The 71,438-nt window shown below is 34.9% G+C and overlaps 1 protein-coding gene across 1 annotated transcript; it reads left to right on the forward strand.

Annotated features, from left to right (window-relative positions):
- Positions 1 to 38,601: 38,601 nt before the first annotated feature.
- LOC127115425 (origin of replication complex subunit 6) lies at positions 38,602 to 40,254 on the forward strand. The gene has a single exon (XM_051046978.1). The coding sequence runs from the start codon at positions 39,023 to 39,025 to the stop codon at positions 39,779 to 39,781; it is 759 nt and encodes a 252-aa protein (XP_050902935.1). The 5' UTR covers positions 38,602 to 39,022; the 3' UTR covers positions 39,782 to 40,254.
- The last annotated feature ends 31,184 nt before the right edge of the window (positions 40,255 to 71,438 follow it).

A 71,438-nucleotide genomic window follows, 5' to 3' on the forward strand; every position in this document is an offset into this window, starting at 1 on the left:
CACAAAGAATGACAACACTTGTTTATATGTCAAAGAGCCAAATGTATTTGATCATGCCTTTCTTTGTCTCCTGGATCAGAGCCAAAACACAACTACCAAGAGCCACTTTAAAATATTAAATGTGGTTATTAATGCTGAGGGGTTCATGGAAACTGTTACCATCAACTGGCAACAACCACTAGTAGGAAGTGTTATATACATTCTTTGGAAGAAGTTGCAGAGATTACAAAATGATATTAAAGAGATTAGCAAACCTCTTAAGGGCATTAATGATCAAATTATTCAAGCTATGAAGGCCCTAAAAGATGGTTAAAGACATAATGAATCCTGAGAGTATTGAGAAGGCCAAAGTTTGTACTATTGAAGTTATTAAGCTTAACAACATTGAGGAACACATGTTGAACCAAAGAACAAAGATTAATTGGCTCAGAGATGGAGATAACAACAACGCCTATTTACATGTTTCCTGATCAATGCATTTTAATGTACATTATTCTATAATTATACTTAGGTATTTCTCTAGTTTAATTTGCTTATTTTACTATTTTATTATGTTTTTAGATTTAAGTTCATGTTTGGCTTTAATCTATTTTCGTTTGTTGTTTTTAGTTTTAGCGGTTATTTGATACTTGTTCACTATTCGGATCATAACTGGAGCTACAAGATGTCGTTTTGCGAGTTATGACATGTGTTGAAAAGCTAAGAGAAAAAGCTACAACTTTTGTGTTGAAGATAAAAGATGATCCGGATTGAAGGAGTATCACATAATTCGTTGAGGTTTCGTACTTTAGGAAATAATTTCTTTTTGGCCATTTTTGGGTCGGATTAATGTTTTCTGACCCAATTTGAATTATAAGTGCAATCCTTATTTTGCTTAAAAGGAGAAGCCGCGGTACTGTAGCACATTATACATTATTCACGATAACTTTTTGCTTTGTACGATTATGAAGAGGAACTAATATTCTAGAGTCAATCTGCTGTAACTGAGTTTCCAAGGCTTTGAGGTGTTTATCCTATCAATTAAATTTTGTTTCTCTTTAAATTCTATTCTATGAAAATTAATTTTCTTAATCTGTATTTTATGGAATGGTTTTGATTAAATTCGTATGATTGCATTCCTAACTGTTAATCGCTGTTTTCGTCGCTTTGTCGTTAAATCGCGTTTGTAAATCGTGTTTGCTTAATTCACGATTGTACTAATCCATTTGTTTAATTCGGAATATAGGAATATCAATCTGTCATATATATATATATATATATATATATATATATATATATATATATATATATATATATATATATATTATATATATATATATATGTATATATATATATATATATTGCGCTTGTCAATCGAAATTGAATTGAATAGAGATCGAAGCCACTTAGGGAATTGGTAGGTAAAACCCAGTGATTAGCCGGAAACCGAAAACACTAGATTGTCTTATTTTATAATCTCTTATTTTAATCACTTATTTACTCTTTTTTTCTAAATCGATCCCTAAAACATAAACCCCCCTAAATCGATTTCGTTAGGTTAAAAATAATACAAGAATCCTTGCGATACGATACTCGAGTTGTCGCTTCCGCTAAACTACAATTTTCTAATTACTCATTTTGACCCGTGCGCGACATCGGATCAAATTGGCACACTTGTCGGGAATTCTTGTTGTTTTTAATCGTTAGTTGAGTCATAGGTGTCAATTGTAGTGTTTTGTCCCCTCAGATTTGTTGTTTTGGCCAATTCGCGTCCGTTCGTCTAACCTGGTCCAAAAACCCGATTTTCTGAAAAATTGTGTCCAATTCAAAATCTGTTATTGGATACCACCCTAAAATTCCCAAATTCATCTTTTTTCTATTTTTAATGATATTTTTTACTATTTTCATAGTGTCGAAAAAATTCCAAAATTCTTATTTCGCCTAATTAGATTAAATTTTGGTTTTTTGTATTTTTTTGAATTGATTTTGATCATATTTTTTCTTTCTTTTTGTTTCTGCCTACATTGTTGGCATTTTCGTATTTGTTGTTGCATTAGTTCTGGCTACTAGGTCTGGTTGTTATGATCTTTTTTATTTTGATCATGAGGTAGAGAGAGCCTTGCACGCATGTCGTAGAGCAAATCAGCTTAGCACTAGTTCACACCCGTTAGCGATTCTGATTCTGACTATTTGCATAGCTTATTTGATTCTGATTCTGAACTTTCTTTTGATAACATGGATGACCAAAGAACACTAAGGCAACTTGTTGCTCCTGATATGAATTACAATGGTTTATGTATTGAATATGTCGATGTTACTGTTCCATGTGAGTTGAAATATAATTTAATACACTTGTAAGTGAGGATCCACATAAGCATCTTAAGGAATTTCAGGTTGTTTGCTCTACACCATTGAGACCTGAAGCAGTCGCCGAAGATCACATCAATCTGAGAGCCTTCCCATTTTCACTACAAGGTATTGCCAATGATTGGTTATATTATCTTGAGCCGAATTCAGTCACAACTTGGAATGATTTGAAGAAAGCCTTCCTTAAGAGATACTTTTCTGCCTCCAGAGTTGCATCAATCAGAAAAGAAATATGTGGTATTAGACAGGGAAATAAGTCATTGGTTGAGTATTGGGAGAAATTCAAATAGTTAGTATCCAATTGCCCTTAACATCAGATTACCAAACAATTGTTTATTCAGTATTTCTATAAGGGATTATTACCAATGGATAGAAACATTCTTTATGCTGCTAGTGGTGCAACACTTGTCGATACAACTCCAGCTACTGAACTCAACTCCCAACAGTTCACAACCAGAAATAATTCTATGGTCCAAACAAAATGTGTGAATGAGATTCAGGTTTCCTCTTCCAACAAGGATCTAGAAACCAGAATTGAAGAGCTTACTTCTTTAGTGAAACAAATGGCAGTGAGTAAATCTCAAACAACAAAGTCGTGTGGTATTTGTACTTCTACTGAACATCCAACCGACACATGCCCTATTCTTCAAGATGAGTCGGTCATTGAGTTACCTCAAGCATATATAGCTAATTTTTTCAACCAAAGCAACAATCAGAAAGGGTACAACATTCCTGACTTGTCCACCAATAAATACCATCCCAATTGGAGGAGCCATCAAAACCTTCGATATGGAAACCAGCAGCCCACCCAACAATAGTTAGTCATACACCTGCCACAACCACATACCACCCCCAAGTCTCCACCTCTGCACCTTCCGGACCTTCATTAGAGGATCTTGTCAAGAAAATGGTTGTGAACAATCTCCAACTTCAGTAACGAACAAATTCTAGTATTCAGACTTTGCAGACATAGGTTGGACAGCTTGCCACTTTAATGAATGCCATGCAGCAAGCCCAAGGACCAAACCAACTTCCTACCCAAACAATTGTGAATCCAAAAGGCCCTAATGCTAATGTGAGTGCAATTTTCTTGAGATCCGGGAAGGTTACAGAACCAACCCCAAAAAAAGATGAAAAAAAAATGCTTGAGGTAACACCTGAACCTTCTTCTGTTGTGATAGAAACCGAACCCTCTGTTGTGGTAGAAAATGAAAAAGAAAAAGAGAAGGAGTATGTGCCACTAGTTCCTTTCCCACATAGAATACTGAAAAATAAAAGGACTGATGATAGAGACAGAGAGAAAGAGATTTTAGATGTGTTCAGAAAACTGACGGTAAACATTCCGCTTCTTGATGTGATTAAGTACGTCCCAAAGTATGCAAAATTTCTGAAAGACTTATGCACAAGTAAGAGGATGTTGAAGGGAAATGATAGATTAAATTTAGGATAAAATATTTCAGCCCTTATCCAGCCTAAACATTCACCTGAAAAAGCTATTATATCAGCCCTCAATCAAGTCATACCCCATAAGTGCAAAGATCCATGAACTTTCTCTATTCCTTGTACCATTGGGGATAGTAAATTTGAAAATTTCATGCTTGATTTGAGAGCGGAAATTAATGTTATGCCTACTTCTGCTTATAATAACCTTGATCTTGGTCCTTTGCAGCATACAAGTTTAATCATTCAACTGAAAAACAGAAGCAATGCTCGCCCTATTGGAGTAGTAGAAAATGTGCTTGTTCAAGTTAATGACTTGATTTTTCCTGCAAATTTTTACATTCTAGACATGTATGGAGAAACAAATTCAAGCAGATCACCCATCATTTTAGGCAGAGCATTCATGAAAACGGCGAAAACAAAAATTGATGTTGACGATGGAACCATGTCCATGGAATTTGGTGACATTGTCGCAAAATTTAAAAATTTTTATGCCATGAAACATACCTTGGAGGAGCATTCCGTTTTTCATATTGAATTGATCTCTGAGTTGGTTGATGACACCTTTTCTGAATTTTTTTCACTTAATTTTCCATCTCCATCTGGTTTTGATGATGTTTATTCATGTGATGATTGTACTGACATTAACCTTTGTGTTGTATGTGATGATATTGATGTTGCCTTGCAGGGTAACATTTTTCCTACAAGGGAAGTTGTCGATGAAACTGTTTATGCAGTTGAAGCTCTCGACATCCCGGATACCCCAAACACCCCATCCATTGAGCAACCATCTTCCCTAGAGCTGAAATAATTCCCTGAAAATCTGAAATATGCTTATTTAGAGAGTAATGAAAATCTCTCGGTTATAATTTCTTCTAACCTTTATTTCGATCAAGAAAATAAGCTTTTGTAGGTTTTGAGAAAGCATAACAAGGCGATTGAGTGGACATTGGCTGACATCCCTGGCATTAGTCCCACAATGTGTATGCACATGGTTTTACTTGAGGATGGTTGTAAAATAGTGAGGCAATCCCAAAGGAGGCTTAATCCTTTGATTCTCGATGTTGTGAAGAAAGAGGTAACCAAACCCTTGCAAGCATGTATCATTTATCCTATCTCTGACAGTAAATGGGTAAGCCTAATCCAGGTTGTACCTAAGAAATCTGGACTCACAATGGCCAAAAATGGAGGGGGGAAAATGAACTTGTTCCTACTAAAGTTCAGAATAGATGGAGAGTTTGTATTGATTACAAGAGATTGAATCAGGCTACTAGGAAGGATCACTTCCCTTTGCCATTCATTGACCAAATGCTTGAACGGCTAGCTGGTAAATCAAACTATTGTTTTCTTGATGGTTTTTCAGGTTACTTTCATATTCATATTGCACTAGAAGATCAAGAAAAGACCACTTTTACGTGCCCATTCAGTACATTTGCATACAAAAGGATGCATTTTGGTCTTTGTAATGCTCCTGACATATTTCAGAGATGCATGATTAACAATTTTGTTGATTTTATTGAAAATTGCATGAAAGGGTTTATGGATGATTTCACTGTTTATGGTTCTTCATTTGATGCATGTTTGAACAGTTTAAATTTGGTTTTAGAGAGATGCGTTAAAATTGACCTTGTTTTAAATTATGAAAAATGCCATTTTATGGTCGAACATGGAATTGTTTTGGGTCACATAATTTCTGAAAAAGGAATATCAATAGACCCTTCTAAGGTTAGTGTTGTTTCTACACTACATTACCCATATTGCATTCGCGAGATTTGTTCTTTTCTTGGTCATGCAGGTTTTTACAGGCGCTTCATAAAGGATTTCAGCAAGATAACTCTTCTGCTGTCAAACTTGTTGAATAATAACGTCACTTTCAACTTCGATGACAATTGTAAAAAGGAGTTTTACTTCTTGAAGAAAGCATTGACCTCCGCTACCATCATATAGCCCCTTGACTGGACCCTCCATTTCGATATTATGTGTGATTCTTCTAACTACGTTGTCTGGGCGGTCCTTGCACAAAGAGTTGACAAGGCTGCCCATGTTATTTATTATGCTTCTAGGACTTTAGATTCTGCATAGTCTCATTACACCACCACTGCAAAGGAACTTCTAGCTATTGTTTTTGCTCTTGATAAATTCAGATCATATTTGCTAGGTTCCAAGGTTGTTGTTTTTACTGAGCATGCAGCCTTAAAATACTTATTGAAGAAGCTAGAAGCAAAACCGAGATTAATTTGGTGATGTTGTTTCTCCAAGAGTTTAATGTGGAAATTAAAGATAAAAATGGAGTAGAGAACTTGGTGGATGATCACTTGAGCAGGATAGAGAGGGATGGAAATCCTTTTCCCATTCAGGATGACTTTCTCGATGAGTAGCTCTTACTTTTGCATGGGGTTACTCATTGGTTTGATGATATTGTTAGTTATCTTGTTGCTGGTGTTTTTCCTACAGGTGCATTTAGGACACAAATTTACAAACTCAAGAGTGATGCCAAATATCATGTTTGGGATGATCCATATCTTTGGAAGTTTGGTAGTGATCAGGTAATTAGGAGATGTGTCCCTAACTATGAGATTGAATCTATTTTGCATATTTCTTATGCTTCTCAAGTAGGGGACACTTTGGTCCTCAAAGGACTGTAAGAAAAGTCTTAGACTCAGGTTTTTATTGGCCCACTATTTTTAAAGATATCTATGAGACCGATCGGAATTGTAAAGAGTTCCAAATAACAAGTACATCCATCACTCGTAAGAGTGAAATGCTTAAGCAACCTATGCTTTTCTGTGAGGTATTTGATGTATGAGGAATCGACTTCATGGGTTCCTTTCCTAAATCATTTGGTTTTCTCTACATTTTGCTTGCTGTTGATTATATTTCAAAGTATATGGAAGCTATCCCCACTAGGAGTAATGATTCTAGAGTTGTTGCAGATTTTGTCAGGTCCAATATTTTTTGCAGGTTTGGAATTCCCCGAGCTATCGTAAGTGACCAAGGCACTCATTTCTGTAACCGTACCATGGAAGCTTTGCTACGGAAGTATGGAGTTATGCACAAAGTCTCTACCTCATATCACTCACAAACTAATGGGCAAACTGAGATCTCAAACAGGGATATCAAGCAGGTTTTAGAGAAAGTGGTGCAACAAAACAGGAAGGACTAGAATCGCCGTCTAGAAGATGCACTTTGGGCTCAAAGAATAACTTTTAAGACACCAATAGGGATGTCTCCTTATCGAATTGTTTTTGGTAAGGCATGTCACCATTCTATAGAGATAGATCATCGTGCTTTTTGGGCGGTAAAAAGTTGTAATTTGGAGATGCAACAAGTAGGTATTGAGAGAAAACTCCAATTACAACAGCTTGAAGAGCTTTGGCTAGAGGCTTATGAGAGCTCTAGGATTTATAAAGAAAAAACTAAGCAATTCCATGATAAGATGATTTCTAGGAAGGAGTTCTCTATAGGCCAACAAGTTTTACTATTTAACTCCCGCCTTAAGCTTATGGCTAGGAAACTTTGATCCAAGTGGATTGGCCCTTTTGTTGTTACTAATATTTTCCTTCATGGTGCAGTAGAAATAAAAAATACAGGTAATGACAAAACCTTTAAGGTCAATGGGTAGCGCCTGAAGATATTCCATGAAAGTTCGGTGCCTGAAGATGCATCCTTAGAAGAGCTTTCCTTGGAAAAGCCCACCTACTCTACAACTTGACCAAGGAACACCGTTATCTTTTCTCTCACTCTTATTTAATAGTTGTGTCCTTTCATTGAGGATAATGCATATTTTAAGTGTGGGAGAGAGAACCATTTATTTGTTTTCTTTTCTTCTTTTTTTTCAATTTTTCTCTGTTTTTGGTTTTTGTTTGCTTCCTTAAATAAATAAATAAATTGCATGCTTTTTCCTTTGGCTTTTGAGTTACAATTATGAGTATTTTTCTTAGCTCTCTTGACTAAAGTCTTGTGGTGTGATGTGAAAATTTTGATATACATTTTTAGCATGATAGGTAGGACTAAACTCTAAATTGTATATCTTTAGCAGTAGATCATTAACCATTGTGAGCTTTGAGCCGTATATGGATAACATACAAAAATCCATCTCTTTCTTTCTTGTGTGATTCACTTATGTCTGTTAATCTCTAGAACTTGAATTGACTCTTGTTGATGTTGTTGTTTACTAGGGCATACTGATATGATAAAAGATTTTTTTTTATCCAGTTAGCCAAAAAGCCATCCCTAAAATAATATCATCCCTTGTTTGAAACTCCCTTGAGCCTATTATCCTTTTTTTAAAACACATTACAAGCCGAGAAGTGAAAAACAATGTTATCACCATATTCAAAGGGTTGAAAGAGTCTTGTTTGGAGTTGTGTGAGGTTGAATAATTATGTTTGTAATATTTTAGAAGTTGACAGAAAAAGAAACGAAAAATAAAAAAAAAATGAATGAAAAAAATATATTAGAGGATGTATATATTTTAATACATACTCCTTCTGAAAAAGAAAAAAAAGAGAGAAAAGAGAAGAGAAAACAGTTACTATAGAGTTGTTGAAATGAATGAAATATTTTGTAAGTTCAGCTCCCCCAGTTTCTTTTAAGTCTCTTTTGTCTCTTTGAATTTTCATCCAGTACCCCCTTAGGATTTATCTCACCCTTACCTTGACCACATTACAACCAAATAAAAATCCTTTTGATCTTTGTATGCATGTATTTCAAATATGGATGTTAGAGTCTTTTCAAGCTTATGGTAGTACTAACTTTCATGTTGTGCTTTGACTGTAAACAATTAATCTAAACACTTGAGAGTAGGCATGATAATATAACCCATACCTGCAGGTATCCACCCGAACCCGCCCCGAAGTTGACGGAGAAAACCCGCTTTGATTGAGTTTGGGTTTGGGTTTGGGTTTTCCCCGATTATAAAATATGGGGACGGGTCGGGTAATGGGGACACTAGTATTCACCCCGAACCCGCCCCGTTTATTTTATTGTATATATTATTATTTATTTTTGATAATTTAGAATATTAAATAAGTGGTTAATGTTTTGATATTTTGATTTGTATTAATTATTTAAAATATTTGAAATGCAGTATGTAATTTTTTTAGATTATTTTATTTTATTATTTGTAATGTAATTTGATTTTGAAAAAAATAAATGTTTCTATTAAAAAATTGATTTTACTAAATGGATGGAGGCGGGGCGGGGATACCCGAACCCAACCTGAACCCGTTTGGGACGGGTTTGGGTTTTATTCTCCATCCCCGTTTGGGTTTAGGGCAGAGAACGGGGATTGTTTGGGGATTTAGATTGGGTTTGGGGAGGTAAAAACCGTCCCCGACCCGCCCCGTTGTCATTCCTACTTGAGAGTTGAGTGATATTTATCATGTAAGAATCTTATTGTCGTTGATGTACTCTTTGGTAATCTGTTTTCCTATATGCTTTGAATGTCACAAAAAATTGCTTACTAACACCATATTCTTGATGCTTAGACTTAGAATTTTTCTTGTATCTTGTATCTTGAAAACGTTTGGAAGTGCATGCTCTGTTTTTTTCCTTTTGTTTTGAAATTGTAATTTTCTCGGAGTGCAAAAGTTCAAATATGAGGGAATTTGATCAGTGCATTTTGATGCACATTCTTCTATAATTCTACTTAGGAATTTCTCTAGTTTATTTTTCTTATTTTACTATTTTATTATGTTTTTAGATTTAAGTTCATGTTTGCCTTTAATCTATTTTTGTTTGCTGTTTTTAATTTTAGCGGTTATTTGATACATGTTCACTGTTTGGATCATAACTAGAGCTACGAGATGTCATTTTACGCGTTCTGATATGTGTTGGAAAGCTGAGAGAAAGAGATACAAATTTTGTGTTGGAGCCGAAAGATGATTAGAGGTTTAGGAGTCTCACATAATTCGTTGAAGTTTCGTACTTTAGAAAATAATTTCTTTTGAGTCATTTTTGGGCCGGAATTATGTTTTCCGACTGAGTTTGAATTATAAGTGAAATCCTTATTTTGCTTAAACGGAGTAGCCACGGTATTGTAACACATTACACATTATTCACGATAACTTGATAACTTTTTGCTTTGTACAATTATGAAGAGGAACTAATCTTCTAGAGGCAATTTGCTGTAACCGAGTTTCCAAGGCTTCGAGGTTTTTATCCTATCAATTAATTTTCGTTTCTCTTTCAATTCTATTCTATGAAAATTAATTTGCTTAATCTATATTTTATGGAATGATTTTGATTAAATTCGTATGATTGCATTCTTAATCGTTAAATCGCGTTTGTAAATCGTGTTTGCTTAATTCACGATTGTATTAATCCGTTTGTTTAATTCAGAATATAGGAATATCAATCTATCATATATCTATTGCGCTTGTCAATTGAAATTGAATCGAATAGAGATCAAAGTCGCTTAGGGAAGTGGTAGGTGAAAACCAGTGATTAACCGGAAACCGAAAATAGTAGATTGACTTATTTTATAATCGCTTATTTTAATCACTTATTTACTTTGTTTTATAAATCGATCCTTAAACCCTAAACCCCCTAAATCGATTTCAGTAGATTAACAATAATACATGAATCCTTGCGATACGATACTCGAGTTGTCGCTTCCGCTAAACTACAATTTTCTAATTACTCATTTTGCCTCGTGCGCGACAGCGGATCACTTCTCTTAAGAATAAATTGAAGAAGACTCATTTGAACACCCTGCAGAAGGAGAATCGATCTGCCATAATTACCCAAACTAAGATTGATGGGGAAATTTTGAGTTTTTATGCCAGTCTGGTTGGGTCTGGAACTAATAGTATCAAGGGCATTGGCATTGAAGCCATGAGACAGGGCAAACAAGTTTCTCCTGACCAATGTGCCCATCTTATCAGGTATGTGTCAAAAGATGAAATCTTTGCCGCTCTCAAAGGAATCAATGACAATTATGCCCCTGATGTGGATGGATATGGTGCACAAAATTTTAATGCCACTTGCAATGTTACGAAGAAAGAGGTTATAAATGTTGTGCAAGATTTTTTGAAAAGGGAAGCTTTGCATAGCCATCAACAACTAAGATCCCTTATCCCAAAATATAATGGTGCCAAGATGGTTAGAGACTATAGACCAATCTCATGTTATAAGACCATTTCAAAAGTAATGACCAATAGATTGGGTAGTCTCTTTAGCAACATAATCAACAAAAGAAAAGTTGTCTTTGTTCCTGGCCAGCATATCCATGATCATATATTGTTGGCTTATGAGCTGATAAAAGGTTATAGTTATAAGGGTGGAGCTTCTAGATACCTATTGCAAATGGACCTGCAAAAGGCCTATGACACTATAGAGTTAAGTGCTCTTGAAATAATATTACGAGAGCTCAGTTTCCCTCATAAGTTCATAAGTTGGGTTATGCTTACTGTCACTATTGTTTCCTACATGTACATAATTAACAGTGATCAAGACCCATATATGGCCTCCAGATAAACTGTACAAGAATACGACATTATTAGGTAATAAATAATTTGATAATTATTTTTAAATCAAAATAGAGTTGTGTAGGAGTATTACATCGTTTGAGCCAATGTGGTCCAATAGATTGCGATAGACTACTATAACGTATTTCAGACATCTGTTGTAGTTCATCCCTCTAACTGACCACCTAGATCAAAAACATTTGAAAAATATTATTTATAGTTAGTTGTAATATAAAGTCTAATAATTAGATGGTAAAGTTTTAAACTTACTTTGTTGCAAACGAGAATATGAATGACTTCTCGTTTACCGGGGCGAGTGACGACATTCTTGACCAACCCCATGTTTGTAGCAAATATGCGCAAGAATAAAACGTACAAGTATTTTTTTTTGGCACTTTTACACATCGCACTATATAGATGAGCAAAAACAGTTAAACCCCAACAATATGTGCTTACATTATTTAACAACGGTAAATACATAATATTTACCGTATTACCAGTACTTTCAGAAAATAAAAAATTACCGAATAAAATTATAATATAACACTGAGCTTTAATTATTTTTTCATACTTGGTAGATTCTTCGGTCAATGTTATACTCACATAATATTGTTTGAGATATCTTAAGTTAATACCTTGTCCCCTAACTTGACCAACTGTCTCTTCCGCAGCTTGGTCGTCAAACAAAGGGGCACCCAACAATTCATTGCAAATAGAGTTATCCTGGTTAACTCTACCATCTACGACCTTACCATCGATACATAGACCCAACAACATGTAGACGTCCACAAGTGTGACAGTACACTCACCGAAAGGATCGTGAAATGTATGGGTCTCAGGTCTCCATCTCTCCAACAAAGCAAGAATAAATTTGTAGTCAACCGAGTATGAGACTATGTTGAGGAGATTACCAAAACTGCATCCTCGAATATATGGTTCTATCAAAGGATCATGGGGTACATATTCATGGACGCGACATCGAAATCGTTTTGGGTCATAATAAAACATAAGTAAGAAATAAAGTAAGAAATAAAGTAAGAAATAGTAATAAACAATAAAAACATAATTAAAAAATATGTACGAAATAAGTAAGAAGAAGTAATAACATACAAATGTCGTAATATTGTCGATTGTTCCTCGGTGTTCATCATCCATAGTCAATAGAGACATAATGTTGTAGAGATTGAGTAATACAGATGTTGAGTGTTGTAAAGGTTAAGTGTTGCAGAGGTTGATTGTTAGTGTTGCAGATGTTGAGTGTTGTGAGTTGATGGCCTATTTATAGATGAGTAAGTGTTGCAGCATGTGAATAGGTGCATAACATGTGAAGCATGGGATATGGTGCATGCATGTGAGATATATGTAGGCGTGTAATACCCCAAAATTTACCCTTCATTTTTCCCTGGAAGCATGGAATTATGTTTCACACTTCATTAGCATCATACTAGGTCATACTCATTGCATACTGCATTTGTAACACCCTTCTAAAATACCCCAAATATTTAATTAAAATAATAATATATCAATCAGAGTAAATATGCAATTAAGGGTGTCACACAATCATTACACACCATTCACCATAATAACTGTCATGCTCTTTTATTAATTCAAAACATAAAGCATTTGCACAATACGCAGCGGATAGAGATTAAATCAATCATGCAAAACATGTAACACATTACATGTAAAATGGTTCACAACCAACAATAAAACATTTAAAACATCCCATCCCGATGTTACATCTACCAGAGCATGACCCACTAAGGAACTACACTAGACTCCAAGCACTAGCTCCTACTCAATCACTGCTCGTTACCTGAAACATAGTTGTAAGGGTGAGTTCCTCAATCGATATAAAAAGCATTATAAAATACCATGTAATGCTAAGTAAATAACACATTTCATCACCCAAATCAGATTACACATTCAGCAACGACAATATCAACTCAATCATACTCAACATCAACACAACACACAACACACAACACACGTATAATACTGGAATACATCCATTCATATCATACGCCATACATACATTATGCAATGAGACTCCATGCATGCGGTACCGACTATTCGTGAACATATAGTTCACCTCACCGATCAAACCCAGATACGGCTACCAAGCCCATTAGTCCCACTCATTTGAGACCTAGTGACTCACTCACTAATTCCTCATCACGGGAATTAGCTACCACCCCAAGGGCCATGCTATGCACGCTAATTCACCTAGCATGCAAACATCAACAACAGTCCATAATGACTAACTCACTAATTCCTCACCATGGGAATTAGCTACCACCATAAAGGCCACAATATGCATACTAACTCACCTAGTAATGCAAAATAATCAACAATAATCCACAATGGACATATGCTCACACTCTAAGCCATAAACAGTCCATTCACAATTGCATACATAACATATACATTCACAGCATTATGCATACCATCATACATTCATCAACACACGTATCAAAACATCATATCATGTCAAATAATTAATCACAGTATTAGCACACTCCACTAATACCTATACTGCTCAAAACAGCGGGAATTAATCCCTATTACATCATACGCCAATATAGGCCAAACACCAATTATGCACACATTATTCAAATATTAATTTTTCACTTTTCCAACAGTGTTAACCGGTTAACGTCCTGGGTTAACCGGTTAACGCAACACAGAACACGCTTTCTGGCAAAACTCCACAGTGTTAACCGGTTAACGCCCTGGGTTAACCGGTTAACGCAGACAGAACAACAATATTTTCACAACTCACAACAGTGTTAACCGGTTAACACCCTGGGTTAACCGGTTAACGCAAGCAAAACAGCAATACCTCACACTTCCTAACAGTGTTAACCGGTTAACACCCTAGGTTAACCGGTTAACGCAAGACAGAAAGCTGTTCATGCGCTAACACGAAGCAAAATGCAGAATTCTCCGCATTTTCCGCCGTTGGAGGACTTCCGGACCTCCGATTCCAATTCCGTAAAAAGTTATACGTTCGGGAAATCACAACTCGCACAAATACAGATTCAATTACAGCTTTAACACAACTTATCCAACGCAATTTTTCAGCATTCAACATCCCAATTAGGGTCAATTCAACGGTTTATCACTACCCATTACATGTTAACCCATAATACCCATTAAACGACGATAAACCCCCCTTACCTTAGTTAATCCGGCGAATCTTTAAGCTTCAAGCTTTTCTCTTCTCCAACCTTCTTCCTCTTGCTCTGTCTCTTTGCCCTTTTCCTCTTTTCAGCCGCTTCTCTGCTTTTCACGCAAAACCCTTTCTTTACCAAATGGGACTCTTTTTCTTATTTCCAACTTATATATATTTTCCAATAATTATTATTCCAATAATAATGATAATAATAATCCAATAATTCCAATTATTTAATTAAATTAATAAATATAATATTAACTTAAATTAAATAATTATCTTATTTTTATCGGGGTGTTACAACATTAGTGACTCGGAAATCAGGTTTTGATTGATCAGAAGGGGCCCACACAAAACAAGATTGAGAATTGGACTTCATTCTCTAGGTATACAAGTCTCAAGGGTCTCAGTGGGTCCAGGTATCTTATTATGGTCCTCAGTTCATCAGTGAAGGATTCAGAGCTATCAGAGTGTTCATCTGGATTTAATCAGAAAGTAGGGTTTCATGGCTACATGCAACAGGCAATGTTTGGTTGGAAGTAGAGGGGCTCATCCATGTCATGATTAGAGAGGCATCTTGGCCTAGGAAGATTCATAATTATCTCAGAAAGATCTGTTGGCAATCAGTTCCTGATCAATTTTGCCCTAAACTAGGGGGCCAGAAAAGTCAACTCCTGACATTTTGAGAGTGGAATCTCAAAATCCATGCCTAGGGGATCCTACATGTGAAATTTGATCAAGGTTGGATCATGGATTCATCATTTAATCAGGAATTGGAAAAGTTACTTAATTTGGAAATGGTTGACTTTCTATTTAGGGCAAGTTTTCATGATTGTTGCACTCACTTTAAGCCCATTTTCCATCAAGATAAAAGCCCCATTTGAAAATTTCTTCATAATGAAAGTTGTTCCTCTTATTCCAAGCTTTCTAGAGATATAAAGTTTGCTCCATTTGGATCAAGATTGAGAAAGTTATGCTTAGTCAAAGTGAGACCTTTTTTTAGGACACTTAGAAAAATTTCTAAGTCTCAAAATCTTCAAAGTTTGTCAAGACTTCTTGGCCAGTTTTCTTGCACTTCAAGGCACCAATTGAAAATAGTTTCTTCACAACAATTATACCTTGCCATGTCCTCTTTCACCTCCTTTTGGAATCATCTCATTTGAATCCATGGTTTGAGAGATGCATTCATCTAAAGTTGGCACCATGACTTGAATTTCTAGGCAGCATGTTAGGCCAAACTGGACCAACCATTTTGGCATGGTGAGACCTGAACTTGAGGCCCATTTTTCACCTGCTTCCATTCATCATTTCCAGTTGTGCTCAACATGAAAGATGCTATACTCCATGAGGTCTTGCTACTGTTTGCATTATTTCATCATTTGGTGACTTGATCATCAAGTTACATGGCCTCAAAGTCACCCTTTTGGACTGTTTTCTTGCCAGACCAAGCCAACCAAGTCATGCTGCATTACACAACCCATGTTTTCTATTTTCCTCATTTGGCCATGCATCTTTTTTCCACTCACTTAAACTTTGCCAAAATAAGCAACTTTCTAACACCACCTCACTTTTGCATCATTTTGCTCATAACCAAAACAAACATTTCTGAGCCCATTAAAGACACTTAGACCCACATATTTAAGCACTAAAACCCTAAATCTGAAGGTGGCTGTGAATTTTCGAGCAAGGCAAGGTCAACTTCCATTCTTTTTGCTCTCAGTAAGTTCTTGAAGTGAAGCACCAAGAGGCAGCACCATTCTCTTCTATCTTCTCCACTACCAAGAAGCAGTGGACTAGCTTCCACTAGGTAACCTCCTTGCACCATCTCCATAGTTATGTTGTTGATACATCTATGCTTACTATGCTCATCGTCATGTTGTTTGCCTATGCTCATCATCATGCTGTTTACCATGCTTGCTTCATGCTGGTTTTCATGATTAACCATATGCCTATGCCTGTTTCTGAAGCCCTCAACATGAGGCATTGTCATTGATTTTAAGTTTGTGCTGTTAATTTTATGTTCATGCCTGTGCCCATGTTGTCACCTTGTTGATAACATTTCTCCATGTTTAAGCCATCATTTTTACTCAAACAAAGTCACCACGTTAATCTACACATTCCATACTTGAGTTCTGTTTTTTATTTCATGTCATTTGGTGCATTATAGTGGTTGCATTTTGTTGTGGAAGTTGAAGAAAATACACTGTATTTTTCGTGTTTGCGTGGCTAGGGTTTGTTTCCATGGGGAAGACGACCACGTGTCATCGCGAAGGCCCTTAGATCCAACATTTGTGTTTTAATCGTGGCCGCCCGCGTGCTTTTGTCCTGTAGTCATTTAATGGAACATGACCAATTGATACAATGTCACGTGATTTATTTTATTAAAATGTTATTTAATCCTGTCACGCGCTGGTTTTATTTTGTCTTGGACCATGGGCCTGCGCCACTTACTTTCCATGCCCCCCCTTTGCAAGGCCCATGAGTGCCTCTTCATATTTTCCAGTCCATTTTAATTGCTAATGCACCCCTTCTTTTTTATGTTCATTTTAATTTCTATTTTTATTTCTATTTTGATTTTAATTATTTAAAATATTTTCTTTATTTATAAAAATACCCAAAAATATTTTTCACTTTTCTTGATGCATTATTTAATTTTATTTAATTTTTATTTTCGTATTTATTTAATATTGATATTTTATTTTAATTGTTTATTCCAAGTGATTCATTTTAGCATACTCCTTTTTATTGATTTTATTTTCATGACTTAAAATTCTTTTTAGCTTTTGATTTTTGGGATGAAGGTTGACCACTGTCCCATGGTCAACCTGACCTTTTTTTTTTTAATTTTATTTCCCATTTTCAATTTATTATTGATTTATTTTATTGGTTGACTTTTAATTTGACTTTTGTTTCATTTTAATTAATTCATGTACCAATTTTCATTATTTTTAAAATCTTTTTGGGGGATGATGATGTCCTGACCCCACCTAATTTAGTTTAATTTTTCATAATTTTCTTGATTAATTTGCTATTTATTTGATATTTATTAAGTTGACTTGAATTTTCAGTTGACTTCTTTATGATCGATGTTTGACTTAGGGATTGCTTATGGCAATTGAAGAGATATTTTGATCCTCCCTTGTTCATCTCATATGCCATGTATTAGAGGCCTTTTATCTTGATTTTATTTGATCCTTACCTCATTTCCTGATTAAATTATTTCAGTGAACCTTTTGTGCATCTTTTTATCTGTCTGATTCATCTGTCATTTGTTACACTTGTTTCTTTCATCCATGCTTACTATTGCTTGATTGTTTAACATGTTCATACTCCCATGCATTGTTTCATTCTTTGATTCTTTGATTTGATTATACATTGTTTGCTTATCTGATTTGATTGATAACTGTTGCCTACTTGTATGATGTATGAGGCATATATTCTTATTGTTTAATTGCCATGAACCATCCCCATTCATAACAAATGTTTCCCCTTCCCATAAAGTGTATAATGTTTACTCTTTCATTCTTTATTCATCTGTTAATACAAGAATTAAAACGAACATCCGATAATCATTTCAAAACAAGATCAAAAGCTCGATCCAACGTCGAGTAATCATTTTTCAAAACTTAACAGAACCAACACGTATTCATCCATCCTCTTGTAAGTCGATTGGTTCAGGCATCGACATCTACCTGTAAGTCGATTGCCTCAGGCATCGCCATCTACCCTTATCTGTGGTTCCTCTCCTTGCTCCATCCGTCAACTCTTGTTCCGTTTAGGTGGCACCCATTAGGTAGAACCCTTTGTATGATAACATAGGTAGAATTCCCTTATTCTTTGCATGCTAACATTAGGTAGATGTTTCTCTTTGTAAAATCCTAACACATAGGTCCACATTGCATGACAACTCTAGGGCAGAGCTTCCCCACTTTTAGACCTTCCGTGCGTCTCCGATCTTGTGGCATGTCATTTCGTTCTATTACAAAGAGGTAACTGCCTAAGACTCGATTCAGCGAGCTGCGACACCTACTGCTAGGACGTTGAACACATTGCCCACTTTCCTTTGACACAGCTGGTGTCCTCTTTTGTAAGTCCATGTTCAGGTGGCAATCCTTAACCCCTAGTTAGTCGAACTACGACAACTTTGATTCTCATGTTCAGATGAGATACGTAGGCACGAGACGCGATGTCTTGCCGAGTTTGACTGACAACTAATAGCTAATCCTTATTTGCTTTCGCACTTGCTGCGATTCTTTTCTCTCGCCCTCGTTGCGATCGAGACCTTTCCCTTTCTCTTGCCCTAGTTGCAATCGAGACCCTTTGTTCCCGTAGTTAGCTGAACTACGTTTTACTCTGATTCTCATTCCAGATGAGATACGTAGGCATAAGATGCGATGTCTTAGCGAGCACATTTCTCTTTAACCCATAGGTAGCCGAGCTACGAAGACTCTGACTCTCATACTCAGATGAGATATGTAGGTAGTGGATGTGACATCCTTGCGAGTCATTTTCTTTTAACCATCTTTTAGCAGATAGTACCTTAGATATACCTACACCCTTTAGACTAGAACAACAAGAGTGGATCCCGTAGAGTACTACGAATACGTAGGGGTGTTAATACCTTCCATTCGCATAATCGACTCCCGAACCCTAGATTTGGTTGCGAGACCTTGTCTTTTCCTTCTCTTCAGGTTTTCTTCGATCGTTTCCTTTCCCTCCTTTGGGATAAATAACGAACGGTGGCGACTCTTCTGTTCCTTTTTCCTGCCGGCTGTTTTTTTCGCCTAGTTGCGACAAGGCGCCTAAGGCTAGGACGCATGTCTTTCTTTATGACATGCATAGTCACATGCGCCAAGGCTAGCGGCGCATGCATGCCCTTTTATGCATGCAAAGAAGAGACGCCTAAGTCTTGGGCGCAACATGCCTTTTTATGCATGCAAGGAAGAGGCGCCTAAGCCTTGGGCGCATGCCTTACTTTACGCACCATTGAAATGGGCGTATGCCTTGAATTATTAGGGAAGAGAGATTTCTTGTGTGCAGGCGCATGCTTGTAGTGTTAGGGAGAGATTCTTAGGGAAGAGATTCCTTGTAGGCGCATGCATTGTATTATCTTGTCTCTGTAAGGATTCTTTGCATTGCATTGTCTTATCTTTGTAGATTAATTGCGTGATCAATACATACACCGTCTCCCCTATTTAACCGCATGTGAATAACATATCAATGCATTCATCATATGTATCCATACAAATCAGTAGAAATACTAAACTTACATTTAAAAAAAATGTCTTCATCACCACATTACATGATCAGTTCCCATACCGAAGGTGAAATATTTGAGCATCAATTATTCGGTTTTTGTTTTTGCAACACAGAAGTAACTCGATTTACAATAAATCGACAATCAAAATTTTCACATTTGAAACAAATAATAGAAAAGAAATTGAAATGTGGTCAAGTGGGCCAAATCATCTATAAAGTTTTATCAGTTGAATATTCAAGATGATAACGATGTTCATCATATGTTTGTCATTCATGAACAATCTGGGTACAACGATATAAAGTTGTATATATTACAACAATAACAAGTGTCTCAGTTTGTGGATCAGTCACAACTGTTTTGTGAAACTGATGACGACGAACAAGCTAAGGTTAATGTTGTAGATGACGAAGAAGAAGAAACCGAGTTATTGGTTTATTCAATGGTGAACGATGAAGAAGGAGAGGAGACATTACCAGCTAGTCATGTATATTGTCCACCTCAATACATGACAAGCTTGAATTTAGGTGCCGATGAACCTTCATCAGATATATTTTACAATCCTTATGTGCAAATTCAAGGATCATTGAAAGAAGTAGACACATTTCGCACAAAAGAAGATTGTGTAAAAGCTATTAAAAAGTATCACATGGATCTATCAGCTGATTACGTAGTTGATCGAACTAATGCAATGAGGTACAAGATTTATTATCGAAATGAGCACTGCCTTTTCAGGTTGTCAGCTTCGTACCAGAAGAGGAGTCATTATTGGGATATTGGACCCATGGGTCGAGTTCACACATGCATGCTCGTGAACTCAATGCAAGACCATCGGAAACTTAGCTCTCAGTTAATATGAGATGAAATTTTTTCTGTCATTAGTGACACTCCATCATTAAAGGTGAGTACAATAATCTTGCATATTGTAACAAAATACAACTATACTCCATCATACATGAAGGCTTGGATAGCTAGGACAAAGGTGGTTGAAAAAATGTATGGCAATTGGGAGGAGTCTTACAAACAACTTCCAAAATATTTGGTGGATCTTAAACAGTATGCTCCAGGGACTATTGTCAAGATGGAAACGTTGCCGGCGTATACCCAAGACAGGACTTGTGCTATTGGAAATTGAATATTCCATCGTCTCTTCTGGGCGTATCAACCATGCATCAAAGGTTTTGCTTTATGTAAACCTATTATACAAATTGATGGTACATGGTTGTACATGAAATATAATGGAAGTGGCATAAGATGAAAACAACAACATTTTCCAATCACCTTTTCTCTAATTGAAGGGGAGACTGCTGAGGGATGGAGTTTTTTCCTAAGAAATCTCTGATTCCACAATGTGAAACTCCTAAATTCACATTGGTTTCGCAGAATCAAATCTTCAGAGATGCTGGGGCAACTTCTTGATCTTTTCTGGATAGTTGAGGCTTCAGTTTCATTTAGCCTTTGTCTATCAGATACTTCTGGTGCTTTAGTCTTTTCCTCAGAACCTGCAAGAGTGATCTCCAAATCTGCAAGTTTCTCAACTAGCTTTGACTTTTTAGGGTCAAGCTTATCATCAAATATAACATGTATTGATTCTTCCATAATTTTGGTTTCTGTGTTGTATACTTTGTAGCCTTTAGAGTGTTTTGAGTATCCTAACATAATACCTTTTTGTGCTTATTGAATCCAACTAGTTCAGATGTTCTTTAGTATTGAGAATAAAACAAGAGCATCCAAAAGGATGGAAATAAGAAATGTGTGGTTTTATTCCCTTACACAGTTCATAGGGAGTCTTTTCCAGAATAGGTCTTATAGAGATTCTATTCTGAATATAATACGCTGTATTTACTACTTCATCCTGTCATACCCTAATTTTGTCCCTATCCCGATACAATTTTCATCTGATCAATGACCCTACCGCACATGCATACATTCATTATTTCAAAAAAAAAAATTGGGTAATCGGTTACCCTAATCAGCGTAACCGGTTACATAGACCCAAAATTGTTTTTTTGGCCATTTTAGACTGTGTAACCGGTTACCCTAATTTGGGTAACCGATTACACCTGCGCAGACAGCAAAAACAACTCTGTTTTTTACCCAAAGGACCTTTTAGTTCACCCACTTCAACCCCTTTGCTTCCCCTATAAATAGAGCACTATCCTCACTCATTTTTCAAGCTTGAAAGCCACAAAACCTCTGCCCAAATCACCTTCAAACTCCCTCTTTTCAACCTAAACCCTAACTCACCCAAACCCTATTTTCTTCTTTGAACCACCCAACCACCATGCAAAAAATCCACAACTTCCACACAACAAAAACAGTAGCAAACTTGTGACCTTCACTTACATAATCATTCACCATCACCACATAAACATACAACTTTCTTCCCTTCCATTTTTCTATCACAACAACCATAACCACCCTATTCCAAGCTTTTTGCTTCATTCTCAAACCCAAACACAACAACAACCTAGTTTTGACACCACAATCTTGGTAATATTTTGGACTCAAACTCCTTGATACTTTTGGTTTTGTTTTGTGTTTAAAAAATGGATTTTTACTCTTGGGTTGTATTTTGAGAGATATTTGAGTCAACTTTGAGACAAGTGGTTGTTATTGGGTTTACACCCTTTTGGGGATTTTTTGCTCTTATTACTTTTTATCCATCATTTTCAATCAAACTTTGTTTCTTGTTATCATTTAAATTTATTTGGTTGATGAGATCTATTAGATCATGACTATGGTTGTTTAGAGTTGATTAAATCTTCAATGTTTCAAACCTATTAATGATTGATCAATAGATCCTTCATGATACTTTGAGGCATTGATAGGTTGCCTCTATTTCAACCATGTTTGGGTCATTTGATACATAGATGAAACCATTTCCTTTACATTGTTTCTTGTTATCATTTAATATTTATTGTTGACTTATTTTCATATTTATTTGGTTGATGAGTTCTATTAGATCATGGCCATGGTTGTTTAAAGTTGATTAAATCTTCAATGTTTCAAACCTATTAATGGTTGATCAATAGATCATTCATGATACTTTGAGGCATTGATAGATTGCCTCTATTTCACCCATATTTGAGTCATTTGATGCATAGATGAAACCATATTCTCTATATTAACTTGCTAATCCATTTGCTTATTGTTATTCTACTAACTACTAACTACTAACATTTATATCATTGCACTTTAATTCCTCGCAATTTATTTTATTGTTACTAACCATTAACTACTAACTTCTAACATTTACATTATTGAACTTTACTTCCTTGCAATTTATTTTATTGTTCATTTACATTCACTAACCATTATTATTGTGATATTACCATTCTTTATCTTGTGATTTACTTTTATGTCATTACCTTGTAATTTACATTCAAGTACTCATTATCATCATCATTGTACAAACTCATCATGCATGTTTATTTACTTGTTATTCATTTTATTGTCATCATACATTAAAAATAATAAAAACATGATAAAATGATAAAGACCAAAAACATTCACTTCACTCTTAATCAACTTGGACTTAGAGGATTTCATCTTAGGACCTTTGCTTGGAAGTCTTCATTTACTCTTTGTGATATTTTGTAAACACTTGGATTTTCATCTGTAACTTACATGCATATTGTAAGAATGGCATCATGGCACCACCTTAGGGGGACATGTTTGTAAGACCATTATCCTTCGTTTAGCCTAGGTCAATTTTGCACACAAAAGGCTTTCTCTTGGGCTACCTTACAATGAGACTCTTTAATTTCTTATTGGTTACTTTGCATTCATGTTGCATAAGCCAAATTTCATAATCACATGTAAAACAAACCTCAGTCAATATCGAGTGCGCCTTTTCCAAATCAATTCAAAACCCCCTTGTAAGTCGATCGCTTTTAAAGCATCGCCATCAACCTCACATAGCTTACTCTTGAGCTTTCTTACAATGAGACCTATTCGATTTTTATCGAGTAGAAGAGCAATACACTAAATAAATTCACTTCATCCAAAACACAAATCTAAAACCTCGATCCAACGTCGAGTATTTTCTCTCAAACTCAATTGAAATACCCCGATTAAATCAAAACATTTTTTTACAATAAGTTGAATGAAAAAGGAGTTGACTTTGAGTTTTCAACTTCACTCCTCAATTGGACGAATACGAGTTCTCTTACTCGGCCAGTCGAACAATTGACATTTTTTCGCAAATACAACTTAATCAAATCGCTTTCTTAACTATACAAAAAGGGAGATGGTTTTGAGCTTTCAACTCCTCTTCTCAAATGCTTGGATATGAGTTGTCTTACTCAGCTATTCAAGTATTTGTCGTTCATTCTAAAATACATCGATCATATATAAACCTATTTTCATAATCACTCAGATGAAAAACAAAGTGGTCTAGAGTCTTCTATTCCCTTTTCCGATTATTAGGATACGAGTTGTCTTACTCGATTATCCGAGTAATCGTCATCCGTTCGAAACACTTTAATTATTATCAAATCCTTTCTATAATTAAAGATGAAAAAGAAAGTGGTTTAGAGTCTTCTATTCCCTTCCCGACTATTAGGATACGAGTTGTCTTACTCGACTATCCGAGTAATCGTCATCCAACCAAAAATCTCAACACAACCAATCTATCTTTTCTCGCCCTCGTGCGATCGAAACCAATCAAAACATCCAACATATTAATCCAACTGGTCACCTCCGTGTGACCAAAACTCTTTTCAGAAAGAACACTATTTAATCCTTTCTAATGCGCACAACAAACCAATGCTTAAGCCTCTGCCGAGAGTAGACAAGCCAACATTTAGCCTGTAGAACGCGATCTAAACAGTTGTTCGATAAAAGACACCAACCAACCGTAGTTCCCGAACTATGAATTCTCTGATTTCCTTATTATTCCATAAGGATATGTAGGCAGGAGATTGTTGTATCTTCATGAGCACACTAATAAAAAACCTCCCCTTTCCCTTTATGAGGTTCTCGTCCATTTCAATGTCTAATATTTTATAACCCAAAGATAACAAACAAACATAAATTAACACTCGAAACGCAAATTAGAACTAAAAGGTTTCCGTTGAGTACAACGGACGTAAGGGGTGCTAATACCTTCCCCTTACATAATCCACTCCCGAACCCGAATATGGTTGCGACGACCATTATTCCATTTCCTAAAGGTTTTATCGATATTTTCCTATTCCTTCATTGGGATAAATAAAGTTCGGTGGCGACTCTGTTTGAACATAATTTTTTCCTCGACCACCACGAGGAATCGTATTTTTTCGAGATGCGACAGATGGCGACTCTGCTGGGGATATTTGGTTGTGCATGTAGGAATGCGAATTATTTTTATTGATTTTGTATAAGGTTATGCAGAAGTATGCTGATGATTGATATGACTGTGTTTTTGGCGACTCTGCTGGGGACAAGCTCCAAGCAAGAGAGAGTGAAGCCTAATTTAGTTCAATTCATGTATTGAGTGTTAATCTTGTTTGTTTTTATCTTTATTCTGTTATTATTATTCTATTGTAATTATTGTATTATGATTTATTGACTATGTCTTGTTTGGGGCTCTCTGTTAGGGGTACTTTGTGAGATAGGCTCTCCACCCGAGTCTGAGAAAAACCATAAGATTAAGTTGATGGTTGCGTAGTGGGAGCCCACAAGGAGTCTTCCTTGTTGGGAAGATACGAAGACCCCGCCTTGAGGAGATTCTCTTGAGATATTATTGCCCGACGAGTTTTCGTCACGACGATAGTATTTTCAAGTTGGATCAATGACTCTAGGGACCTTTTAACCCACTCTATCTGGCAGTTATGTAGTATTAACCTACGAAGTTTCAGACTTGTTAGGTTAATACGAAAATATCACCTTTCAACCCACTCTATCTGGCATCTGCAATCTTCATGCATTGCATATCACCTTTCATATAAAATATATACAAAAAAACTCATCCACCCTTCATCCATAACCTGCAGTTGATTTCCCGACACTCATATCAGACTTGAAGTAACTCTTGAAAGATTATGGATCCGTTGGAGCAAAGTCATATTGCATTGAGAGGAGATGTGGACTCGATGAAGAATCAGCTAGACCAACTTGTGGAAGCTATGATAGTTTTAGCAAAGAGGGAGGACAACATTCAGCAGACTGCAGTCGTAGAGAATGTTATTCCAGCTCCAGTAAATGGTCCTACCGAACCTCTACCCACCTGGATATGATCCTGATGTGCAATGTGGATATCATGCCGGAACAATAGGGCATTCAACTGAAGACTGCAATGCTTTCAAGGCTAAAGTGTAACAATTGATCGATAAAAGGTACATATCATTTTCAGAAGGAAGCCTTTTGGTGCACGTTAATCTCTCGTCAGAATGAGTTCAAAGATTTCATAGAGTATCTTCTAATGCCAGTAGTCCAGACAGGAAGACATCCTCAACACTGGCAATCGTTGGACTGATTTGTTTCTATTTTTGCATTTGTAGTTTCTTTGTTGTTAAAAGGCTGCTTGTGTTTAAACATTGTTTGTTTTTAATGGTAATATTGATGAAGTAATGATGCATGTTTTGAATTAATCATCTCGCATTCTCTCATTTTTCTTCTCTTATATCAAAAACAAAAAATACATCAGTGTTTCTCCCATTCACTTTTCTTTATCATAACTTTTGTTTTAGCAAAGATTTGAGGGAGGATGACGAAAACAAAATACCCATAATTGTTGACTGTATGCTTTCGGATAAAATCCTACTGATGATGTACATGCATTGTTTCAAATCCCCAAACACTGGAGAGATAAGGAGTTAACCCCTAGTTAACCACTTCAAGCCTAGAAGTAGGAGTTTCTTTCGGATCTAAAAAACCTTACATTAAACCTGGGGCAGGGTAGTTTTCAGTTAATCTAACTACACATTCGGATTACAAGATGAAATATCCTATCTGAGGATCAACCACATGATATTCTTCGCACACATCCTGAAGTGTCGAAGGAACCTTGCAAAATCCAAAAGTTATGTTGATTGTTCTCCAAATGACCATTGACTTGGCAGCCACAAATTTACAAAAAAGAATCAAAGAAAAGCCCGTTAAGTCGATACCCCAAAAGGAGACTTAGGCAAAAACCGGGGAAATCCCGATGGACTAAAGCTTCAAAAAGAGGTCCATGCAAAAGTTATGGATCAAAACAAAAATCAAAGGAGGTCAAGAAAACCCTCAACAAAATAAGAACAAGATTTAGTGACCACCATATCAAGAATCAAAGGGTCACCAATTTCCATGAAGAGCAAAATAAAGTGTCTTCCATTTCAAGAGACCTTACACCTGCAAACTCTCTTAAAAGTTGAATGTGTATGTTGAATTAACTGAGCATAGGATTGGAGTTCATCATGAAGAATGGGTGGGTTAAAACAAAATTTGAGCCTTACATCCTTTGTTTCAAAAACCATGAACCAAGCCACGTTACAACCCTCAAAAGACCTAATTGAGGTAGGGTTATTTCCGAAAGCATATTACAGCAAAGTTGCATAAACTGACTCCTAAAGATTTGCTAATATTCAACATCAATGTCATTATTCCCGCTGTGTCTTTCACACTTTAAATTGCTAAATCAGCATTACATTTGGACTCATGGTCCACTCGTCACACAATAACATATCATTCCAATAAATGATTTTTTCAAAACTTGCATGAATATCGCATTAAAATTACCATTTATGAGTGAACAATTTTAATTGCAATTTAGTACTTGACATTAAGGAAATTTCAACAAAGAGCAACCAGTGGAACTTGACCATTCACCAGAATTAAGACTACCTCATAACCCACGAATCAGGTGCATGCCACCCGAAACATCAAGTTGATCATAGGAAAATTACTCCAAGAATTGGTCAGTCTTAAACAGTCTCCAACATCTGTTAATAAATGTGCAAATCATTTCAAGAATCAGTTGATCCAGAGCAAATCATCTCAGAATTCTATTAACTAGGGGAAGATCACCTAGAGGTTATGGTGGTCAGGGGCAGACCCCTTCAATGTTCAGTAAGGGTGAGTTAAGTCGCTTCAACGCTCATACCGGGGCAAGCTACCTCAAGAGCACATAAAGTCAACCACTCCAAAAGTCGGTTAACCAAGGATAAATCCTTTCATGGATCAAAATTCTGGGGCAATCCATCTCCAAATTATGGTACAATTGCTTTCAAAATCCTTTCGAGGTAAACATTTTGCATAGACCCATCGCATTGGGGCAAGATGAGCCATACAAGAGCGACTCCTCTCCATGTTTTCAAGCAGTTCAAGCAAAACCTTTTTCGCATGTCATCAACTGCAGAGTTCCGGATGAGTGTCGGGGAATCATTCTACCACCCATCCAGTAACCTTTCGATAGATAACAAGCCTTGTTGTAAAGAACCTTCTCTTCCAATACCCACGCATGGGGCATTTTGAAAACCTGCAAGTCATTGCATAAATCATCCTCATGCATTAGTCATGTCGCTTTGCTCTAACATAAAGCCATGCATATCATAGCATTCATCGGGTCTAACCCCATAACATGAAACTGGCATCAAAAGGCCTTGAAACACCAAAATCTAACACCAAAGCCCAACATCGCTTGACCGTTTCAAAGTCCAGTTCTCGTCTAGCAACTTATTTTAAAAGCCCAGTTCCCGTCTAGCAACTTATTTCAAAAGCCCAGTTCCCGTCTGGCAAACCTTTTTCAAAAAACCAGTTCCTGTCTGGCAATTTATTTCAAAGCCCAGTTCCCGTCTGGCAATTTATTTCGAAGTCCAGTTCTCGTCTGACAACTTATTCCAAAGTCCAGTTCCCTTCTGGAAAACTATATCAAAAATCAGTTCTTGTGTGACAAATCATTTGCCAAATACCAGTTCTCGTCTGGTAAATTATCTCTTAATACCAGTTCTCTTCTGGTAAATTATCTCTTAATACCAGTTCTCGTCTGGTAAATTATCTCTTAATACCAGTTCTCATCTGGTAAATTATCTCTTAATACCAGTTCTCGTCTGGTAAATTATCTCTTAATACCAATTCTCGTCTGGTAAACTATCTCTTAATACCAATTCTCGTCTGGTAAAATATCTCTTAATACCAGTTCTCACCTGGTAGCTCACCTATTTCGATACCAGTTCCCGCCTAGTAGTCTATTTTTTGTAACCAGTTCCCGTCTGGTGGCCTGTTGTAAAAGTCAGTTCCCGTCTGACAAACAAAAACAAATTCAGTCCCGTCTAACATTTTAATTATTTTCCCCAGTTCTCGTCTGTTAACATATCCTTCAAGTTCTGTCCTCATCTGGAGGTTCCCATATAAAGTCCAACCTCATTGGCAATCAGGAATAAAACCCTACAAAAACATCCAATTAACCAGTTGCATTCCCACATGCATCACACGAATCATCCATACATGGTTTTCCTACCAAACCGAAAATTCAAAAAAAAACACAGTCATATCAATCATCAGCATACTTCTGCATAACCTTATACAAAATCAATACAAATCATTCGCATTCCTACATGCACAACCAAATATCCCCAGCAATTGCATACGTACATGCATCTCATGCATCATCCCATGCATGGTATTCCCACTCAAAGTGGAACATTATACAAAAATCAAAATATCAGGATCCAAGGTCATTCATGAATATCTTAGACATTCCTCATTTCCAAATAAAGTTATTATCCTGCATGTGCTCGTGGAATCATTTTCCAGTAAGCCATTTTCTTTCAACTTTACGATTAATAATGATATTCCCAGCAATTTTCTTTACAATCATTGCTCCCCAAGCAGAGGTTACCCTAAAAGGTCTCTTATTAGCTTTTCCCCTGCAGAGCATTTCCAGTATGTCTCCCTCAAAAGGAGTCTTTTCTTAAAATTCCCCCAACAGACGAATATTCGAGATACTGCTTCATCTATCTGAAGAATCTTATTTCTCTGTTTGAGATACTGCTTCATCAATTTGAAGAATCTCATTTGTTTTTTAGAGATACTGCTCTAAGTATCCTCGGAGAGTCTTAGATTCAATTAAGGTATCTTTCCCTTGTTGGAATATCTTAATTCTATCATATAAGATGCTGCTTCGACTCGATACAGAGAATCTCATTTTTACTGTTTGAGATACTGCTTCATCAATATGAAGAGTCTCATTTCAGATTCTGTTTGAGATACTGCTTCATTAATATGAAGAGTCTCATTTCAGATTTTCTTTAGAGATACTGCCCTAATATCCTCGGAGAGTCTTAGATTCAGTTAAGGTATCTTTCCCCTGCAGGAATATCTTAATTCTATCATATAAGATGCTGCTTCGACTCGATACAGAGAATCTCATTTTTACTGTTTGAGATACTGCTTCATCAATATGAAGAGTCTCATTTCAGATTCTGTTTGAGATACTGCTTCATCAATATGAAGAGTCTCATTTCAGATTTTCTTTAGAGATACTGCTCTAATATCCTCGGAGAGTCTTAGATTCAGTTAAGGTATCTTTCCCCTGCTGGAATATCTTAATTCTATCATATAAGATGCTGCTTCGACTCGATACAGAGAATCTCATTTTTACTGTTTAAGATACTGCTTCATCAATATGAAGAGTCTCATTTCAGATTTTCTTTAGAGGTACTGCTCTAATATCCTCGGAGAGTCTTAGACTCAGTTAAGGTATCTTTCCCTTGTTGGAATATCTTAATTCTATCATATAAGATGTTGCTTCGACTCGATACAAAGAATCTCATTTTTACTGTTTGAGATACTGCTTCATCAATATGAAGAGTCTCATTTCAGACTTTTTTAGAGATACTGCTCTAAGTATCCTCGAAGAGTCTTAGATTCAATTAAGGTATCTTTCCCTTGTTGGAATATCTTAATTCTATCATATAAGATGCTGCTTCGACTCGATACAAATAATCTCATTTTTACTGTTTGTGATACTGCTTCATCAATATGAAAAGTCTCGTTTCAGATTTTTTTAGAGATACCGCTCTAATATCCTCGGAGAGTCTTAGATTCAATTAAGGTATCACTTCCTTGCTATGAATATCTTAATTCTATCATATAAGATGCTGCTTCGATTTGATACAGAGAATCTCATTTTGTTGTTTCAGATACTGCTTCATTCATCTGAAGAATCTCATTTATCTGTTTGAGATACTACTTCATTTATCTGAAGAACCTCATTTTATCTATTTGAGATACTGTTTCATTCATTTGAAGAATCTCATTTGTCTCCAAGATGTTGCTCTGATAATTCCCAAAGAGTCTTGATTATTTTATTTTACCTTCTGATAACCTTTTCTTACTATATTTCTCACTGCATTTTGTTTTCGCATTTCCTCCTTACATTTCAAAGGACAAATTTCGGGTCTTTTAAGTATTTAATTAACTTCCACCGTGAATGTACGACAACTGCTGTCATTCGTACTTTCTGGTTCAAGGTAATTAAATAGGGGCAGCTGTCAAACCCCAATTTTGTCCCTATCCCGATACAATTTTCATCTGATCCATGACCCTACTGCACATGCATACATTCATTATTTTAAAAAAAAATTGGGTAACCGGTTACACAGACCCAAAATTGATTTTTTGGCCATTTTAGACTGTGTAACCGGTTACCCTAATTTGGGTAACCGATTACACCTGCGCAGACAGCAAAAACATCTCTGTTTTTTTACCCAAAGGACCTATTGGTTCACCAACTTCAACCCCTTTGCTTCCCCTATAAATAGAGCATTATCCTCACTCATTTTCAAGCTTGAAAGCCACAAAACCTCTGCCCAAATCACCTTCAAACTCCCTCTTTTCAACATAAACCCTAACTCACCCAAACCCTCTTTTCTTCATTGAACCACCCAACCACCATGCAAAAAATCCACAACTTCCACACAACAAAAACAGTAGCAAACTTGTGACCTTCACTTACATAATCATTCACCATCACCACATAAACATACAACTTTCTTCCCTTCCATTTTTCTATCACAACAACCATAACCACCCTCTTTCAAGCTTTTTGCTTCATTCTCAAACCCAAACACAACAACAACCTAGTTTTGACACCACAATCTTGGTAATATTTTGGACTCAAACTCCTTGATATTTTTGGTTTTGTTTTTTGTTTAAAAAACGGATTTTTACTCTTGGGTTGTATTTTGAGAGATATTTGAGTCAACTTTGAGACAAGTGGTTGTTGTTGGGTTTACACCCTTTTGGGGATTTTTTGCTCTTATTACTTTTTATCAACCATTTTCAATCAAAATTTGTTTCTTGTTATCATTTAATTTTATTTGGTTGATGAGATCTATTAGATCATGACTATGGTTGTTTAGAGTTGATTAAATCTTCAATGTTTCAAACCTATTAATGATTGATCAATAGATCCTTCATGATACTTTGAGGCATTGATAGGTTGCCTCTATTTCAACCATGTTTGGGTCATTTGATGCATAGATGAAACCATTTCCTTTACATTGTTGCTTGTTATCATTTAATATTTATTGTTGACTTATTTTCATATTTATTTGGTTGATGAGTTCTATTAGATCATGGCCATGGTTGTTTAAAGTTGATTAAATCTTCAATGTTTCAAACCTATTCATGGTTGATCAATATATCATTCATGATACTTGCTACTCTATTTCACCCATATTTGAGTCATTTGATGCATAGATGAAACCATATTCTCTATATTAACTTGCTAATCCATTTGCTTATTGTTATTCTACTAACTACTAACTACTAACATTTATATTATTGCACTTTAATTCCTTGTAATTTATTTTATTGTTACTAACCATTAACTACTAACTTCTAACATTTACATAATTGCACTTTAATTCCTTGCAATTTATTTTATTGTTCATTTACATTCACTAACCATTATTATTGTGATATTACCATTCTTTATCTTGTGATTTACTTTTATGTCATTACCTTGTAATTTACATTCAAGTACTCATTATCATCATCATTGTACAAACTCATCATGCATGTTTATTTACTTGTTATTCATTTTATTGTCATCATACATTAAAAATAACAAAAACATGATAAAATGATAAAGACCAAAAACATTCACTTCACTCTTAATCAACTTGGACTTAGAGGATTTCATCTTAGGACCTTTGCTTGGAAGTCTTCATTTACTCTTTGTGATATTTTGTAAACACTTGGATTTTCATCCGTAACTTACATGCATATTGTAAGAATGGCATCATGGCACCACCTTAGGGGGGACATGTTTGTAAGACCATTATCCTTTGTTTAGCTTAGGTCACTTTTGCACACAAAAGGCTTTCTCTTGGACTACCTTACAATGAGACTCTTTAATTTCTTGTTGGTTACTTTGCATTCATGTTGCATAAGCCAAATTTCATAATCACATGTAAATACAAACCTCGGTCAATATCGAGTGCGCCTTTTCCAAATCAATTCAAAACACCCTTGTAAGTCGATCGCTTTTAAAGCATCGCCATCAACCTCACTTAGCTTACTCTTGAGCTTTCTTACAATGAGACCTATTCGATTTTTATCGAGTAGAAGAGCAATACACTAAATAAATTCACTTCATCCAAAAGACAAATCTAAAACCTCGATCCAACGTCGAGTATTTTCTCTCAGACTCAATTGAAATACCCCGATTAAATCAAAACATTTTTTTTTACAATAAGTTGAATGAAAAAGGAGTTGACTTTGAGTTTTCAACTTCACTCCTCAATTGGATGAATACGAGTTCTCTCACTCGGTCAGTCGAACAATTAACATTTTTCCGCAAATACAACTTAATGAAATCGCTTTCTTAACTATACGAAAAGGGAGATGGTTTTGAGCTTTCAACTCCTCTTCTCAAATGCTTGGATATGAGTTGTCTTACTCAGCTATTCAAGTACTTGTTGTTCATTCTAAAATACATCGATCATAGATAACCTATTTTCATAATCACTCAGATGAAAAAGAAAGTGGTCTAGAGTCTTCTATTCCCTTTTCCGATTATTAGGATACGAGTTGTCTTACCCCATTATCCGAGTAATCGTCATCCGTTCGAAACACTTTAATTATTATCAAATCCTTTCTATATTTAAAGATGAAAAATAAAGTGATCTAGAGTCTTCTATTTCCTTTCCCGACTATTAGAATACGAATTGTCTTACTCGACTATCCGAGTAATCGTCATCCAACCAAAAATCTCAACATAACCAATCTATCTTTTCTCCCCCTCGTGCGATCGAAACCAATCAAAACATCCAACATATTAATCCAACTTGTCACCCCCGTGTGACCAAAACTCTTTTCAAAAAGAACACTGTTTAATCCTTTCTAATGCGCACAACAAACCAATGCTTAAGCCAACGTTTAGCCTGTAGAACGCGATCTAAACAGCTGTTCGATAAAAGACACCAACCAACCGTAGTTCCCAAACTATGAATGCTCTGATTTCCTTATTATTCCATAAGGATACGTATGCAGGAGATTGATGTATCTTCGCGAGCACACTAATAAAAAACCTCCCCTTTCCCTTTACGAGGTTCTCATCCATTTCAATGTCTAATATTTTATAACCCAAAGATAACAAACAAACATAAATTAACACTCGAAATGCAAATTAGAACTAAAAGGTTTCCGTTGAGTACAACGGACGTAAGGGGTGTTAATACCTTCCCCTTACGTAATCCACTCCCGAACCCGAAATTGGTTGCGATGACCATTATTCCATTTCCTAAAGGTTTTATCGATATTTTCCTATTCCTCCATTGGGATAAATAAAGTTCAGTGGCGACTATGTTCGAACATAATTTTTTTCGCGACCACCACGAGGAATCATATTTTTTCGAGATGCGACAGATCCCAAAAGTGCTTAGCCACATTTATTTCATTGGTCATGGTTTTGGCCATCTCTTGGAGTATCCTATTCTTCCTCTCTACAACTCTATTTTGTTATGGAGTTATAGGGCAGGAGAAATCATGGGATATTCCATTAGAGTCAAATAGTTCCTCAAAAAATTTATTCTCGAATTCGCCACCAAGATCACTTCTGACTCTGATGATTTTAGAGTCAAATTTGTTTTGCACTTTGGAACAGAAGCTGGTGAATACAGAGTGAGACTCACTCTTGTGCTTTAGGAATTTTACCCATGTCCAACGACTAAAATCATCAACAATAACTAGTCCATACTTATTTCCATTGACTGGCACTGTCTTAACAGGCCCAAAAAGGTCAATGTGAAGAAGTTCCAGAGGCTTAGAGGTGGAAACACTATTTTTCTTTTTAAAAGATGTTTCCGAAAAGTTTCCTTTCTGACATGCCTCACACAGAGCTTCTGAAGAATACTTCAGTTTAGGTAGACCTCTGACTAACTCAAGTTTATTTAGCTGAGAGAGTTTTCTCATGCTAATGTGGCTCAAGCGTCTATGGCATACCCATTGCTCTTCATGAACAGACATCATACATTTTACATTTTGATCTTTTAGGTCTGAAAGATTTGTTTTGTAAATATTGTTTTTCCTCTTGCCAGTGAATAAAACTGTTCCATTGTTCTGATTAATTGTTTTACATGTTTTTTGATTGAAGATTACATCATAACCGTTGTCACTTAATTGACTTATTGATAACAGGTTATGCATTAATCCTTCTACATAGAGAAAATAAGATATAGAGGGAAGAGTTCCATTACTAATAGTTATGGAGCCTCTGATTCTTACTTTCTGATTTCCTCCGAAACCTACAAAGTCAGCATCTTTAAGTTCCAGGCTTTGGAACATATACTTTCTTCCCGTCATGTGTCGCGAGCATCCAGAGTCCAGGTACCATGATTGGTGTCTTAACTCTGCTGCATAAGATATCTGCAACATAAACAATCTTATCCTTTGGTACCCATAATCTTTTGGGTTCTTTGTGATTAGTTTTCCCAGAGTTTCTAAGAACTTTGGGTTTTCTAGCATTATCAAAATGTTGTGCTTGTGTATGTGTGTAGTGATAAGAAAAAGGAGATTTAGGGTTGTCATCTGTGGAAGACTTATCTTCACTGGGGACATACCATATTTCTCTTTTATTATTCTAACTAACTCCATAAATCATGGATGCCATTCTGCTTCTTTCTATCCCATTTTTCAGAAACTTTTGAAAAGATTTTTCATATTAATATATTATTGTGTTAGAAGTTTGTGGGGCTTGAGATAATGCTTCTTCAAGTTTTAGACACTGTTTATTTTTGGAGTCTCTCTCTCTTTTATCAAAGTTTGATTTTCATATTTCAGTTCTGAAGTAGTCATCTCAAGCTTATCACATTCTTCGATGGTTCTTTCAAGAACCCCTTTTAAAGCCTTAAATTTTTGTTTGAGTTTCTGATATGAGTTTAGAGTTCCAGAAAGGCATGATTCAAGGTCGGAGCGAGAAAGATCAGAAAATACCTCTTCAGGATCAGATTCTCTATCTGATGTATTTCCAAAGGTGATGGCTATGAATGCAACATTTTCCTGCTCTTTAGAGTCTGATTCAGAGGAATCAGATTCACTGTCGTCCCAGGTAGCCATTAGTCTATTTTTGGTTTTGAATGAGCTTTTCTTGAAGCTTTCTCTTCTGGAGCTCTCTTTCTTCAGCTTTGGACATTCGTTTATGTAATGACCTGTTTCCTTACATACATAGCATGTTATTTCTTTGTTTGACTTACATCTGGAGGTTGATTCTGAGTGATCTCCCTTGGGTCTTGGTCTTCTGAAGTTGTTATTCCTTTTTCTCCAGAGTTGTTTTACTCGTCTGGTCAAAAGGGATAAGTCTTCTTCATCGTCAAAGTCTTCCTTTTTTAGAGTCATCATTGTCTTCCTCTTAAGCTTGGAAGGCTTTGTTCCTTTTTGTCTTGCATCTTTCAGATTTGGACTTCAGTGCTACATACTTGATCTTCTTTTGAGGCTCATCTTCCTCAATATCTATCTCATGACTTCTGAGTAAACTGACGAGTTCCTCAAGGCTGGTATTCTTCAGATCTTTTGATAACCTTAATGTTGTGACCATGGGTCTCCACTTCTTTGGCAAGCTTCTGACTATCTTTTTGACATGATGTGCAGTTGCGTAGCCCTTGTCCAGAACTTTGAGTCCTGCAATTAAAGTTTGAAATCTAGAAAACATTACCTCTACAGCTTCATCATCCTCCATCTTGAAGGCTTCATATTTCTGAATAAGAGCCAGAGCCTTTGTCTCTTTGACTTGAGAATTTCCTGTTGGCGTAAGCCCTAGAGGCCAATACTTTTGGTACTTGTATCGAATTATTTATTAATAATACAAGGCTTTTTCTTTATTATGTTTGTTTAATAAAATACCTAGAAAAGCTAGTTCGTTTAATGTATCAAGTGTGACTTAATCATGAGATCACATTAAACACAAGGACATTATTCTTAAAGTATTCGTAATCGAGCTTTATTATGAAGTGAGATAACATTAAAGCATTAAGACTATTATGTATATAGACTGATGATCACATCTCATGGATCATTGATAAGGAGTTATCAAGTCTTAAACATAGGTATGAATATTAAGAGTAATATTTATACTAGATTGACCCGCTATGAGAATACTATATAGAATGTTATACAAAGTGTCATAAGTTATTCTCATGGTGATAATGGTGTATACCACCCTTCGACCTGAAACCACTATGGACCCTAGATGTAGAGTCGGGTGCCTTATTGTTGATCAAACGTTGTTCGTAACTGGATGACCATAAAGAAAGTTAATGGGTACTCCACGAAGCATGATGAGGGACATGAGTGACCTAGATAGAATTTGCCCATCCTACGTAACAGGATAAATGTCTATGGGCTAAATATTAAACTGGACAAGGATGACACAGTCTATGCCTTGTGTTCAATATAGACATAAGGGCAAAAGGGTAATTGTACACATAAGTATTATCATAAAAGGATTTGTCAAATCACATGACATTTTCTTGTCTTGGGTAGCAGTGATGTGTTGTTAGATACCACTCACTGTTTATTATGTTAAATATGTGATTTAATATAATTGTCAATGTCGCGAAAACCTACAGGGTCTCACACAAAAGGACGGATTGATAAGAGATATAGGAACTAAGGAACATCGTAAGGCATGTGTCACACCCCAATTTTGATACTGAACCGCTGATTCAATACATTCATCATAGTTATTGCATGTCTACATAGCATACCATGCATTCCATACCGCATAGTGCCTAAAATATCAGTCGAAATAATTTTTTCGGATCTACAGACAAACCGGTTGAATTAATCAACGGATGTGCGTCAAATCAGTGAACGAAAAATTTTAAAATCAAGCTTCTAGACATCAATTTTATTAATCTATGTTTTGCATAGTTTAATCTGGTATGCTCGATTTATTTTTCAGCTAATTTTTCGGCCACTTTTTGATCAGCTCAAGCCTGTTTAACCGGTCAAAATTTATTTCAAAATTAAAAGAAACGCTGTATTTTTCCAATAAGTTTATTTTGCACTGATCATTTTGGTGCACTCATTTTAATTTTTCAGGCATTTTCACGCTCAAATTTTATTCATTCTTTAGTCAATTTATTTCACTTTTTATCAAAATGTTTAGAAAAATAAATAGGGTTAATCCTCTTGTTGTTTTAATTTAATTTGTTTTAATTTATTTAATTTTATTTGCATTTAATTGTTCTAAACTCTTTCTAAATCACAAATCGTCTTAAGGGCATTTGTGCCATTATAAAAGTTTGAAAACCCCAGTAATATAATATGTGTACTATGTGAAGGAGGAGACACACAAAAACATTACATGCGACATCTTGCTTTTGGGAGATAGAGGAAAACAGTCCACAAAATTGGAAATCCATGTGACACAAGAATGGAAAAGGGACCTTATTTTTAGAAAAGAAAAAAAGTATTGGTAACCTGTTTTCAAAATAAGATTCAGTACTGATTTTTAAGAAGTGGACTTTTTCTTAATAAAGTGGGAGGAGGATGATTTTTTTGGGGGGATTCTTTTAACCTCTCAACTCACGAAATAAAAAAAAACAGAAAGATAAGGAAAAAGGGAGTTGAGAGGATCGTTCCTCTTCTCTTCTCATCATCTCACCGTCACCACCTAACCACCACCCGCTCGCCTCATGAAACAACAACACCAACACACTCACTTTTCTACCGGTGTTTTCTGCAATGACAACAACTCCAACACACTCACTCAAAAACATAATCCTCCATGTAACTCCTTTTGACAGAACCAAATAGACCCACAAAATCACCACCATATTCCCACCCTGAAAACAACACTTCCATAATCTTCCATTTCTCAATCATCATTCCCCTGTTCAGTTTCAGAAAACCCTAAAAAAAATGGATATCTCAGAAATTGCAAAAAAACTCGGATTCTCCGATTCAAAAATCCTCATCCGTAAAGCCGCCGAACTCCGTCGTCTCTGTGATGTCCAATTTGATTTCTCCATCATCGGCGTCGGTGAGGTTGCCAAAGCTATCATCTGCATGGATATCGCGGCGACGAGGCTTGGTGTTCTTTTTTATCGATCATCTGCTGTGAAACTCAGTGGAATGTCTGAGAGAGCTTATATCAAATCTTACAATTCACTTCACAACGGCATCGGCGTCAAGTTGAAGCTAGATGTGAGAGAATTGTCTATTCGATTTGGGTGTGTGAGGATTATACCATATGTTCGCGATGGTCTCAAGCTTTATAAGGATAGGTTTCTTGCTTCGTTGCCGACTGCTCGCCGTGCTAGTGCTGATTTTACTCGTCCGGTGTTCATGGCTGTTGCTTTTTATTTAAGTGCAAAGAGACAAAAGCTTAAAGTTGATAAGATTAAGCTAATTGAACTTTGTGGTACTTCTGAATCTGAATTTTCTAGTGTTTCCACTTCTATGAAAGACTTGTGCCATGATGTTTTTGGGATAGCTAAAGAAAAGAAAGACCCTAAAGAAGCTCAAACCAATAGAGATCTGTTTGATGTCTTGCCTAGCAAAAGAAAAGCTGAGGATGGTGGTTATTTGTCTGATGATGAAGAGAGGAAAAAACATAGGAAAAGCACTCAACACTGTGATGGTGAGGCACCACGAAGCACTCTCGTGCCGTCCACGTGAGGCTGACATGTACTTCGTGTCACCATTGGAGTATCAATTCAGCTGTAGTGGCAGTCCACCTCGTCTCTCTCGCGGTGCCAGCAGCAGGAGGAAGCTCTTATCTCCGGCAAAGGAGGATAGTCGCCGGAGTATGAAGGTGTGTGGGGAAACCGGCATTGAAAGGAGGCGCGTGAAGGTGACGACGGTGTCGAGGGAGACGGAAAAGGAGAAAGAGCATGAGAGGAGGGTAAGATCGAGGAAGAGTGAAAGAGATGAGAGTGCGGAAGAGCTTGAGAAAGTTTAAACTGAGTCATTTTTCTTACTACTAAAAAGGGTAACCGTTGAGAGTGAGTGTTCTGTCCCTGCGTTTTTACACATTCTTCATAAACCCATTATGTTTTTTTGGTTTTGTTTTTTATGGCCATGCCATGTGACCCTTTGTGATAGAGTGGTTTTAAATTTCAAAATAAATGATGGAAGGGGTGTACCGCCCCACCCCGTGTTTCAGCTCCTTTTCTTTTATATTATTCATTTATTTATTTAATTTAGATTATATTTGCTTTGTTTTTATGGATCTTTATGTGATTGGGCTTTAAGCCCATATTTTTCCTTTGGACACTCCGTTTTTCATGAATAAGCTCTCATCATTTATTTTTTTAGTTAATTAATTAATTAGAAGTTTATTTGATAAAGATGTTTAAATTTCATTTAATTAGTAAATTATTTGATGTTTGGTTTGATCGATTTTCATGTGTTTGGTATTTTAATTAGGTATTATCTATATCCATGTTCATTTCATATACATAAGTATTCCCATTTTAGTTTCTCTAGTATTGCATTCGGTCTTACTAACAATCTCCATTTAAAACCCTTTTCACTATATTTTCAAAAATTAATCCACATCATTTCTAAACTAGTTTCAATCATTTTCAAATAAATAGTTCCAAATTTTCGTACATTGATCATATCAATATAATTTCAAACCATTTTTTATTAAAATTGGAAGAAAAAGATTATCCTGGATGGAATATCCAGTTATAATCCCGAATGTTAGGCTCAAGCTGTAAGAGCTTGCAAGCCATAAATATTCGTCTTCCCTCCAAAACATTCATAAATATTTGAACCATTTTCTTAACAAGTTGGGAGAAACAGACTACTTGGGTGGAATATCCAGACGTAGTCCCGAGTATTAGACCCAAGCTGTAAGAGCTTGCAAGTCACAAGTACTCATCTTTCAAACTCCAAAATACTTAACTCCTATCATAACCTCTTTCAATAAAGATGGAAATGGAACATGGTGTATACCGTGCACTCCTGAGATTAAGATTCGAGGTGGATGTCTCGCCTATCTTGACTCTCGCCGTCATTGTCAATACGGTTTCTTCAAACCCCTTTCTCAATCAAACTTCAAAGCACTTAATCCTTATCAAACACTTTTGCAAATAAGATGGAAATGGAATGTGGTGGATACCGTGCACTCCTGAGACTAGGATTCGAGATGGATATCTCGCTCATCCATGTTCTCGCCATTACTGAAAAATACATCCAACCAATCAAACTCTTTCTCGCCGCCGTGCGATTAATCAGAAAACCCTTTTCATAAACGAAAGATATCTTGTCTTAAGGTGATGCAAAGCAATGTTTCGGCCACGATTGTTGAGTTGAGATAAGTGACGTTTTTCCGAATGTTGATTTGTAAATCCATTCGATGTGTGGTATACATCCGCTCCTCATCTGTTTTGGGTAAAACAATGTTTTCGTCGATTAATTCAATATAGCTTTCGCTAAAATCGACCAACGAACAAACATTTTTCTACCCAGAACTACGTAAGCCTTGATTTCTCTGTTGAGATACGTAGGAGTAGGATTTGTAAATTTTGTCAGGCCCACTAATAAAAAACTTAGGTTTAGTCCTTCGTCAAAAATCCAAAAATATTCTCCTCTCTTCTATTATTTCTTTCCTACCTAATAACTTGAAAAGCCTAACATTTCAAACCAACACTAACGCACACAACTAACCTAATGGTTCCCGTTGAGTACAACGGACGTGAGGGGTGTTAATACCTTCCCCTTGCGTAATCGACTCCCGAACCCTGATATTGGTTGCGACGACCATAATCATTGTCGTTCTTTCTTGGGTTTTATCGATATTTCCCCTTTCCTTTTTAGGAATAAATAAAGTTCGGTGGCGACTCTGTTCAGTCCATCATTGCGAGCGTGCGATCGCGCTTCACTTAGGTCGTATTCTCACTTTTCCCGAGGTACGGCAGTATGGTGCACTTAAGTGAATTGTAGAACATTGTAAGGTACGGTGTACTTAAGTAGAATACGAAATATGGTAAGGTACCACGCGCTTAAGTGATTTTGGCATATTATAAGATATGTGTCACATACACTTAAATGGGCTTTTTAGCTTGCAGCCCGCACAAGTGGTTCTATAAATAGAACCCTTGTGCAGAAGCATTTGTGAATTTGCAATTTCGTTTCTCTCTCTCTCTCTCTCTCTCTCTCTCTCTCTCTCTCTCTCTCTCTCTCTCTCTCTCTCTCTCTCTCTCTCACTCAAAGCCTTCATTCATAGCAGCTAACATTGAGATTGAAGGAATCCATTCGTGTGGACTAAGTAGAGGCGTTGTCATCGTCAACGTTCGTGATTGCTCCGTAGATCTGTATGCCACAAGAGGTAACGATTCTACCACTGATCATGCCCATTCGTGAGGATCACTAAAGGAGAAATTTTTAAATTCCGCTGCATTTTGGATCGCTCTTCTCCTTTAGTGGTATCAGAGCCACTTACGAAACCATGCATCTGATAGCTGTTTATTTTCTGTATTTTCTGTATTAATACGATTAAAAGACAAAATGAATCAAAGAATAAATGAGTAATTAAATTTGGCATCATGTGTGTACGATTTGGATGATTGATGTTAACTATGCTTCGGAATCCGATGTTAGTATGGTGATGTAGCGACAAATCGATCGTCCATAGGTTACACAATTGAGATCGATCAAATTATATATATGATATAAGTAATCCTGATGCAAAATATGGTATATATGATATACTGTTTCTGTTTCGTTCATTCAAACACTTAATGGTTATTTTCCTTTGAGCGATCAATGGTAATTTGCTTCTTGATCCGACATTAGTATGGTGAAGCAATGACGTGTTGATCAATCACACTGAATTAACAATCGAGGTGTGTTTGACGGTCTGAAATTGGTGCATTAGGGTTAATGACGACACAAGGGTTGTGCTATCAAAGAGTTATGTGATTAGGGTTGTGACTGTGCAAGAGTTGTGCTTTAAAGTATCAAGAGTTATGCGATTAGGGTTGTAAATGCGCAAGAGTTGTGCTTTAAAGTATCAAGTGTTGAAGCGGAACCATCATTCGCTGACCGGGCAGCGGAACCCCTGGCTAACTCTGTGTAGTGTGATCGGTCGCCGAAATTTAATTTGGTTTTAATTAATTAACAGAATTTAAATTAATAATAATAACGTGTTTATTATTATTGTCTTGTGGTGATCGGTTATGGCCTTAGTTTTCCTTTATTTTGTTTTGGGATTTTAAAATACGACCTGCGTGTCGTGTCTCTCTTTTAATCTCTTAATGTAAATTCTTTTCTCATCTCACTCCCTCATATGTAAAACGAGTTTCTTTTATGTAATGTAATGTATGAAGAAAGAGAATAATACAATACCAAATGAGGACAACCTTGAAGATCTTGCTTGGAGAAGCTTAGATCGTTATTAGGTTAGCTTAGGTTCTTTCATTGGCTTGGGAGAACAATTGCGCTAGGGGCCATAACTGTTTCATTATGTATGTTGATGCATGTGAATGTATGTTGATGCATGTGAGAGACGATTTATATGATAAATAAGCCGGTGAGATCAGAATAATTACAAATTCCCTAAAATTAAATACTAAGTGTATGTTTTCCAAGTTTTACCACTCATCAAGACTAGTATCGGATAATGTAGGTTTCGCCTACGCGAGGTGCATGTTCTATATTAGTAAGGTGCGATGAGATAATTGTAATATTCAATTGCTAAACAATGGGTCAAACTTAACTAAACAAATTATAATAAGATTATATATGTTTAGAAGCAAGAGTTGGAAATGATCCATGTGATGGATTGGAATAAGGAGATATTCACCCAACTAAAATATTCGAGAGTTGTATTAGATACAATTGGAAGGAGTTTCTACCTAAATAACCTAGTTTTGTGTAATCCGCCTACGCGGACTTAAAACAAAGTGAAATGTGGATCTCGACCCACTAGAAAATCTTCCAACGGGATTTTCCGAATCAAATGGTGAGGGTCATTTGTTTTGACTAAAATAGTGGGAGCATATTTAATTAAAGGCCTAATTAAATATATTATTGATACTTATATTTTCATTATTTTCATGTAGATTACCATGACAACAAACACCTCTAACAACATTTTGCGATCAATCCTTGACAAGGAAAAATTATCTGGGACAAATTTTCTGGATTGACACTGAAATCTAAGGATTGTCCTCAAACATGATAGAAAGTTGTATGCCTTGGAGAAACCTTTTCCTGAAGAGGAACCTCCTAGTTCTGCACCTAAGGCAGAAAGATATGCTTACAAGAAGTATGTCGATGATGTCAATGAAACTGCTTGCCTCATGCTAGCTACCATGAACTCAGAGTTGCAAAAGAAACATGAGAATATGGCAGCGTTCGATATAACCGAACACCTGAAGATGCTCTATCAAGAGCAAGCAAGGCATGAAAGATTTGAAGTTTGAAAAACCATTTTCAAGGCAAGTTAGCTGAGGGAGCCCCTGTAGGTCCCCATGTGCTCAAGATGATTGGGTATATGGAGAACCTTGAGAGATTGGGTTTTCCCCTCGAAAAGGAACTTGCGACTGATTTGATCTTACAATCGTTGCCAGATAGATTCAGTCAATTTGTCCTTAATTTCAATATGAATGATATGGACAAATCTCTTCCTAAACTGCTAGCCATGTTAAGAACTGCTAAGCAGAATTTGAAGTCAAAAGGGAAGTCTATTCTGATGATCAAAAATGGAAAGAGACAGAACAAAAGACCCACCAAGCAGGGTGATAAAGGGAAAGGCAAGGAAGTTGCCAAACCCAAACCCACTATTGCTGCTTTGAATCCTAGTTGAGGCATAGCAAAGGAAGGCACCTGCTTCCATTGCGGTAAGACAGGACACTAGAAGAGAAACTGCCCAAAGTACCTGGAAGATAAGAAGAATGGAGTAGAGACTTCAACTTCAGGTATTTTTATTATTGAAATTAATTTATCTACTTCTGCATCATGGGTATTAGATACTGGATGTGGTTCTCACATTTTTGTACCAATGTGTAGGGGCTAAAAAGGAGTAGAGATTTGGTAAAAGGTGAAGTTGACCTACGAGTTGGCAATGGAGCAAAGGTTGCTGCTTTAGACATAGGAACTTATGTATTGACTTTACCTATTGGTTTAATAATTCAGTTAGAGAACTGTTATTATGTACCTGCAATTAGCAGGAATATTATTTCCGTTTCTTGTTTGGACAAGTTTGGTTTCTCATTTATAATAAAGAACAATTGTTGCTCAATTTATTTGAATGATATATTATATGCTACTGGACAAATGAACAATGGACTATATGCCGTTGATCTTGAAATGCCTATTTATAACATTAATACTAAAAGGATGAAACCTAATGAGTTAAATCCAACTTACCTTTGGCATTGTCGATTAGGCCACATAAATGAGAAACGCATTTCCAAAATCCATAAAGATGGACTCTTGGCCTCTTTTGATTATGAATCATATGAGACATGCAGATCTTGTTTAATTGGAAAGATGACAAAGTCTCCATTCACAGGAAAAGGTGAAAGAGCTAATGATCTTTTGGCCCTCATACATACTGATGTATATAGACCACTAAACGTACCAGCCAGAGGAGGTTTTCAGTACTTCATCACATTTACTGATGATTTCAGTAGATATGGTTATGTGTATTTAATGAAACACAAATCGGAGTCCTTTGAAAAATTCAAGGAATTCAAGAATGAAGTACAAAAACAACTAGGTAAGAATATTAAAACTCTTCGATCAGATCGAGGTGGTGAGTATTTAAGCCTAGAGTTTGATGGCCATCTGAAAGAGTGTGGGATCCTATCCCAACTTACTCCTCCTGGAACACCTCAATGAACGGTGTATCTGAGAGAAGAAATCGAACCTTGTTAGATATGGTATGATCCATGATGAGTCACGCCGATCTTCCAAACTCCTTTTGGGGACATGCATTATTGACAACAGCTTACACACTTAACTGTGTTCCATCCAAAAAGGTTGAGAAGACACCATATGAGATATGGAGTGGTAAGAAACCACATATGTCCTACATGAAGATTTGGGGTTGCAAAGTTTATGTGAAACGAAAAATTTCAACTAAGCTTGATCCCGAATCTGACAAATGCTTATTTGTGGGGTATCCTAAAGAAACAAGAGGGTAGTACTTCTACAATCCTTCTGAGGGAAAAGTGTTTGCGCTCGAACTGGAGTTTTCCTAGAAAAGGATTTTATTTCCAAAGGAATCAGTGGGAGGAAAGTAGAGCTTGAAGAAATTCAAGAATCACAGAGCATTGATACACCTAGGGAGGAATTAGAGCAGGAAACACAAGTAGTTGTGGAAGAGCAACCTGCTCAAGTAGAACAAGACCAACGTAGGTCAAGTAAGATACGTCACCTACCTGAGAGATATGGATATCTCATAACTGATCAAGGTGATGTATTACTCATGGACCAAGATGAGCCTGTGACCTACCAAGAGGCCATAACTGGTCCCGAGTTTGAGAAGTGGCTAGAAGCCATGAAATCTGAAATGGATTCCATGTACACAAACCAAGTGGACCTTGGTAGAGCCTCCTGTAGGAGTTAACCCTATAGGATGCAAGTGGATCTTCAAAAAGAAGACTGACATGGATGGTAAGGTACATACCTATAAGACAAGACTGGTTGCAAAAGGATATAATTAAATTCATGGGGTTGACTATGATGAAACCTTTTCAACAATTGCAATGCTTAAATCTGTTCAGATTTTACTTGCTATCGCTGCATATCATGATTATGAAATATGGAAGATAGATGTCAAAATTGCTTTCCTTAATGGGAATCCTCTTGAGGATGTGTACATGACACAGCCTGAAGGATTTGACATACCAGAAGAAGTCCAAAAGATATGTAAATTACAAAGGTCAATCTATGGATTGAAGCAAGCTTCTAGAAGCTGGAATCTTCGTTTTGATGAAACAATAAAACAATTTGGATTCATCAAGAACAAAGATGAGCCTTGTGTCTACAAGAAGGTTAGTGTGAGCATGACCATTTTCCTGGTATTATATGTAGATGACATATTAATCATTGGAAACGATGTCCCTACCCTACATTAAGTAAAGTCTTGGTTAGGGAAATGCTTTTCTATAAAGGACCTGGGTGAAGCAACCTATATATTAGGAATCAGGATCTATAGAGATAGATCACAACAACTGCTTGGCCTAAGTCAGAGTACATATATAGAGAAAGTGCTGAGACGCTTTAATATGCATGATTCCAAGAAAGGATTCATACCTATGCAACATGGCTTGTGTCTATCAAAAACACAATCCCCTTCAACTAAGGAAGAGAGGGATCGCATGAATAAGATTCCATATGCATCTGTAATAGAATCTATCATGTATGCAATGTTATGTACTCGATCATATGTCTCGTATGCTTTAAGTACAACGAGTAGGTACCAATCTGATCTTGGTGATGCTCATTGGGTAGCTGTCAAGAATATCCTTAAGTATTTGAGAAGGACTAAGGACTCATTCTTGATATATGGAGGTCAGGAAGAGCTTGCTGTAATTGGATACACCGATGCTAGCTTCCAGACAGATAAGGATGACTTTAGATCGCAATCTTGTTATGTGTTTTGCTTAAATGGTGGCGCTGTGATCTGGAAAAGTTCAAAGCAAGATACAGTTGTTGATTCTACAACCGAGGTCGAGTATATTGCTGCCTCAAGTGCAGCAAAGGAAGTTGTGGATCAAAAAGTTCATTAGTGAACTTGGCATAGTTCCTAAAATTGTGGATTCCATTGGTCTCTATTGTGATAACAATGGTGCTATCGCACAAGCTAAGGAGCCTAGATCTCACCAACGAGCCAAACACATACTTAGGCGTTATCACCTCATTCGAGAGATAATAGATAGAGGAGATGTGAAAATATGCAGAGTACATACACTTGACAATATTGCTGAACCACTGACAAAGCCTTTTGTGCAGTATAAGCATGGTGGCCATACTAGATCTATGGGCATTAGGGGTATGCCTGATTGGCTCTAGTGCTAGTGGGAGATTGTTGGTGTAAGCCCTAGAGGCCAATACTTTTCGTACTTGTATCAAATTATTTATTAATAATAAAAGGCTTTTTCTTTATTATGTTTGTTTAATAAAGTCCCTAGAATAGCTAGTTCGCTTAATGTATCAAGTGTGACTTAATCATGAGATCACATTAAACATAAGGACACTATTCTTAAAGTATCCATAGTCGAGCTTTATTGTGAAGTGGAATAACATTAAAGCATTAAGGCTATTATGTATATAGACTGATGATCATATTTCATGGGTCATGGATAAGGAGTTATCAAGTCTTAAACATAAGTATGAATGTTAAGAGTAATATTTATATTGGATTAACCCGCTATGAGAATACTATATAGAATGTTATGCAAAGTGTCATAAGATATTCTCATGGTGATAATGGTGTATACCACCCTTCGACCTGAAACCACTATGGACCCTAGATGTAGAGTCAAGTGCCTTATTGTTGATCAAACGTTATCCGTAACTGGATGACCATAAAGACAGTTGATGGGTACTCCATGAAGCAAGATGAGGGACATGAGTGACCTAGATGGAATTTGCCCATCCTGCGTAACAAGATAAATGTCTATGGGCCCAATATTGAACTGGACAAGGATGACACGGTTTATGCCTTGTGTTCAATATAGACATAAGGGAAAAAGGGTAATTATACACATAAGTATAATCACAAAAGGATTTGTCAGATCACATGACATTTTCGTATCTTGGGTAGCAGTGATGTGTTGCTAGATACCACTCACTATTTATTATGTTAAATATGTGATTTAATATAATTGTCAATGCCGCGAAAACCTACACGGTCACACACAAAAGGACGAATTGATGAGAGATGGAGTAACTAAGGAACACCGTAAGGTACGGTGCACTTAAGTGAATTGTAGAACATCGTAAGGTATGATGTACTTAAGTAGAATATGAAATATGGTAAGGTACCACGCGCTTAAGTGATTTTGGCATATTATAAGATATGGGCCATATACACTTAAGTGGGCTTTTTAGCTTGCAACGCACACAAGTGGTTCTATAATTAGAACCCTTGTGCAAAAACACTTGTGAAGTTGCAATTTCATTTCTCTCCCTCTCTCTCTCTCTCTCTCTCTCACTCAAAGTCTTCATTCGTAACAACATGGTGGGTGACCCAAAATTCCAAACTCGTGAGTCATCCTCAGGGAGTCAAGTATTTCTTTAGTTGTTTCCCTGTTGGTGATATTTTCATATTCATTGTAGGAAATGGAATTCAGTAGTATTATTTTGGCTTTGTGATGGTTTTTGAAGTCACGCTTCTGATCATCTATCATTTTGCTTCTGGAAATGGCAACGCCAGCGTCAGACACAGGAGGTGTGTAGTCGTTTGTGACTATGTCCCATAGATCGGCATCATATCCCAGAAAGAAACTTTCAATTCTATCTTTCCAATAATCAAGTTTTTCTCCATCAAAGATTGGAGGTTTAACATTGTAACTATCTCTTTCATTGGTGATGGCCATAGTGTTTTTATCACGCTGGATCTCTCCACACTGTTAAGTGTTTGGTTAGAAAATCAATAACAGAGTCAAAGCTCTGATACCAATTGAAGGTAGAGAAAAACAAGAAAGGGGGGTTTGAATTTTTTTGGAAGATAAAAACTTTTTATGAACTTAGACACACGCAGAATAAAGGGAATTCAACACATAATTTTATACTCGTTCGCTTGAAAATCAAAGCTACTCCAGTCCACCCGGTCAAGGTGATTTTGCCTTCAAAAAGGACTTAATCCACTAATCTTGAAAGATTACACAAACAACTGTCTAAGAGAAATAATCCCTTAACCTTCTCAAGTATTCAGACTACACAGAGTCACTTGAGGAATTATCTTAGTAGTGATATGATTTGTAATGAACAGTGCTTCTAACAATAAGCAAAATGACAAAATATAATAACAAGAATTTTTTACGTAAGAGCAACAGCTCGTGAGAGAGTGAGAGAGTGAAAGAAGGTAATTGAGAAATTGTATTCTTGTGTGTCTCAGGTGTTTCTCTTGTGAAGCGTTCCATCTCTTTTTATAGGAGGAAGAGGAGACCGTTGGGTGAGTTAATGACAGAATCTTGGTCATTGAAGAGTGATTAAGGTCATTACTCTCTTTGTTCTTTCCAAAACAGTGTTGGTCGCGTCATAACTTCCTTCTAGAAATAGTTTCTTTCTATAAGTGAACTTTCTTCAAGGTTACATTTTCCTGAGTCAGCGAATCTTGTAGTCAGAGTCTTTGTTTAGCACTATTCATCTTTAGAGGATACTTGTATCTTACTTTATCAGAGTTTCTCTTTATCTTGACTTCTTCAGATCATACGTCTTCAAAGTCTGGATTCATTCTTCTCTTTCAGAGTATCTAACTTCTTTCGTTTTGCTATTGCTTGTGTTTGATCAGTGTCAGAATCTTTTGGACACGTATCTTCTGAGTAACATCTAGTGCTGGATTTTGTATCTGATGATTTATCTATTTGATTGTTTGATCAGAGTTCTGCACACTTAGAAAATTTTTGTTAGGGTACCATTTATGTTTCATCCTTTGTTATCATCAAAATCTTAAAGATATATTATAGAACCAACTTTGTTCTTACATACTTTGATGATTTTTCTGCTTCCACAGACCTATATGTGAATTCATCAAAATTTCATGTCTATTTTGGCAATGTTGAGGAGAGTATCAAGCTGCAAATTATGGATCATAGGAAATATCAAGAAGGGAAGCTTCCTTTTAGATATTTGGGCATCCCTCTCACTAGTAAAAATCTTTTTGTGTATCACTATCTTGTGTTGATGGAAAGAATTGTTGAGAGGGTTAAACAATAGAGTGCTCGCCTTCTAATCTTTGCAAGGAGACTTCAGCTGATAAGAAGTATCATTTTTGCTATGGTTAACTTCTGGAAGCAGTGCATCCCTCTTCCGAAACATGTCGCTAAAAATTTGATGCTATCTGCAGATCAATCCTCTAGTCTGGTAGTGAGGTTATCTCGAGGAAGTCCATTGTTTCATGGAGTAGAGTGTGTTCTCCAAAGAAACAAAGTGGTCTTAACCTCATTTCCCTTGAAGAGTGGAATCAAGCTAACTTGTTAAAGCTCCTTTGGAACCTTATAGGTAATGCAGACAACTTGCGGATAAAACGGATTAACGGTTACTATATCAATAGAGATACTATTATGATTGTTCCAATCAGAAGAAATTCCTTTTGGATTCTCAAATCTATTCTGAAGCAACGCCGGAAAGTTCATCAATCTCAAGTATATAACAACATGGTGGGTGGTCCAAAATTCCAAACTCGTCAAATATATTTTTGTATTAAACCTCAAGATCAAGAAGTTAGTTGGTGGAAGATAATTCATGATAATGTTGCAAGACCAATGGCTATATTCACACTATGGTTGGCGTGAAATGAAAGACAAGCGACGAAAGATAAAATGCTTATATTTGGTTTCACTAATTCTGAGAAATGTTGTTTCTATAACAATAAAAAAAACTCTGCTTCATCTATTTTTTTTCTTATGCAGCAAATGGGAATATTTGGGATGATGTTTTGAAGTGGATGCAATTCAACCACAATCCCAGAGGCTGGCGCAAGGAGCTGAAGTGGTTTATCGAGAACTGCAAGGAAAAAGGTAGCGAAATGAAAGTCTTGAAGGTGGCATTTGCTGAAACCACTTATGAGTGATAGAATTATCGAAATGTTGGTTGTTTTTGGAACAAGGTTGATATTACTAACATAAGGCCAAACATTATTGATATATTGTTTATGGTTACTAGGACATGCCTAACCTTAGAGGCCACATAGGGAAACTCTTGTTACCTTAATGGTTGGTGTTGTTCTAGGTTTCTAGCTGGCTGGATCCCGTGGGATCGCCTTGTTCTGTATTGGTTTTTTGGATTATCAATAAAAGTTTTTGTTCTAAAATAAAATAAAATAAAAAATAATAATAATAATAATAATAATAATAATAATAATAATAATAATAATGATAATAATAATAAAATAAATAAATAAATAATAATAATAATAAAATACCTTTTTCAAAATTCACACACAACCATCTAATCTAAAAAAAGTATTTTTTTTCCTTCAAATCATTAGAGGTTTTACCAAACAAAATATATGATACTAATATTCAAATCAAAAGTTTTGTTTTTAAAACTATGATAAAAAAATTATTTTAAATATTGTTGTCACGGTAGACGACATCGATGGGCGGTTAATGCCACTACGACAACGAGGTTGGCGGTCGGAGGACGGTAACCTGTGTCCAATTGATGACATCAACGGAGTTCCAACGAGGTCATAATTATTGGTCAATGGAGAATTATAGTAGTTAGACAGTGGCAAGCAACAATGACGGCCTGGGGGAATGTCGAGTCTAAGGCTGTACTGGTTTGGTTTATATATCAGTTCGATAATTGGTTGTATTTTGGACCCGTTTTGGATATTTGGCCCATTAGGGTTTTAAGATATATGAATATGTATCTATATTAATTTTTAAGATAAGATAAGAAGACATATTAAAAAGTTGATAATCCTAGTTAAAGAGGTAATGGTATAAATTCATTAGAGTTCTTGAAGTTCGGAAGACCTTTAAAAGTATCTAATAGGATTGGAAAACACTTTAAAATACTTAGGATTATGTGATTTATATAGAGAGAATTGGAGAGATTGAGAAACACTTATGTAGAAAATATGGTTTGTTCTTCTGAATTTAAGAGACTACTTTCTTGTAATTCATTTGTAATCTCTTATAACAACTTTTTAAAGTATAGCGAATCACAGAACAATTATTTCTCCAAAAAAATATCAGTCTGATTAAACTTGGCAAACAAATTCTTTGTGTACTTATATTTTATATTCCTCTTACTTGTGAATTTGCTTACTCTATTTAACAAATAATTTTGTTTCTTGAGGCTATTTGGTTGATTGTCATTGTTCTTTGTCCTACTCATCGTAGTTTTTCAACAAAATTAATATTATTGATATTTTTTTAATGGAAATGTCTTCATATGGTTGACCCTTTCAATTTAATAACAATATACTGTAGTTCAACATGCCCCCAAAAGAAGAGGATTAATTATGATCAAGATGAGAAGAATGAAATTGTTCAAACTAGATGAGTTTGGAGATTTGCATGGAGTCTAGGAAGCTCTACAAAGATACTATTATGAACTGTCCATGCAAATTCTACTTCAGCTAATGGTGCATAGTCTCCCTTTGTGATTACCTTTCACATTCTATTGAACCAAAGATGGTTGATTTTAATGATATAAAAATTTAAGAGAATAATTTTATAGGATAACGTTTGTTACATATGTAAAAAGCATTTAAATAGATTATATGTCATCTATCATTTGGGAAAAGTAAGGAAGATCTACAAAATAATCTTCAAGTCTAAAAATGAATTTGAAAGATATCATCTAATGAGGTGATCATTAATCATTTTGGTACTGCATTTATTGAAGCCTCCTATGGGCGCGTGTCATGATGAATTTGCTCTGGATCCTATTGATACATGCTATCAACACTATTATCTAGACATGAGAACTCAAGTAATCATCATTCCCATCTTGTCCAAAAATATGTATCATCTGTTTTGTAAATCATCAGTTAGGGAGAAAATTTCATTGCCACCAATAGAACACATTCATAGTCTCTATATTGAGAAGGAATTTCATGCTTAACAAGTGTATGTTCTGCATGACAGCAATTTCCAATATTTAGAGAGCAGCATTTTATCAGTTTAGCAATTTACTAATGGTAGCATTTTAGTAATTTACGAATGGTATACTCTTAATTAATATAAGAAACATATATTTATATGCATGTTTGACTCTAGAATGCAGTGAGTATAATCTGAATGAAACAACTTTCTTTTATTATTACCATTTGTAACAATAAAACTAAAGGATACATTAATGAGGAAACATTGGAGAATCAATCATCACCGTGTTAACGTAAAGAGAATGATAAAAGTAAATCTAGTGTAGTTAGTATGATCAAGTTATCTGCGAGTCCACGTTGAAAAGTGCAGTTTTGAGTTCTTCGATATTAATTTCAATAGGTTCTTTTTCAACATCTCCTTTGGATTCTTCCAAAAGATCAGCAATGACATGCATCTGTTTATTCTTTAGAAATAACTCCACTTGAGGGTATCTTTCAAAGATGTAATAAAATCAGTTCATGTCTTCATTTACCAACCAGGATGCGTATCAATTACAACCTCAATAGCACAGGTTCTGCTACACAAGTTTTCTTTTTCATTTTACACATTGTCTTCAACTATCAATGTTTAACTCAACATTTTGTACACTCTACCATGTTTAACTTTGTATTATGACCATCTAAGTCATGATGCTTTATGTTACAACACAGCCTGATGTTGTAATTTGTTGGTTATCGTGCATGGTCATTGCTTCTTTCAATTGTTCAAAAGAAATGAGAAGGGTATTATGAGTTCACTTTCTATAATGTCAAAGACATGAGAAGACTCATAGCTTAAATTTCAATTAGTTTAAGCCCAGGTTCTTTGATGCGTTTTGCTTGGTCCAAGGATTTTAATCCATCTTCACAGAACAATATCTCTGCTCAGGTTTGGGTCCATTTTTTGGGTTATCTCAGGAGTAATGGAGGCCTCAAATTCTTGTTGTCATTTCCAGTTGTGTAGGAACGCCCATTTGTATCGATGTTGCTTCATCTAAATCCAAGGTTGATAGAACTTTCAGTCAATTTGTTGGTGTTTTGATTAATATGGATTTAACTCAGCCGATCAACTATAATGTTCTGGTTAAGCGTGAAGGATTTGCGTTTTTCTCAGACATTGAATATGAATATATCCCTGAATTCTGCTCCCACTACAAGAGAATCGTCCATGATGTGTAAAACTGTAAGTTTCTAAGCAAAATCAACACTCAACCGATCCCAAAAACTAAAACAGCATATGTGCCAAAAACCTTCTTTGAAACCTCTGGAAGATACTTTGATGCCTATAGTTGATGATGTTGTTTAAAATACAATTAATAGTGAAATGAGGGAGGGAATTCCTCTTTTGGATGTCATCCCTGATGCTGACCAGAACTTTCATAATGTGGAGGCGAACCTCATTTAGCATAATCCTCTTAATTTTGTTTCACAGCCGTCTGTGGAGTCAGGATCTCAGATGATGTCCATTTTTGTGGATGCTGCCCAAGAAGAAAAAGGAAAAGAAGTTGTTAATATATATATATATCCTATCATATGTATTGATTATATTATTTATTCTTTGTATGTGGATAATGTAAGATACAAGCAGCACCAATCATTCTCTGCTTCTTTCAATTAGTTTTCATAACAACTTTCTGTTATTGTTTCTTCTTCTTCTTCTTGAATGAATCTTGATTCCATTACTTCATATGAGCATTACTGCATCTTATCTTACCACTGCATTGCTTCATATGGACATTGACATGGTATCAGAGCTTCACTAGCTCTGGTATCCATTGTTCTTCCTTTCCCCTCTCCAATCGACTGCATTTCTGTTCCTTTTTGCAGATTCTTACTATTTTTCCATCTCTGTTTTCATGGGTAACCAGAGCTTCACCGATTTTTCCACAAATTCGTCAAATCCGTATGACCTGCATCCGAATGAAAATCCTTCAATCATCCTCGTTTCACCTCTTATTGATGATAAAAATTACCATACTTGGGCGAGATCGATGCACATTGCGTTAATCTCCAAGAACAATGACAAGTTCGTTGACGGTACACTCACAAAATCTCCCGTTTCTGATCCCTTATAAGCCCCATGGATTCGGTGTAACACAATGGTTCTGGCATGGATTCATCGTTCTATTTCTGAATCTATTGCTAATTCTGTGTTGTGGATCGAAAGCGCAGCTGGCGTGTGGAAGAATTTGCAGCTCCGTTTTTCGCAAGGTGATATTTTCCGCATTTCAGATATTCAAGAAGATTTATATAAATTTTGTCAAGGTTCTCTTGATGTTTCGAACTATTTCACCCAATTGAAGGTAATGTGGGATGAACTCGAGAATTATCGTCCCGTACCAGCTTGCTCTTGCGCCATACCGTGTTCTTGTGGTGCCATTGACTCAATTCGAAAATACTGAGAGCAAGACTATGTTATCAGGTTTCTTAAAGGATTGAATGAAAAATTTACACATTCCAAATCTAAAATAATGATGATGCATCCCCTTCCCACCATTGACAAAGCCTTTTCATTGGTGATTCAACAAGAAAGAGAGATAAACTATGTAGGTTCATCCATGGTCATTCCTACTGCTTCAGCCAGCGAAGAAGTAATTGCATTTCAGCTTCACAACTCTTATTCAGGACATGCTAATGGCAAGAATGGTCAGACTTTCAGAGGCAAGCCACAAGGTGGAGCTCGAGGACACAACCGTGTATGCACTCATTGTGGGAGAACTAATCACACAGTTGAGACTTGTTTCCTCAAGCATAGCTATCCACCTGGCTTCAAAGGTAAAGGTAAAACTCAATCTTCCAATACTTCAAATCAGACTGTTGTTGCATCTGTTCATGCAGGGTTAGATGAATCTCAACCAAGTTTTGGTTTTACACAAGATCAATACAACAACATTTTGGCCTTAATCCAACAATCCCAACTCACACCTCAAGCCAATTCCATATCATCATCCCCATTTGGCCTAAATTCTCATGCTTACAATGATCATGGTAAGAACCCTAATCTATGGATATTTGATACTGGTGCCACAAACCATATTGCATATGACTTAGCCTCCTTTGAATCATATAAAGACATAATTCTTGTCCATGTTAGTTTACCAGATAGTTCTCAAATTGTTGCTTCTATGTCTGGTAGCATAGTTTTATATCCCACCCCCACTCTTCATAATATCCTCTACATTCCCACTTTCCATGTTAACTTACTCTCTATTGCTAAACTTGTCAATAGCAATGATTGTCATGTTAACTTCACTGCTAATTCTTGTACCATTCTGCAGAACCATTCCAAGGCAGTGATTGGTACAACTAACCTACAAAGATGATTATATGTGCTTGATGCTACTCCTCAATCACAAGCCCTTCATTCCAATGCTGATTCCTCTTGTAATCTTTGGCATATAAGATTATGCTACATCTCTAATGATGGTTTGAAATACATTTCCAAAGCTTTCCCTTTTATTCCTTATGTACACAATAATATTCCCTATGATTCTTGTCATTTTGGCAAACAAAAGAAACTTTCATTTCCTAACAGTACTACTGTTTCTTCTCTTCCTTTTGAAATACTACATGCTGACTTGTGGGGGCCATTTGCCATCACTTCTACATTGGGCCATAGATATTTTTTGACTTTGGTTGATGATTATACTAGGTATACATGGACTATATTCCTCAAAACCAAAGATAAAACAAAGAATAGTTTAATACAGTTTGTAGCATACATTGAGACTCAATTCAAAACTTCTTTGAAATGCCTTAGATCTGAAAATGGAAGTGAGTTTGTTTCCCTTAGTAATTTTCTCCTATCTAAAGGTATCATTCACCAAAAGTCCTGGGTTGAAACACCCCAACAGAATGGAGTAGTAGAGAGGAAACATCAACACATATTGAATGTACCTAGAACCCTTTTATTTCACTCTTCAATTCCATTAAACATGTGGAATTTTTGCATCCAACATGCCATACACCTCATAAATCGACTCCCTACTCCCCTACTGAAACTCAAAAGTCCTTATGAATTGCTACATAAACATCCTCCTATTCTCATCCACTTAAAAACCTTTGGATGTTTGAGCTATGCTACCTCATTACAAGCCCACAGAACTAAGTTTGCACATAGAGCTAGAAAAGTTGTTTTTCTTGGTTTCAAGGAAGGGACTAAGGGATATATTCTCTATGATCTACAACATCATAATATCTTTGTGTCTAGGCATGTAGTTTTTTTTATGAAACTTACTTTCCCTTTAAAACTCCTAACATATCTGCACCTGAACCTGAAAACCCCAATCTCATGTCCTGTCCCACCTATGATGATCCACCTATTCAACATGTTCCCTCTTCCACAACTCATGACATGTTTTCACCTCAATCTCATATTCATCCTGTTGTTGGTACACCTCAGCATTTGGCCATTAATGACCATTCTCACCTCAGTCCAACTTTACAACCTGTCATTAGTCCCACTTTACAACCTGTCATGAATGACTCTACACAAATGTCCAACTCTAGTCCTTTGTTAGATGCACATAGGTCTGCTACTCAAACTATTCCTATCAGAACCTCTTTAACACCTTTACCTTTACCTAATGGACAATCCCATGTTTCCCTTGTTGTACCCACCACTACACAACATCCTGCTACAATTGAACAATCACTTGTCCCTTTACCTGAACCAGAGCCAGCAAATAATGCAAAAAATTTACATAATCGAAATTCTACTAGAGTATCTCATCCTTCAAGTTATCTTGCAGATTACCATTGTTATAACACCATACATCATTCTTCTATCTCTCTTAACACCAAACCAAAGCCTTTCACTGTTGCATATCCTTTATCCTCTGTGTTGACCTATGGTCATTGTTCTCCCTCTTATAAACACTATTACCTTTCTATATCCTCTCATGTTGAACCAAAGACATTTAACCAAGCCAATAAACATGACTGTTGGAAGAAGGCAATGGATGCATAGTTGATTGCTTTTAAGGAAAATCATACTTGGCAGATTGTTGATCTACCTCATGGAAAAACACCCATAGGCTGGATATGGGTTTATAAAATCAAGCATAAGGCATATGGATCCATTGAAAGATTTAAAGCCAGGCTAGTGGCAAAGGGATATACACAAATGGAGGGTATTGACTACTTTGACACATTCTCTCCTGTAGCCAAAATTACTACAGTCAGAGTCCTTTTATCATTAGTTGTTGTTAAAGGTTGTCACTTAGAACAGCTAGATATGAACAATGCTTTCCTTCATGGTGATCTACATGAAGAGGTATATATGATTCTCCCTCCTGGCTTATCTGGTTATGGTGAATCTAAGGTGTGCAAACTGCAGAAGTCTTTATATGGCCTCAAACAGGTCAGCAGGAAATGGTACTCAAAACTATCCACCTTCCTTCTCTCACTTGGATACACACAATCCCAGGCTGACCATTCACTTTATGTTAAGAAGGTCAAACATGAACTCACTGCACTATGTTTATGTAGATGATGTGGTATTGGCAAGTAATTCTTTGTCTGAGATTCAACAGGTCAAACATCTCTTGAATCAAAAGTTTCGAATCAAAGAACTTGTTCGGCTACGTTTCTTCTTAAGATTTAAAATTTCTAGATCTCCTACTGGCATTTTTCTTAATCAAATAAAATATGCTCTTGAACTCTTGAAGGATGTTGGTCTCTTGGTAGCAAAACCCTTTGCAGTTCCCTTCAATCTAACCCTGAAACTGTCAGCTGATGAAGGAAATGTTTTAGAGGATCCTTCTCTATATAAAAGGTTAATTGGTAGGTTGATTTATCTCACCAACTCACGCCCTGGACATTGCATTTGCAGTACAACATATGAGTCAATATGTATCCAAGCCACGTGCTCCTCATTATCAGGCTGCCATTTAAATTCTCAGGTACCTCAAATTTGTCCCAGCTAAAGGTATTTTCTTTTCCTCCAACAGCAAATTACAGCTTTTTGGCTTTGCTGATTCTGACTGGGCTAGGTGCCCTGATACCAGGAAGTCATTCATTGGGTATTGTGTAATGTTAGGCTCCTCTTTACTATGCTGGAAATCCAAAAAGAAACACACAGTTTCTCGTTCTTCCACTGAGGCAGAGTATCGTGCGTTAGCTTCTATCACTTGTGAATTACAATGGTTGCATTTTCTGTTTCGAGATTTTCTAGTTCAATTTGAGCAACCTGCATCTGTGTTTTATGACAACAAGTCTGCAATTTACTTGGCGCATAATCCTACATTTCATGAACGTAGCAAACACATTGAATTGGACTGTCATGTGATACGGGAAAAGATCAATTCAAAACTTAATCATCTTCTCCCTATCTCTACATATAACCACTTGGCGGACATTTTTACTAAACCCCTTCATTCACCATCCTTGAAGAATAGTTTGGACAAGTTGGGAGTTTGTACCATCCACTTCCCAACTTGAGGGGGGATGTTAGCATATATATATATATATATATATATATATATATTATATATATAATATATATAATATATATATATATATATATATATATATATATATATATATATATATATATATATATATATATATATTATATATATATATATATATATATATATATATATAGCTTATCATATGTACTTATTATATTATTCATTCTTTGTATGTGGATAATGTAAGATACAAGCAGCACCAATCATTCTCTGCTTCTTCCAATCAGTTTTCATAACAACTTTCTGTTATTGCTTATTCTTGTTCTTGAATGAATCTTGATTCCATTACTTCATATGAGCATTACTACATCTTATCTTACCACTGCATTGCTTCATATGGACATTGACATAAGTTTTTATTGTGGATGTTGTTTTCCCTAACAACTCTTGGGCTAATCTGGAGGAGTAAGGTGAGGAGCCAATTCAGAATGGTGGTGTTTTCACTACAGCTATCTCCAAACTAAAAAAGAAGTAATCAACTAGGCAGAAGCAACAATATACTACTAGGTCCCAAGCAGGCCTCAAGCATCTCTCCTTATGAAGAGCCTCTATTATAATATTGGAGGTGTGGCTTAATGCTCCTTCTAGATTAACCCTTAAGAGACTCATAAAGATTCTCAAACCGGACTTCAACTTCATTGCTGAACCTAAGATGTATTTATTTTAAAACTAACAAACAACTGGTTTAACCACTTAGGGTTCAAACCTTTTTCTTTTAATTCTAAGGAGTAACCGTCTTTATCGTGTTTATGCACTACGAATACTCCCCTACTGTTATTTCTTCCTCTAACCAATTTGTTGCATTTTCTTTTATTATGGAAAATTGTTTATTGACTTGTGCTGGTGTGTATGCTTCCACCAATTTTATTTAAAAAAAGACCTATGGAAAGATCTTACTAACCTTATTTCCTTGCATCCTCTTCCTTGGTCTTTTGTCGAGGATTTCAATGCGATTATAGGTGCTCATGAATATCGAGGCATGAACAGTCCTGCCAGAAGTCCTATGTCTGAATTCAAGAACTGGTCTGATTCCAACAACCTCATTCATATCCCCACTTATGGCTTCAGATTCACTTTGTCCAATAAGAGACTCTCCTTTCTCCATTGAGAGACGTCTTGACAGGTGCATTAGGAACCAACTCTGGTTCGATGTTTGCAGTCAAAATTTCTATTTCTACTATTTCTAAAATCCGCTCTAATCACTACCCGTTGCTGTTAGAGTTTCACATTATTCATGTTCGTGTTGCGTCCCAATTTAAATTCCTCAAAACATGGACTCTTCAAAAGGATTGCAGGAAGTTGATTGAATATGTTTGGACTCAGAAAATCATTGGTTGTCATATGTTTGTTTTGAATAAGAAGCTTCATCTGTTGAAGAGAGAAATTAGAGAGTGGAATAAAAATATTTTTGGTAATGTCTCTGATAATGTTAGAAGTGCAGAGGAGTCTCTTAGTAAAGTTCAACATTAAATCCAGATTGAGGGAACAAGTTGATTCCTCCGTCTAAGTATTTCATGGTATGAAGGCTTCTTCATAATAAGTTGCCTACTGATAATCAATGGAAAAGAAGATGTTTCGCGTTCCCTTCCAAATGTGATCTTTGTGGTTTGGCGGAGGAAACAAAATCCCATTTGTTCTTTACTTGTATTTATGCTTCGAAGCTTTGGAGTTGGTTGAAGAATATGCTCAATATCAATTACTCTATCATTGGTTGGCCGGATATTTAGAGTCCTTTTGGAATAGCTGGCGCTGAACTGGCAAGGTAATTTCTAAAGTAACCACCATTTTCACTCTCAACTCGATTTGGAAGGCTCAGAACTTGGTTAGATTTAATGACATTTTAACTCCTATTTCTTCTTCTATTTCTTTTATTATGGCTATTGTTTCCACTACGGGTAATGCCATTTCGGCAGGCTATTATCTTTGTTGGCATGATTTTGGGATCTTTAAGAGATTTAAGGTTATAATCTGGCCCCCACGTGCTCCAAATATTGTGGATATTTTTTGGCAACCCCCTCCAAGTGAGTGGATAAAATTGAATTATGATGGAGCCTCAACATCCCCTTTAGGAGTCTCGATCTGTGGGGGCATTGCTAGAGACAATGATAGAGACAATGATGGTTCTTTTTTGGGTGCTTTTGCCTCTTTTTAGGTGTCTCGAATTCTATCATTGCGGAACTCTAGGGTACTATGCAAGCAATTGAATTCGCTCATGAGAAGAATATGCATAATGTTTGGTTGGAAACGGACTCAACGGTGATGGTTAAAACTTTCAATCCTTTATATTGTGTGCCTTGGTTGATTAGGAATATACGCATTAATTGTATTAATTTAATCTCTAAATGGAATTTTGTAGTTCTCATATATTTAGATAAGAGAATAGTTGTGCAAATATCCTTATTAATTTAGGTTTATCATCGATCGATAATTCCCAATTTTTCTCTATAACTTTGTGTATCAGTCAAAGAATAGGCTCGTAAAGAATATGCTTGAGAGAGTATAGAGAAAAAAATGGAGGGAGACTGATACTTCCTATTTTTCCTCTATACCTTTTTTTTTTTCCTTCTTTAAGTTTTTTTTAGAGGATTTTGATATTTTTGTGCTCTGTTTTGCTTTTCATATAACCTTGTTAAAGAAAAAGCTGGGCTAGTCTCGTCCTCCTCGTTGTTGTGAGATTTTACTATGGTGTTTGACATAATTTTTTGAAGAACTGCCTCTTCAAATTTATTTTTCACAAGTGAGTATACGACTTGTATTATTTTAGTCTTAGTACACTTACACATATATTATGCCAGACTTACTAGGCTTACAATTGATTACAATCTCTCACACTCTCTGACAACTTAAAATGAATTAAGGAGGTTACAATAATAATTTATTTGGTTGTGATCAAATTATCATTCACAATGTATGTGATTGAATTAACCAAACTTAAACGTGTTAATTCACTAATATAGTAAGATATTGAAGTGTGTTTAGTTGCTTCAATAACATTTTGACTTGATAAGTAGATGAAATATAGTTCAAGTGAATTTTCTTGGTTTTCAAGGTGGCTAAATGCTGGTTTGAATTAGTTTTAGTTTTTTAACTTTAAAAATTATTTTGTAAATCAATTAAAAAATATATTGTTTTGAAAAATACAAAAACAAAACATATTCATCTCTAAAGTTGCAAAATATTAAAAATCCGCCATTAATTTAAAAAAAAGTATAAATCAAAATCTCTAAAATTTATTTAGTTCTTTTTTTTTTTCAAAACTTAGATGATAGTTTAAAAAAAATTGTAAAACTAATTAGCCAAATAAATGTTATTAATTTTAAATTTGAACTCAATAATTTTAAGTATGATTTAATTTTCTTATCAACTAAGTCTATCTACTACGATATTATAACCTTCAATTTAGTAGTAACATTCAAATTTATTAAGATAATATTCGTCAAATCCATAGAATAATTAAGTATTATTTGATCTGACTTTTTTTTGTTGATTTGTCTTCTACTTTAACTCAGAAATAAGGTCAAACAATATTTAGAAAAATTCTTTATAAAAAAAGTGATTTTTTTATTAAGAATAAAAATATAATTTAAGGAGTTTCTCCTAAAATAATTTTAAAAAATTATAATTTTTTTAAATATTTATTTAACTACGTATATTTTCAAACACAACTTATACAATTAGATTATTATAAATTATTTTTCAATTATTTACATATACATTTTCATAATTCTTCTCATATTACTTTATTTTATCTAATTCAAAATATAATAATAATTTATTTAAATGCCAAAATCATAGTTATTGTTGTGCATACGATGGAGATGGAGGATTATAAAATTTGTTAGTTTAGTTTGCTGAAATTATTTATTTTAAAAATGTTAATTTTTTTCATGATATCAATTATTATTTTTAATTAGTGATTTATTCACTCGTACACATATTTTTATATACATATTTTTAAATATTTACAAAAAATAAAAATTTAATTCTTTGTAACATATTTCATATCTTTTAATAATATAGTAGTATTTTATTTTAATTTGTATATATTTTTTGTGTAACTTTATATATATATAATATATATATATATATTATATATATATATATATATATATATATATATATATATAATAAAATATTTTATTACTCTTATATATGAATCAAAATCAATACTTTCAGTCGCAAATATTTTACAACAAACACTGTAATAATTTTGGACAAAAAATTATATTTTATTATTTTCTCACTTTTTTGCATTAGTACTTTCGTAAATCAAATAAAATATTTTCATAGATATATATCAAATGATTTTTAATTTAAAATTATTTTAAACTTGAAAAAATATAAATATCACCAAGTAATTTTAAATTTATTTATAAAACTATTATTTTCAACTTAAATTTTTTTTTTACAAATTTTTTAACTTTCTCATTTTTCAAAAGTTACTATCAATCAAACAACTACTTAGTGAATTGAATTCAATTCATCCATCTAATTTTATGAATGAATCCAATCCATATATTTCATTTTATAATCCATATATATATATTATATATATATATATAGATAGATATATATATATATATATATAATATATATATATATATTATATATATATATATATATATATATATATTATATATATTATATATATATATATTATTAATCCAATTAATATTTTTACAATATTTTTTTTTATTTTACGAAAACTATATGTTGGAAATTTCTCTCTCTATCGAATAACTTTATTTTAAAACTTACATAATTCTTTTAACTCTCGAATAGTATTCCTCACAACTCTTTTATTTATTTATAATATTGCTAATTCTTTCTTTTGAAGATTGTGAATCCAATGGATTCATATCAAAATTTCTCCTCATATCTACAAGTAAAATTACTCTCTATTAATGCCAATGATACATTTTCTTCTAAACAACTTTTTTTTATTACATTAAAAATAATATACAATCATATGCATGATTAGAGAGAGAGATTTTTAAATTTTAATTTTTTTAAGGCAGTGGGAGAAAGAGTTCTTTTTTAATGTCATGTACATTTTAAAAATAACTGTTGTAAAAAATATTATTTAAAAATGAGATATTTTCAAATTTTATTTTTCTTGTTAAATTTAAAAATAAAGTAAATGGTTGGTAAAATAAAGTTAAAATAATTAAATTAACTTGATGAATGTATTGGATACCCATCCATTGAAATTGTGTTAATTAATTGATTGGACGAATTTTTATTAATGAGTGAATTGAATTTGATTATTTTGAAGAAACTTTGGTGGATTATTAATAAATTAATAAATTATTTTGATCTAATCATTAACAATTCAATTCAAATTCATATATTTTTTACCCTACTTCAATTTGAGATCAATTTCTAATTGTTGTGCACAAATATCAAAGTATAATATAACAGGGGCAACACAATCTTGAAACATATTGATCATTTAAAGATTTTTTTTACTCCTTTATCCTACTTTTAAAATAAAATTCCTTAACTGTTCCATTTTGAAAATAAAATTCCATACTACCCCATTTGATGAAGAGACTCGACCATTGAATGGCTGAGGATACACTAAAAATTTTTAAAACGTGGGGGATCGGCCAATAAATAGACGAGATAATTAATACTATACTAATTATTTATTTATTTAATTCCTTTGTCTTCAAAGTCATTGAAAAACCGAGTTCTCTCTTCCAAAATTTCACTTCATACTCTTGGCCAATGAATGACCGAGCTTGTTAAAAAAAGGGTAATTTGATAAAAAAAATTGGGGTATTTTGGAATTAAATTTCAGAAAATGGACATTGAGGTTAAAAAGTCTCATTTTGAACTATCCAGATAACTCTTTTTTTAGGTATCATCCTCACAATGAGTATACTTAAGGGTGCACACATTTTTATGTGATTTAGTGGTTGAAAACTAATAAAGAGACAAGACTGATAGAGACACAGGAACTTTTACTGTAGTTAGATTTATGTTATGTTAGACAACTTTTATATTTGTTGTCTTGTGTAGGGTGATCTTCATAAAGTGTTGCAAATCTTCATGAACTGTTGAATGTTTTTCATTTATTGGTTAAAGTTGCAACAAGTTTCTCCAAAAAAATTTATTTGAATATAGAAATTGTCTCAACATGTGGAAGCTTCATTTATTGTTTCCTTCATTTGATACAAAGTAGAATATTCATTTATATCTCTTCAAACATTCCTTTTTTATGATGACAACATTATGAGGTGAAGTCTTCATCTGAAGTGATGATCAAGTTGATATGCTTGGGATATAAAGATTTCAAATCCAATCTCTTAAGGACAACACATAATATAAAGAGGTGTTTAGTGGAATCCTTGATGATCTATAGTCAAGTAAATCTCTCTAACAATTATGTCTATCAAGAAGCCATATTAAGCCTCATAAGATAAAAGAAGTCAAGTCCCAAATGAAGTGTTGAATCATTGATGAATCAAGCAAGGAATCTTGAAGCCTCGGAGTTTGTGAAAGAGAGAAAATATGAAACCTCTTTTGATTTGTGTCTGAGTGATCAGAATCGTGTAAAAGATATTAGAGTAATTCCTAAGTGATTAAGACAATGCACACACTCACCTAAAAATATTCATAACCCCTCTATTTGATGAAACTCCTTACAACCCTTAGAGGACCTATCAATATTCTTATGGGATTGATAAAGGATGTTCCTAAATATTTAGAAGGCTTATATACACTTCCTAATCGATTAAGGTCATTAGCCAATCAATTAGAGCAAGGTTTAAAGCTTCCTAATAAGTTAAGAACACTCATAATCGATTAGGACACTAGCCATTTTTATGGTTTACTTTTGGAGAATTAGTGTTGTCATTTTTATGAAGCAAATAATCGATTATACCTAAGGTATAATAGATTATGAGCATTACGAAATCCATGAAATGATTTTCCTTTTTGAGCCAGATTTACCTCCTATAAATATAGGGTTCTCCTCACTTTTAAAGTACACCAGAAAATATGTTTTAACATTATTTCTCACTCTCTACACCTTTTCTTCTCATTTCTCTCAAATCACTAAAATTTCCTTAGTGCTTTAGGAGTGAAAAATATTGGTGAGGTTTTTTCTTGTGTATTCTGGTGCAGGGGTAATATTATAACATGTGCAAGAGGATTTTATTTCTCGTGGAAAATCTCTTTGTAGGAAATTTCTTTTTAGTTCATGAGATTGTTCGTAAAAATATATGTTTGGTTCGGTATCTTCATATGGTGTAAGATATTATACCTATGTAGAGTTTTGATAACTCTTTATCCATGATGTGTGAGATGTGATTATCATTTTGTCCACATAATATCTCAATGTTCTAAGGCTACCCACCCCACTTCCAAATAAAGTTTGACTACAAATACTTTAAGAATGTTGTCTTTATGTTTAATGATGTCTTAATATTAAGTCATAATTGATATTTCCTCGATTGATTAGCTATTCTAGGGACTTTAATTACTTTTTAAAAACAAACCTAATAAAACCGCCTAATTATTATTAAAATATAATTTGATATAAATACCAATTTCTTATAAAATGATTGGTCTCTAGGGCTTACACCAACAACTACTGCTTTAAGTATAGATGGAATTTTTAGTGCATCACACTGTAACACTACAAAAGAAATATGGGACATCCTTTCTTCAAGTTACTATGAAGGTGAAATCAAGGTAAAAAGGGCTAGAATGAACACATTAACCCATAATTAGGATCTGTTTAGAATGAAACCTTAAGAAAATATTCATGATATGAAATGCAGTTCATTCATATTGTTAATCACTTAAGAAGTCTGGGTACAACATTTCAAAATGAGGATTAAATTAATAAATTTCTTAGATGCTTAAACAATAGTTGGCAACCAAAGGTTACTATAATTTTTGAATATAAAGAATTCTCTTTTATGGATTTGGACACTCTATTTAGTAAAATACATGAACATGAAATTGAGTTAAAAAAATCCTGATGAGAGTGAAGAAAGTGATAAGAAAAAGTAAAGTCATACACTCAAAGCTGAAGAAATCAAAGAATCATGAAGTGATGAAGATATGAACTTGTTAATCCTCAAGTTCAAAAAGTTCATAAGGCAAAAGAAAACAACCTCAAAATTTACAACATGAAAATGAAGAAAGAACACCATTTATACCAACATGCTTCTAATGCGGAATGAAAGGTCACATAAAGCATAGTCCATAATATCAGAAGAAATTTGAAAGAAATAAAAGATCTCAAAAATAATAAAAAAGATCATACATTGCATGAGACGAAAATAACATGAATTCCTCTGATGAATTTGAAAAAGTAAGAAGCTAATTATGTCTCATGGAAGACCATGTGATTCTCCAAAGTTTTATTATGTATGAATGAACTTTTAATATGATAATTCTTTGAAGAATCTTCTAGATGATGATTCCTTAGAAGATCCTTCATACACAATGACAATTCTTTCATACAATACTTATGGTGTTGATCTTTCAACATTTTCTTCATATAGATCTTTTGATGAAAATGAGGAGATGAAGATTCTCCGAATGTATTTGAATTCTTTTCTTCATCTTTTAGTAGCTAGATTAACTCTTTAAGTTTAAGGATGATTTCTTCGTTTTTGGACCTTTCCTGAAATTCATCACAAATCTTTCTACCTTTGGAATCAAGTATTGAATCGAATTTTTGATACCAATTCTTGAATCTTAGATGTTTGTTAGAAACAAAGTTTTTGAAATAATTTCTAAGGACTTAATTGTTTGATAACCATCATTGAAGATGATATTCACTTTAACTTGGTGTCTCATCTTCTTGAATACACATGTTCATCCTATCTTAATTTATCTCGATAAAACCTCCATATAGTATTTTAAGAGTGTCTCATACTTCCTTGGTAGTATTACAGTTAAAAACATATAAGTAGTCTAATGTTTAAGGAACTCATTATCAAGTACCTAGCTTTAAAACTAAATTTAGCTTTTATCTTATTATGCGTGATTCATAGTTTACCCGTATTTACTATTTCATTATTAATAAAATGAGTGGAACAAACGCACCATTTATAACAAAAATCATAATTCAAAATCAATAACTTCAATGAAAACTTTCATTCTTTCTTTTCACATGAAAAGCCTTTCATAATCTAATGGTGTATGTGTGCTCATAAAAGACTTCTAATTGAAAAAAGTATTTGAAGTCATCATACTATCCCCTGAGATAATTAGTCTTATAAAATGAGTTAGACTCTGATGCCACTTGTTGACCAAGTAATTTCAAACATAAGAAAGAGAAAGGGGTGAACTATGATGATTGAAAATCAAAGTCCTATTACAACAACTTTGACTTAGAAAAAAATTTAAGTTGGTTTTATTAAGCAAACATAGATTAAGCAACATAAAAAGTAAATAGAAGAATATCAGAGAGGTTGGGAGAAGGAAATGCATAAAAAAGAAAATAAAGCAATGGAAAGTAAAGAAATAATGGATAAAGAACATGAATTCGATATTTACACAGGTTCGACCTAACCACTTGACCTACTCATGTCCGTAACAACTCCCTCTTGATAATTTCCCCTAAGATGATTTTGAGCTTTTCACAGGATATGCCCACGGACTTTCTTACAACCATACAAAAGACTTTACACAAGTTAATATCCAAACCAAACATAGAGTTTAACAGGATAATCTCTTGAACTAAACAAGCTTTTACCATAATGAGCTCATCACATGTATTTTTCACTCTCTTGACACTAAGACAACTTTGGTGAAAGAATAGAAAGAGTGAAAGAAGAGAGTAAAAAGTTAGAAAAAGAGATTTCAAATTTAAATTTTAGCGTAAAATAAAATGAGCAGAAACCCTCTTTATATAGGAAAATATTTGGCTCTAAAAATAAATGATTCATGGACATTTTTAATATTCTAATCGATTATAATAGATTAGACAAGCCAAATATGAAAAGTTTTTTTAATTTGTCCCTATTAATGAATGAAATGATTCTCTAATCTAGTGGAGGCATTACAAATGTCTTAATTGATTAACCATATTTTAGTAATCGATAAACCAGTGTAAAAAACGCTCATAATTGATTAAAAAAGTCTTTAATCAACTAAGTATACATATAAAAATATTTTTAGGTGTTTTATTAAACACGAGAGGCTTTGAAAAGAATTTGTGTGTGTGAGTTGCCTTAGTATCTTAAGAATTACTCTTATACATTTACATTAAACTAATTATTCAGACACACGCAGTGCACAAGCAGATAAGTTTTCACAGTTCCTCTCTTTCACAACTTTGGATATTCAAGCCCCTATGTTAGATTCGTAAGTGACTTAGCACTTCAATTAGAACATGACTCTTCTGCTGACGAGACTTGGGATATCTCCTTGATTTGATGTTATCATTAGAAATTGCTAGACAATTGATACAAAAGATTTCACAAAATATCGTTTGACATAAAATATTGTCATCATTATGGTGACTTGAATTTTGAACTCACAAAGAACAACTTTACCGCTGAATTATTTTGATAGATAAAGACTTCAGTGAATGCCTTTTAACTTATTAGGTGTTGTCATGATTAGTGTGGCTTAACTTTTTATCTCACAAATAACATCTTCACCATTAAAATGACTTGATAGATAAAGACTTCACTAGATGCCTTTTGAGATTGACTATTTTCATCATCCAAATCAGCAAAATAATCTAACTGATGCAAAAAATTGTACCTCTAAACACATAGATCTACATGACCTTTAATTGTGGGTCTGGTGAACGGCTCAAAACACCATCCATAATATTTTTGTTATTAAATCAAAGAGAAATAGTATTTTGATCACTAAAAGAAAATAAAATTGATTATTATATCATAACTTTATTTGAATATCTTACGTTGAAGATAAGGAATTCAGTCAAAGTAAACATATTTTGAATTCATGTTTGTTTATGATTTTACTTTTTGTGAAAACAAAAAAAGTTATATGTTAAATTATTTTAATTATTTTTTTTATGATATTGTTAAATTCTCTTAAAATCATTTCTTCTTATAAAATATTTAACAAATCAATT

This window comes from Lathyrus oleraceus, chromosome 1 (genome assembly GCF_024323335.1).
Source record: "Lathyrus oleraceus cultivar Zhongwan6 chromosome 1, CAAS_Psat_ZW6_1.0, whole genome shotgun sequence".
In the NCBI taxonomy this organism is placed as follows: domain Eukaryota; kingdom Viridiplantae; phylum Streptophyta; class Magnoliopsida; order Fabales; family Fabaceae; genus Lathyrus; species Lathyrus oleraceus.

What these genes read in the sequence shown, in the direction of transcription:
- LOC127115425 (XM_051046978.1), top strand. Translation starts at nt 39,023, where the DNA reads ATGGATATCTCAGAAATTGCAAAAAAACTCGGATTCTCCGATTCAAAA.